Raw genomic sequence first — 70,469 nt, forward strand, 5'->3', positions numbered from 1 at the left:
GAAGTGAAAAGTGATGCTTGGTTTAAAATGCTTCTGGCTTTAGAAATAAATCTACTGGATTTAGAGGTTATACCATAGACCTATTAACTATTACCTATAGTTAATAGGTCTATGAGTTATGCAGTCAACTGAATAAACTATTGTATTGTACTGACCAGACCGAAGCTGGAGGACAGAGTTTAGTGTACTTTTATTAGAGTGCTTGGGAAGTCTGAAGGAACTTTAAATTGGTAAAAAAAGATAAGTGGTTGGATAAACATGGCGAAGACAGGTGACTGATGGAAACCAAACACGTTGGGAATAGGGCAGGTTGTAGCGACCACCCCTAATATTATTGCAGAGTTCATTGTTTGAGTTCATATATAAAAGTCTTAGTAAAATCATATACATTACCCTCTATATAAATGTCTCATATTCTGGTAAAAGTGATCAGCACTCATCTATATGCAAGAATGTACTAATTCTTATATAAAACAACTGAGAACTCTTCATAACAGTTACTGCTTCATGATTGGTTGAGGCAATATATTTTCTGTAATACGATTGGTTGCACATCATCATTCATGCAATCTTATTGGACAGTCATATTCAATTTATTATAAAAGTTATAGAGTATAGTTCATCACATGTACATGTTGGAGTATCTGTGCTGTTGTACACATTCATAATAATCTTACTCTCTATACATAAACCAGGCAAACACTTTATACACACAAAGTCAGAGTTGTAGACCTGCTGATGAACCATGTTCACATAGGTAAATATATATAGATTGTGGTTATGAGAGCTACTCCTGTTATGGTGATCTGTTGATAAGCTAGTCCCACTTCTTGAACTCCATACCATCTGGTGGTTTCACATCAACATCCTTTTTACCAATATCTCCCCAGTTGGTGCTGAGAACTGTACCTCCTGATTGTTGCTGTAATTACAGATACACATAGGCTCAGTTCCATACTCCGACAGAGAGGACAACTTCCTGGCATCACACTCACAACATCACTATGTATCCCAGAATGCACTTTAGTAAAAATAATCACTGTTTCCATGATGCGCAGTGCTTCGGAGTTGCGCTATCTCCGAATCATGGAAACGGCGTCTTCGCACTGAAATCACTGCGCACTGATCAGTGCGAAGCCAGTGCAAATTCGCAGCAAGGAAACAGCGACTGCGCAGTGGCTGCGCATAGCTCTCATGAAAGAGACGGACTCTCGTAGAGACGGACTCTTCGAGAGCCATAAACTAGTACAAAGGTTGTCCTGCTAATCTTGTTTTTTACTATTCTTCCGATCTTCTTTCACCTAAATTTAATTATGGTCTGCATTCACAAGGATGATGAGGTGATTACTTTCCTGGACTTTGTTATCGATGCCAACACTTTTCGAAAAATAGGTGGCAAGTCCTAAATTAACGTTTAAATAATATATTACTTAAAAATACTTATTAAAAATATATTACTATGTAAAAAGTGTGTTAAGGTTTGTAAAACCTTGTGAATGTGTATTGTAAATAAAAGTATAATGACAACAGAATCATAAAAAGACCGTTTATGACGTTCGGTATCCGTGATCGATTCTATTTATCCATCAGGCGATTCGATTTATACAATTTATCTTCTCTGGCTAATTTGCGGTATTTGCTGAAAACCGCTGCGCAGCATGGAAACGTACAATCCCCTCGACTTCGGAGGGGGCTGCTTCGCAGTACTGTGCACCATGGAAACAGTGTATTACTCCAGTGCACACACAGAGAGTATAATTAACATCCCATGTTGTCCTACATAAGACAGGAAGCACATTATCACATGATGGTATTACTATCTGCTATTGGATACTAGATATCAGGTACTTGAAGCCTCCACGGATAAGACAGGTTTACTATGTACTACAGTAATATGTCTTCCTAGTGTAAAAATCTTGGTAAGATGAGACTAGCATAGTTGAAAAGGTCAACTTCTGTATACAGTGTAACCTCTACATACGTAATTACCAAGTTACGAAATATCCTTTTGTAGAAATATTATTTCAACTTACGAAATATGTTCATAGATACAAAATGCCACATGGGGCATATTATTGCCCATTTTGTTTCATTTGTTTGAAAAAAACAATTTTTGTTCAAAAACAAAACAAAAATAAAAAGCAAAAAGGAAAGAAATTTCCATTTTTCTGTATATGTTCATTTTTAATTGATTGCATATGTTCTACATTTAGTGTCGGAGATGATTTTCTAACATAACATTTTCTCTCAACTGTTGACCGCTTCCTAACACCATTGTTGAATTTGGAATTATCCTACATTACATATGGAGTAGGACAACTTTAGTTTTTAGCAATTCAAGTTCTGTGTTTATTGTATAATGACATAGTTTTTCAATTTTACCTGATGTAATCTTTATACTTAAAACCTTTATTCTGAGCAAAATAAAAGAAAACCAACTGGAGGTCCAACTGGGGGTCCAACCAGTTGTCCTACCACACAAAGGTGTCGTCAGAATAGTCACTTTTAAAATCACTGTCGTCACTTTTAAAATCACTGTCGTCACTTTTAAAATCACTGTCACCTTTTTCAAGTTGGTAACCAAAACAACCTCTTTCTTCACATTCATTATTTTAATACAAATATCCATTCTGGTGGCACTGGGTTGCGTTAAAAACCTGAAACTTGCTCAGTTTGAACTTCTGCTAACCAAAAGCATGGCTCAACCAGCGACCTTCACAAACTTATTAGTAATGTTTGGGAGCGTTGCTGATTACTCCGCAGCTGTCTCAGGCTTTTAGGGCTACATTTCTTGTAATGAAAATAGACCGAGATTGTCTTTAATAATCACTGTCAGTCACAGACTTGTAAACAGATTTTCTGTCAATGTCGTGGCATTTCATTGCTGTTTACTTTAATTATTTGGCAGTCTATATATGCTGGACCAGATGCTTCAAACTAAAACTAGTGAAGTTTCCGTTGAACGTGTTGATTTATGGACATATAATAAGTTAGTAAAGGCACGGCTACACGTAACAAATTTTTCGTTGGTTCTAATCGAAATCACGAAATGATTGAAACACACAGAATTATTCTGCGCTGCTAGAATCGTGCTAGCAAGCACGATTCCAGCAGCTTTTTGCAATTAGTGCAGTACAAGAGACGTATAATGACACACAATAAAAGTATAAGTGCAATTCAACATAGTACACACGATGCAACTGCTTAGATTGCGTTATTGTATGTATTTATTGTTTGGACGCTATAGCTACAAATTGTTTATTTTTTAATTATATTTCATTTTTAGCAGCAAACGTTTTGTGGTAGAAAATGTTGCCATCTTTAGCGCAATCAAGTCGGTTGCATCGTATTTACTATGCTGAATTTCCGTAATATTTTTTTTGCGTGTCGCATTATGTTCTCGGACTACATAAATTTTAAAATTTGCTACAGTCGTGCTCGCTCACAAACAATAGCGCAACTTAAACAGTTACATTGTGTGTTCTATGTTGAATTGCTTTCGTACTGTTATTGTGTGTCACGATACATGTCTTGGACTATACAAATTGCTAAAGCTGCTAGAATCGTGCTCGCTAATAATTTGTTTAATCTGTTAAAAGCTTTTCGTCGATGAACTTGGTGGGCATGCACAGCTTAAATAATTCTGTGAATTTCGACCGATTAATTCCGCGTTTTTCGTGATTTCGGCCAGAACTCAGAACCAACGAAAAATTCATTACGTGTAGCCGTACCTTTAGTAATCCTACTTACACAATCATCGTCACCTCGTCATCTACATTGATAAATGGTCGTCTCGTCTGTCACTTTTTAAATATCCCTGTCGTCGGGTCGTCAGAATCGTCACAAAACATGGGAAGACCCCCCCAACTATACAAGACCTACCATCTCTGATTGCTACCTTCCTGCTCACAGAAGTCCTTGTTTGACCTCGTTTAGACCGCCAACACCAAAGGTAAACAACCATTCATAGTTTTCTATTCGTTATTTCTCTGTTCTATCTTCTTTATTTGTGTACTTTACTATACACTTACCCTACATTCATTATGGATATATAAACCATACCTCTTTTGTACCAAAAAATGTGCAATAAGAGAATTTATTAATTCCCATATCACTATAACCCGTGCATCACATATATGTTAATATAGACTTGCCTCCCTCGATCTGTATTTTTACTATGTTCAAAAGAAATAAAATGTCTATTTGTTCACATGCTATTCTACTATGTAGTCTGTCACTATATTAATAAATATAACTACAGAAGTGTAGAAACATTGTTGCTAATAGTAACAATACAACAGCGCAGGAGAGAGTAACTCACAAATGATTTGTTCATGGCCCTCCTCGTCTCCTCCGATCCACCGGAGTAAATGTCTCGAAAGAGTTTTTGCAGGGCAGCATCCCCCTCGAGGTTTTCCTTCTTCTCTTCTTCCGTGACCTCTACAGCCAGCTTGTCCCACTTGGCGCTGCCAATAGTTGATGTAGCTGCAAATAAATGACATGTCTGACAGCGATGACTTTGTGTCTACTAAAGCGGTCCCTGAATAGCTATGTGTTCATTTAGAAAAAGTTTGTAAATGTTACCATAAAGGTCAAGGCCAGAAAAAGCAGAATCATTTGATATAGCCTTAGGTAAATTTAAACAGTTTATGTTCAAAGCCAATCACTCTATGAATGGATATAACACTTAACCTGCCTGTTGCATTTATTGTTTATCATAATAATTCCATCCACAACACCATGGTGGGTGAAGAACACAAAAACTTTGATTTCCATGTTTTTAAAAGCTTGTTAGTAAATTATTCTAGCTGACATGTTCTCCTGACATGAAAGACAAACTTGATGAAGGTCCTTTCCATACGCAGTGATATAAAGGCAGCCATGTTTGGTAGAACTTTTATAACGATAGTTACAGTAAAACCTTTATTTGAACGCCACCTCTATTTGACCGACACCTCCATCTGACCACCACTTTGAAATCTTTAATCTTTATCAACCCATAATAATAATAATTCAAACAAAATCGTATTAATAATGAATCGTTTACATCAATAAAAATCAATTTTCTCGTTGTCCAGCTCCAAAGCTTTTTGATTTTTTTCGCTAAAACTTTGAAAGCAACACCATGGAAATAATTAATAACTGTCTCAGGCTAATAATAGCTCCCTGTTTAATGTGGTCTTGATACTTTAAAGTACATGTATATATACAAAACGGTTTACATTACTGACGGTAGATGAACGACTAGTTTTAGGCTAAAGGTTGCGTTTGGTGAAAAAAACTTGTGCGAAATGCCACGCGTAAAAGTTTTGCTCTGCTAAAAAACAATTCCGATGCTAATATCGACTAAATCGGCAGTGCAGAAGAAGAGTTAAGGTCAGCACACACCTTTACGCATCTAAATGCATTTGCATTTAGCACAAATTGCATTTGTTCTAAATGCAGTTCGTAAAGGTTTTGCTCTGTCAAAAAATTGTTTATGCACTATCGACTAGTTAAGCCATGCGGAAGAAGAGTTAGTTGAGAACACATGGTAGAAGGTATTGAACAGCCAAAAGATGTCCGTTCCATCGAAAGCAACAATCAGAACGCAACTAGCTGAGCTGACGATGCAAATTTTCTTCTTTTAAAAATGTTAATTTTGGTTTCTGCATGTATTATAAGTATGAATCGTTTATGTCCCTTGTTCTTGAATATATATTTGTACTACTTGATTGACTATCATTATATAATTTCTAAATTTGCAGATTTATAGCATATTATTTAATAGCATTCTTGCGGCTATCTTAACACGGCTTACAATGGATCGACGCTCATAACTTTCTTCTATTGCACATAAAAAGCTAGTTTTGGCTACAAATTGTAGCAAACATATCAATAAGTGCAATGCGGTTCTATGCAAGATTGGTAAATCTATATATATAAATTTATATATATATAAAATGTAAAGTTTTTTGTGGTCTGTTCAGATGTCTGTCTGTCCAGTTATAACTATTAAAATCTTGGAATGAATAGCTCGCTGCCTGCTGGATTTGAACTTACAGAGATTGCCAACACAAGTTTCACACCACGCATTTAACCACTGAGCTATAAAGTCTTCAACATGCTATTGACAATAATCAAAAGTGCACATACTAAATGTGAACTTTTGATTATTAACTAATATAACCTTTTGCATTTGGTATTTTTGAAATTGTTCAAAAACTAATTTTTTGCTACCATTACCTTTTTTGTAATTTTTAAATGGGCCATTTCCATTTCAAACAGACCGTTAAACTTATATTTCCAGTTTTTCGTAAGGTTCGATTGCTAAATCAGTAAAGGCTAATACTTTTCACGCGGACAATTGTATTATCTCGAGTAGAAATAGCCTCTACATTCTCTCTCCATTCGGTTAGACAAAGTACCAGACAAAGAAAGTCCGATATCTCATTTTACATATGTACCAGTATCGAGAAGTACCAGTATAGTCGTATTCAAAGTTTCGACGGATAGCTTTTGATGGAACGGTAACTTTTATGTACACACACACTTCTATGCACGAATCATTATTATTAATTCAACACATTCAGTATTTTATTTTGTTTTCTCAGTTTGTATTAATTGTATCATTACTGAATCAGCTTTTATCATAATCATAGCAAAACCGACCTAATTTACTTGCTAACTATTTCACATTTAAACACTTTTTAGTTGTTTTATTTTTTCTCTGAATTTATTTAAACTGCACAAAACACTTTTTCATCATATGAAGTTTGAAAGTTAAAATGGTAACTGTTGTTATTTTACTTGAAAATAATTTTTCTGTGTAACTTTTATTACTCGAGCATTCAGCTATTATAGATATAAATTAAAAATATGTCTTCAAGTAAATGAAATAAACAAATTGAAATAAATATTGAAAAAATACATAATAATATAACTGAAAATAAATATAACAAATTAATAATTGAAATAGACAACGAATTAAATGAAAATTGAAAACTCCAACAAATTGCAATGCAGTACACAGGCTATAATATAATCACAGGTTAATTGCAAGCAATATATATCAACTGGTAGAGATATTTCACGGTTTCTCAATGCATATTTATTAAGTGATATTTGACAAGTTGGAGTTATGTTACAGTTATTGCATTCAAAAGGTTCAATATTGCTCAACCAAAAAGAGAGGGCATAACACAGGTGACATTCCCGTAAAAGGGCTAAATTTATATACCAAAAATTCTGACGAAACATTTGAAAAATACAACGCCAGCCTCGATTTGAACGTCACCTCCAATTGACTGCCACTATAGAGGAAAGGTTGAAAAATAGAGCGCAATGGCATTCAATTGGAGGTTTTATGGTATAAGTTACTTTGACCTTGTGATCTAATGACTTGAGCATGGTATAAAATTTAGTTGTTACTCCTCATATCGTAAATAAATCAAGTTTACCGTAAAACCTCTATTTGAATGCCACCATTATTTGAACATCACCTCCAATAAAACACCACTATAGAGAAAGGGTTGAAAAATACAGCGTCACCCTTTATTTGAACACCGCCTCTAATAGATCACCACTTTGACCTTAATTATGTTTGATCTTCACGAACCCATGATAAAAGGTGATCAGTAGCAAAATCTCCACAAAATCGTATTATTGATGATTCTGTAACAGCAATAGCAAATAATTCTTTTGTTGTTGCTGCAATGGTTACCATTACTTTAGTGATGATAGGCCTGAAAAGATCGATCGTCACAATCACCAGAACTACATTTTGATTCGATGTCACTAAAGGTCTAAACCTGACCCATTGTCTTCAGATCCGTCCATAAAGTGGTTTACCTGATCTGAAAACCTTTAAATAAAATGTTTTGAAGAACAATAACAAAAGTATTCAAGAACAGCGTACAGCGTAGTAGCAGCCATTGTTGGGGCGTATCAAAAACTTCACAAAATGTTTGGTTTTTTAGCCAAACCTTTGAAAGGAACACCATCGGAATAAGTACCGATGGTATTCGTCTGATATGTTTTATTCAAAGTAGTTCATCTTGGTCTGATAATTGGATGTATATGAAAGACAGTTTAGCAGAATGTTGGCGCTGATGGCATCAATGTCGCTATGACCGTGGAAAGGCGCAAAATCCAGGCGATAGGAAAAAGTTAAATCTATCTTAGAAAATTCTGATCAGCTTGTCTAAAAATAAATGTCTATTTGAATGTCACCTCTAAAAGAACACCGCTAGAGAGGAAGAGTGGAAAAATACGATGTCATCATGTTCAAATAGAAGTTTTACGATACGCTAAATTCGAGCTCTGATGAATTTCTAAATATGACCAAACAAACAGACATAAGACCTTGGATGAAGGACAGGTAAAAGAATAAAATGAAACAGATGAAACGAACAGTAAATGTATATTAATTCAGTACTCAACATACAATGAAGCATATCTACAAACATAAGTCAGAATACTAACCTGGTTCAACACTGAAGGTTTTTAATTTATCCAGCTCTGAGCCAGTCTCGAGAGCATTCCAACGAATACCTTCTACTTTATACAGTTTTATCTCCACCTGTACAATAACAGCATCAGTGTACATAATCTACCTGACCATTTGATTTATGAGCTGTCATGAGAGTACTACTAGCTATAAGAATAGTTTTAAAATTAACCTTGACATACTAGCACTGTTTTACTATTATTAACCCTGAGGTACTAGTACTGATATACTATTATTAACCCTGAGGTACTAATACTGTTATACTATTATTAACCCTGAAGTACTAGTACTGTTATACTATTATTAACCTTGAGGTACTAGTACTGTTATACTATTATTAACCCTGAGATACTAGTACTGTTATACTATTATTAACCCTGAGGTACTAGTACTGTTATACTATTATTAACCCTGAGGTACTAGTCCTGTTATACTATTATTAACCCTGAGGTATTAGTCCTGCTATACTATTATTAATCCTGAGGTACTAGTACTGTTATACTATTATTAACCCTAGAGGTGCTAGTACTGTTATACTATTATTAACCCTAAGGTACTAGTACTGTTATACTATTATTAACCCTGAGATACTAGTACTGTTATACTATTATTAACCTTGAGATACTAGTACTGTTATACTATTATTAACCCTGAGGTACTAGTACTGTTATACTATTATTAACACTGAGATACTAGTACTGTTATACTATTATTAACCTTGAGATACTAGTACTGTTATACTATTATTAACTCTGAAGTACTAGTACTGTTATACTATTATTAACCTTGAGATACTAGTACTGTTATAGTATTATTCACCCTGAGGTACTAGTACTGTTATACTATTATTAACCCTGAGGTACTAGTACTGTTATACTATTATTAACCCTGAGATACTAGTACTGTTATAGTATTATTCACCCTGAGGTACTAGTACTGTTACACTATTATTAACCCTGAGGTACTAGTACTGTTATACTATTATCAACCCTGAGGTACTAGTACTGTTATACTATTATTAACCCTGAGGTACTAGTACAGTTATACTATTATTAACCCTGAGGTACTAGTACTGTTATACTATTATTAACCTTGAGATACTAGTACTTTTATATTATTATTAACCTTGAGATACTAGTCCTGTTATACTATTATTAACCCTAAGATACTAGTACTGTTATACTATTGTTAACCCGGAGCTATTAGTACTGTTATACTATTATTAACCCTAAGATACTAGTACTGTTATACTATTATTAACCCTGAGGTACTAGTACTGTTATGCTATTATTAACCCTGAGATACTAGTCCTGTTATACTATTATTAACCTTGAGATACTAGTCCTATTATACTATTATTAACACTGCGGTACTAGTACTGTTATACTATTATTAACCCTGAGGTACTAGTACTGTTATACTATTATTAACCTTGAGATACTAGTCCTATTATACTATTATTAACCTTGAGATACTAGTCCTGTTATACTATTATTAACCCTAAGATACTAGTACTGTTATACTATTATTAACCCTGAGGTACTAGTACTGTTATACTATTATTAACCCTGAGGTACTAGTACTGTTATACTATTATTAATCCTGAGGTACTAGTACTGTTATGCTATTATTAACCCTGAGGTACTAGTCCTGTTATACTATTATTAATCCTGAGGTACTAGTACTGTTATGCTATTATTAACCCTGAGATACTAGTCCTGTTATACTATTATTAACCTTGAGATACTAGTACTGTTATACTATTATTAACCCTAAGGTACTAGTATTGTTATACTATTATTAACCCTGAGATACTAGTCCTGTTATACTATTATTAACACTGCGGTACTAGTACTGTTATACTATTATTAACCCTGAGGTACTAGTACTGTTATACTATTATTAACCCTGAAGTACTAGTACTGTTATACTATTATTAACCCTAAGATACTAGTACTGTTATACTATTATTAACCCTGAGGTACTAGTACTGTTATACTATTGTTAACCCGGAGCTATTAGTACTGTTATACTATTATTAACCCTGAGGTACTAGTACTGTTATACTATTGTTAACCTTGAGATACTAGTCCTGTTATACTATTATTAACCCTAAGATACTAGTACTGTTATACTATTGTTAACCCGGAGCTATTAGTACTGTTATACTATTATTAACCCTGAGGTACTAGTACTGTTATACTATTATTAATCCTGAGGTACTAGTACTGTTATGCTATTATTAACCCTGAGATACTAGTCCTGTTATACTATTGTTAACCTTGAGATACTAGTCCTGTTATACTATTATTAACCCTAAGATACTAGTACTGTTATACTATTGTTAACCCGGAGCTATTAGTACTGTTATACTATTATTAACCCTGAGGTACTAGTACTGTTATACTATTATTAATCCTGAGGTACTAGTCCTATTATACTATTATTAACACTGCGGTACTAGTACTGTTATACTATTATTAACCCTGAAGTACTAGTACTGTTATACTATTATTAACCCTGAGGTACTAGTACTGTTATACTATTATTAATCCTGAGGTACTAGTACTGTTATACTATTATTAACATTCAGATACTAGTCCTATTATACTATTATTAACCTTGAGATACTAGTCCTGTTATACTATTATTAACCTTGAGATACTAGTCCTATTATACTATTATTAACCTTGAGATACTAGTACTGTTATACTATTATTAATCCTGAGGTACTAGTACTGTTATACTATTATTAACCTTCAGATACTAGTCCTATTATACTATTATTAACCCCCGAGGTACTAGTCCTGTTATACTATTATTAATCCTGAGGTACTAGTACTGTTATACTATTAATAACACTACGGTACTAGTACTGTTATACTATTATTAACCCTGAGGTACTAGTACTGTTATACTATTATTAACTCTGAGGTACTAGTACTGTTATACTATTATTAACCCTGAGGTACTAGTCCTGTTATACTATTATTAACTCTGAGGTACTAGTACTGTTATACTATTATTAACCCTGAGGTACTAGTACTGTTATACTATTATTAACTCTGAGGTACTAGTACTGTTATACTATTATTCACCCTGAGGTGTTAGTACTGTTATACTATTATTAATCCTGAGGTACTAGTCCTATTATACTATTATTAACACTGTGGTACTAGTACTGTTATACTATTATTAACCCTGAGGTACTAGTACTGTTATACTATTATTAATCCTGAGGTACTAGTACTGTTATACTATTATTAATCCTGAGGTACTAGTACTGTTATACTATTATTAACCCTGAGGTACTAGTACTGTTATATTATTATCAACCCTGAGGTACTAGTACTGTTATACTATTATTAATCCTGAGGTACTAGTACTGTTATACTATTATTAACCCTGAGATACTAGTCCTGTTATACTATTATTAACTCTGAGGTACTAGTACTGTTATACTATTATTAATCCTGAGATACTAGTACTGTTATGCTATTATTAATCCTGAGGTATTAGTACTGTTATACTATTATTAACCCTGAGGTACTAGTCCTATTATACTATTATTAACACTGCGGTACTAGTACTGTTATACTATTATTAACCCTGAGGTACTAGTACTACTATACTATTATTAACCTAGAGGTATTAGTACTGTTATACTAATATTAACCCTAAGGTACTAGTACTACTATACTATTATTTACCCTGAAGTACTAGTACTGTTATGCTATTATTAGCCCTGAGGTACTAGTCCTGTTATACTATTATTAACCCTAAGATACCAGTACTGTTATACTATTGTTAACCCGGAGCTATTAGTACTGTTATACTATTATTAACCATAAGATACTAATACTGTTATACTATTATTAACCCTGAGATACTAGTACTGTTATACTATTATTAACCCTGAGGTACTAGTACTGTTTTATTATTATAAACCCTGAGGTACTATTACTGTTATACTATTATTAACCTTGAGGTACTAGTACTGTTATACTATTATTAACCCTGAGGCACGAGACCGGTTCTACCTTTATTAACGATACATACAATTGATTAACTCTAGATACAACCTCCTCTACGTACAATCTCCTCTACATACAATCCCCTCTACATACAATATCCTCTACTTACAATCTCCTCTACATACAATCTCCTCTACTTACAATCTCCTCCATGTATACTCTCCTCTACGTACAATCTCCTCTACATACAATCTCCTCTACATACAATCCCTTTCACATACAATATCCTCTACTTACAATCTCCTCTACATACAATCTCCTTTACTTGCAATCTCCTCTACATACAATCTCCTCTACTTACAATCTCCTTTACTTAAAATCTCCTCTATGTATACTCTCCTCTACGTACAATCTCCTCTACGTACAATCTCCTCTACATACAATTTCCTCTACATACAATCTCCTCTACGTACAATCTCCTCTACATACAATCTCCTCCACATACAATCCCCTCTACATACAATCTCCTCTATGTACAATCTCCTCTACATACAATCTCCTCTATGTACAATCTCCTCTACGTACAATCCCCTCTACATACAATCTCCTCTATGTACAATCTCCTCTATGTACAATCTCATCTACAAACAATCTCCTCTACATACAATCTCCTCTAGATACAATCTCTTCTACGTACAATCTCCTCTACTTACAATCTCCTCTACATACAATCTCCTCGACATACAATCTCCTCTATGTACAATCTCCTCTACGTATTATCTCCTCTACAGTAAAATCCCCTCTACATACAATCTCTTTCAAATTTTCCAGCAATTGCAGTATGAAATTTATTGACCTAACTCAAAGGAACCTACCTTGGTAGAGAGAATTTTAACCTGTGTTTTAGCACTGTCAATCTCATGAGCAAGGTGGAGGTGTTGTTTCCATATCTCACCCTCACCAGGTATCTTCAGCTCCATGGCCAGCTAGAAAATAAAGGCTAATTATAAGCAGAAAACCTCATGCTACCACCTAGCCTGTCTTGACAAACTGTTGTTTTTGCGGCGTTGTTCCCCCGTCGAGCAACACAACAGCTTGTCACAAGACGTACTGCACCTGATGCATCAGCTGCACTGAAAGGGAGTTGTTCTCTTCCGTCTATGCGGCTTGGCTGCGATGTTATGGCGGTAGCTCCATTGGTAATCATAACGGATTTCGCGCAAAAATTTATGTAGAAAAAATAAGATCGCAACGTTTAACCAAAGACTGGTCTCTGTTGTAAACGTTATTAGAATTTAAGAATAAAATAAATTGAAAATAAAATCTATAAGAACAAATAAAACTGACTGATACAGAAATAGAAATAAAACTGACTGAGCGCACGAATAACGACATGTTTAGCCGCTGTTGTTGCCTAAGTTCTCAAGTTCTACTAAAGTTTACCGCAGAGACTGGTCGCTGGTTAAACGTTGTAATCTTATTTTTTCTAAATAAATTTTTGCGCGAAATCCGTTATGATTACCAATGGAGCGACCGCCATAACATCGCAGCCAAGCCGCATAGACGGAAGAGAACAACTTCCTTCCAGTGCAGCTGATGCATCAGGTGCAGTACGTCTTGTGACAAGCTGTTGTGTTGCTCGCCCGCTCGACAGGGGACAACTCCTCAAAAACAACAGTTTGTCAAGACAGGCTAGCTACCACCCCACACAGAAATGAGTTACTAAGGATATAAACCAACCGTATGATCTGTGACAGTGTGCTTGAAATAATCAGCTGGCAGTTTTTTTATGAGTATAGTGATGACAATGTTGGCGTCTGTCTGGTACCAGTCGTACCTAAAACAACATCAGCATCATGCACAGCTTGTCACACAGTTGGGCACCATGCACAGCTTGTCACACAGTTAAGCACCATGCACAGCTTGTCACATAGTTGGGCACCATGCACAGCTTGTCACACAGTTGGGCACCATGCACAGCTTGTCACACAGTTGGGCACCATGCACAGCTTGTCACACAGTTGGGCACCATGCACAGCTTGTCACACAGTTGGGCACCATGCACAGCTTGTCACACAGTTAAGCACCATGCACAGCTTGTCACACAGTCGGGCACCATACACAGCTTGTCACACAGTTGGGCTGCATGCACAGCTTGTCACACAGTTGGGCACCATGCACAGCTTGTCACACAGTTAAGCACCATGCACAGCTTGTCACACAGTTGGGCACCATGCACAGCTTGTCACACAGTTGGGCACCATGCACAGCTTGTCACACAGTTAAGCACCATGCACAGCTTGTCACACAGTCGGGCACCATACACAGCTTGTCACACAGTTGGGCTGCATGCACAGCTTGTCACACAGTTGGGCAGCATTTCACATCGACAATCAGCGAGAGAAAGAATTCGGATAATAGTAACAATTCTATAAACTGATTTGGATAGGCCAGCTCACTTTATGGTTGTCTTTCTCTGTGGAGGTGAGAAAGGCAGTTTGGCTTGCCTCTTCTCTATAGCCACGGAACACTTCTCATGCCAGTGAGAGAGTAACTCGTCTTCTTTGATATCTAAAATCAATTAGAATGAGAAAAGATAGTATAGTTGCCTCCATCCCTCGGAAAATCCAGAAAGTGGTTCGACAATCGCTATGGGACCTGAGACCCAATCAGATACATCACAAACAGGGATATTGAGCAGAAAGTACATCCATATGTACATCCATATGTACAGTCACATACAGAAGTATAAAACTGCCCTATAACTGTCGCAATTTTCATACACTCAAACTATTAATACAACCAGACTCCATAAGCCCATTATAGTCAACATAAATAAGAAAATTTGTCCATCAATTTAATTTTAGAAACAAACGCTTTTTTGTGATGTTATTGTATTGTTTGCAAATTGAAATAATTCTTCCTAAATTCATAATACTCTCAAATGACGAAATCTTCTCAGTACGAATGAACACTAGCAAAATGCAATAGGCCATAATTCTTTTTTTCAAGTCATTTGATTAAAATCTTTGAAGTTTTTTCAAGTGTTTGACATTTTTACTTGCCTAGCAGTATAAATTTAGGCATACAGTAATACTTCAACTTACAAGTGCTCCAACGTACGAGAAACTTGAGATACGAGCCAGCTTTTAAGCAAGTTTTAGCACTAACATACGAGCCATGTTTGAGATATGAGCACGTGAGTCAGTTGCCAAGTATGCCGGAGGTGTTTTATGAGAACAGCATCACTCTGTATTTTTCAACTGCTCAGGTTATACTTTTGTACCGTATTTCTTGTGCGCGCTTTTCAGTGCAGAATTATGTGAATTAAAAGTACTGTGCGTAGACCGAAAGTTTGCCAGTAAAATGAAAAATAATGCAAAAAAAGCAAATGATAACAATTGATATTAAACGGAAAATTATTGAAAAATATGCGAAATGTGTATGCGCGATTGAGCTAGCTCAGCAATATGACAGAAATATCCACAATTATCAAACAGAAGGATTGTATTCAGGGCATTTAGCTCGCAAAAGGACTAACCATAATTTCTAAACGGCGTAGCGATCTTCACGACCGCTGATGGAGAGACCGCTCAGGCAAGATAAACGATAAACAATTGGCCGGTGACAAGGTAACTGCAACGACGCTATTTGAAAAGGCCGGTGCTATCTATCAAACAACATATAAATATAGACATTCGGACAAGTTGGCTAGTGGTCATGCATTAAACCTTTGTGACGACACCTGTGTTCGTCCTAATCTCAACATGTTGAAAGGGCGACAAAGGCAAACGTCCTTAGATAGGTTCATCCTAAAACGGCCGGCTAGTCGTGAAAGCGAAACAAAGGAAAAATTAGCTAACCAGCGAGAAACTTCAAACTATGAACGCCGAAGAAATTTTATTTACGTTAAGTTAAAAATGAAAGTTTGCTTTTAGATTTGCTTCTAAGTTTGTTTTTTTAAAACTTTGATAAAATCCAAATTTATCAAAGTCAACTGTTGTAATGAAGGATAACTTATATCTCCCTCTCTGGCAAATGTTAGCGTTGGCTTCTATTGTATTTAATTTTACATTGTAATTTATCACATTTCCTTGCATAATTTTTTATTTGTTTCTTTTTGAAAGCATGTGGTAAGTTAGGACAATAACCAACATGTTCATTCTGTTACAATATCTTGCTTTGAGTGTTTTATTTGCATTTTTTAGAGTATGGAAACCAATCAATATATATTTAATTGTTCTATATATAAACTAATTGCACCAACATACGAGTAAATTGACATACGAGCTCAGTCTCGGAACGCATTAAGCTCGTAAGTCTAAGTATGACTGTATTTGACAGCCCACACCGCTAAACAACATGACAGCCAGAGTATTGTTTTAAAAGACTAGTAGATGAGACAAACATATAGAGGAGATTCTGAGTATTAAAATGACACCAAGTTTTTTCTTGTCTTCTTTGAGACAAGTTACCACTGGTTATATATACATACTAGGTGAATGTCCGGCGTTGCATGGGTTGTGCTTATTTCTGCGTAATTCATACTGTAACAGCTGCAGTGCCTACTACAGTTCTATATTGATTGATATAGTCTTGGCCATTAAGTTTAAGCATTTTTCTTCACACATTTTTTTCTGGTGTGGCTTTAGGCATAATGCTAGCTGCAGCCTCAAGCAGTGTGAAGCCATGAACGATTGGCGTGTGTAATAAGTATGTGCCATATTTATACCATAGTATAGCCAGTTGGACCGCGTAGTAGTGTAATGGATAAATTCCTGTCAGCAGAACTGGAGGTTCCGAATTTGAATTTAGTGAGCAGCAGATTCTTCAATCTTAAAACTTCAACACTATAACTGGACAGATGGACAAACATTGAGATTTATATATATACATGTATATATATATATATATAACTGTATATATATATAAATATATATATACATGTATATATCCATGTATGTATATATATATTATACATGTATATATATACATGTACATATTTCAGAAATAGTTGATTATTGTAGCTGATCCTACACTTTTGCACATGACTGTATGGTGGTATAACATAAGTCTTCAAATAATATTCCTTCTGATAGTCTCACCTTCAATTTTCTCTTTCGCAATGTTTAGGGTCTCCATAGCACTGTCCAACTTGTTGAGCTCAAACAAGGCTATACCTTTGTTAGTTAGAGCGGCTACATTGTGAGCATCTATGGAGAGAGCCTGGTTACTGTCTGTGAGACACTCTGTAAGCAAATACAATGATGAAGAATTACCAGTAATTAGAAACCAAGGCTATAATAAGTGTGCTAAAAATATACTTGGACGTGGTGATAAAAACAGAAAGCTGCACTATTCCTTATAAAAATTATGCGAAGACGTTTTCATCATGAATACCATATATAGCCATGCCTACGTCTCGTGCGCGAGTTGATAGGTGTTTTAAAGCATTTAAAAAAAATTTTTAATTTTGAAAAGTTGCATTATAACCAGTACGCTGGCAGTCCGATGCGCCATGAGAAATCATCATGTGTAATAACTATGTACACAATTATTCCTTGATGCTACAAGGTGGTTGACTGGTGCAGTTGGTAGCATGCCTGCCTGAAAAACGGAATATCTGCGTTTAATTCTCATACTAAGTAAATATGCCAGGTATATACCTGGCTTATACCAGGTATATACCAGGCATATACCTGGTATATACCAGGTATGTACCAGGTATATGCCTGGTAGATACCCGGCATATACTAGATATATACCAGGTATATACCTGGTATAAGCCAGGTATATACCTGGCATATACCTGGTATATGCCTGGTATATACCTGGTATATACCTGGTACATACCAGGTATATACTAGGCATATATACCTGGTATATGCCAGGTATATACCTGGTATATGCCGTATTTGTCAAATGGCAGCACTCTAAAATGCTAGTCAAAGGTTGACTTGCAACAAAATTCACATTACAGTTACTTGGTATCAAAATGTTGGCTACTACGTGGCTGGTAAACAAACAAATTAACAATTGAGTGCTTGGCAAGCAGCATCTATAGATACTTGTATAGATATCTATAGATGCCTGTAATATCAATAGATATCACTTGTATAGATAGCAATAAATATCTATACAAGTGGTTTGGTGTTTGGTTTCAGTGTTTGGTATGGCTTCATACCCCGATGTGTATATTGCATCTATAATAAAAGTTTTCTTTTCATATTCACATTCTATTTGACTCTCCATCAACGTGTACATGAAAATTACTCATGTACAAAACAGTTCCAGAAAATTTTAATTTAAAAATGGTCTTGCAATAACTATATACAGCGCACCCGCGGGTTACTATTCCCCATTTAAGTTACGATTTAAGTTATATTCAACATTTATGTTATACGTCTCCAAGGTAAGAACTCCCTACGGCACGTATTGCACATAGTGCATTGTAGCGTTACATTTTATTGCATATCATAACCAGTAAATACACTAAAGTTACTGTAGATAACTATAGTTACTGTAGATAACTAAAGTTACTGTAGATAACTATAGTTACTGTAGATAACTAAAGTTACTGTAGATAACTATAGTTACTGTAGATAACTATAGTTACTGTAGATAACTATAGTTACTGTAGATAACTATAGTTACTGTAGATAACTATAGTTACTGTAGATAACTATAGTTACTGTAGATAACTAAAGTTACTGTAGATAACTATAGTTACTGTAGATAACTATAGTTACTGTAGATAACTATAGTTACTGTAGATAACTATAGTTACTGTAGATAACTATAGTTACTGTAGATAACTATAGTTACTGTAGATAACTATAGTTACTGTAGATAACTAAAGTTACTGTAGATAACTATAGTTACTGTAGATAACTATAGTTACTGTAGATAACTATAGTTACTGTAGATAACTATAGTTACTGTAGATAACTATAGTTACTGTAGATAACTATAGTTACTGTAGATAACTATAGTTACTGTAGATAACTATAGTTACTGTAGATAACTATAGTTACTGTAGATAACTATAGTTACTGTAGATAACTATAGTTACTGTAGATAACTATAGTTACTGTAGATAACTATAGTTACTGTAGATAACTATAGTTACTGTAGATAACTATAGTTACTGTAGATAACTAAAGTTACTGTAGATAACTATAGTTACTGTAGATAACTAAAGTTACTGTAGATAACTATAGTTACTGTAGATAACTATAGTTACTGTAGATAACTATAGTTACTGTAGATAACTATAGTTACTGTAGATAACTATAGTTACTGTAGATAACTATAGTTACTGTAGATAACTAAAGTTACTGTAGATAACTATAGTTACTGTAGATAACTATAGTTACTGTAGATAACTATAGTTACTGTAGATAACTATAGTTACTGTAGATAACTATAGTTACTGTAGATAACTATAGTTACTGTAGATAACTATAGTTACTGTAGATAACTATAGTTACTGTAGATAACTATAGTTACTGTAGATAACTATAGTTACTGTAGATAACTATAGTTACTGTAGATAACTATAGTTACTGTAGATAACTATAGTTACTGTAAATAACTATAGTTACTGTAGATATCGATAGCGTATTACTTGGTTTCTAAATTTTTAATTTTTTAATTCATAATTTTTAATTATGTACATATATCAAATTTTTACTATGATAATTACTATGGGTTTCTATACCCCTCTATATGACACTTTCGACCGTTGGCGCCAGCTCTAAAATGAATTAAAACAGTATGGCGCGGGTCCACTGGAGATCATCATGTGTAATAGCTAGGTGCACATTTACTCTGCAATGCAGCAAAGTGATTAAGGAGCACAGTTAGTAGCTCATGACTTCAAACAGGCATAAACAGTTAGTAGCATGCTTGGCTTCCAAGTCGAATATATGTATTCGATTCAAGTGTGATACATTTTTCTAATTTGTAAGCGTGACTTCAAACAGGTGAACATAACACTTAAAACAGTAAAAATTACCTGAAAAGTTGGCGAGAGTAAGATGAGCGTTAGACCTTCTGATATAGTTCTCAATGTCTTGAGGCCTTTCTTTTATCGCATACGTGCATTTCTGCATAGGATATTATAGTATGAACAACGATATTCGAAACAGAAGCATTGCGATTGGTCTAGTAAGCAGACAAGATTTATACTGCAATGTCTCATTGTTTGCTAGCAATATAAAAGTAAGACTTGTTTACGTGATTTAATATTTGATTAAATAGTTTTATGTTTAATTTTTGATATAAAATATTAAAAATATTTAATATCATATTTAATATAAAGTGTTTAATATTAAGTAATTAATATTAAATATCTAATATTAAATATTTAATATTAAGTAATTAATATTAAATATTTAATATTAAATACTTAATATTAAATACTTAATATTAAATACTTAATATTAAATATGATATTAAATATTTTTAATATTTAATGTGAAAAATTAAATATAAAACTATTTAATCAAATATTAAATAAATACATTAATATATAATTATAACAATATAATTATTATAATTATTACATTATTATATAATTATAATAATATATAATATACATTATTAAATAATTTAATATTAAGTATTTAATAATGTATTTATAGGCATTTTAATATTTATACACACATTCACAAACAGGTTAAAAATTGCATGCAGCCAAATATACTTAACTAGTGAACATACAACCAATTAGTTTTATAGGCTAGTTAATTGTTGGGTACATAGTACATATCACAAGCTGGTAACTTTTTGAAGTTAATTTATCTTAAAATTCAAATTATGAAAAATTAAAATTGCTTATATTAAGCTTTCACGAATAGCAAAAGAAGCAATGGCAGCCATATTGAAAATGAAGTAGATGTCATAAGTAGTATTTGAATATTAGTATTCTTTCCGCCTATTAAACTAGAGCAGCAATTACCCGCCACTTAGTAGTTCCGCTTTTGTGCCTTAAGTACTTGACGAGGTGAAAGAACGTTCTTTATACTATTTATAAAAATAAAAAAATAAATAAAACCAAATAAATAAAATACATAAATCTCTCTCATACTCTGGCCCAATGAGATACTTCCCACGAGCATAATTGTGATAGCAGTAGTAACTGTTCACTATTTCCTTATTATGTAAAAGTGCAAAGTGACACCCTTCATCATGCCTCTTAATGTGCAAAACCTCTTAAACACCTAAAAACAGTCCAATCAACTTAAAAAGAGGAACATGGTTACGTTTAATACAGAAGTGACTGCTTTAGATATAGGTTTGTTAGTTTCCATTGCATGAACTTTCACTTACTGCGTGGAGGGTCCTGATTAACCGCGGGAAGTGAGGAATCACACTATTTTAAAACATCCACTCAAAAAAACTAAGAAACCAAACTTTCAAAATTAGAAAGTAGTAATAAATAGCAAGTGGATAATTGTGAAAATACCTTTAGTTCTGCCTCGGCCTCCGCAAATGCAGCCCGAGCGTCTCTAAAACATAATAAAATAACAACTCAAAAATGTTTAAAAGTCTTTCAACTCAAGCAAAGTATCAGCAGATTATTAGATGCAAAAACAACTAAAGCTAAGAAATTGTGAGCTAAGAGTTCAAAAGGTTATTACGAGATGCCTTATAAAAAAAGAGTAGCGAGCAAATAAGTCTGTACTATTTAGTTATTATTAGAGACCAAGGTTTGTTCCTGTGATTTAATTATTTGCCAGAGAGATTTGGAAAAGAGCGTAATAAATCTTATCCTTCGTTTTTTTGTGATGGCATTTAATCGTTGTCGGCCATCTATATAGACAATTTTATTGTTAAAAACACGAAGCTTTTGCAATAAAAGTTTGAAACGATGCTTTTGTTTGCAATTTTTTATTATGTATCAAAACAACACCAAAAAGTACTATTAAATAAAATAATAACAATCGTTTTCTACAAATATGGCGGCTTTACGTGAACGAGTGCATGTGCAAACGGCTTGATTACGTAAAAAAACCGATGGATATATACAGTGAAACATGGATAACTCACCCTCGGATATAGCGAACACATGGTTAACTCGACTGGATTTGCTTGGTCCGTTCCCACGCAATGATAAATGGCTCTATATAACTCGAACTCAACACTGTTAATTCGAACTGTTTTTTGCCCAACGGCTACCGAAATGGTTGCTACGCTTTAGAAAATCACTTTATTTCAAGCCATAGAGGTAAACCTCAACTTTTCGTAATTCATAAGCGTCGTTACTACCTCCATCGGCAAAATATTTTTGTCAACGACTTTTCTAAAGGTTTGGTGAAATTTGATTTATACGTACTACTATTATGCCCCTGTGACCCGGCTAGCCCGTGCTATTCATCGTATAATACGATGAATAGCACGGGCTAGCCGGGTCACAGGCGCAAGGATTTTCGCCACGCTCATACAAAACAAAAATCGCATGTTGTTTTTGTTTTGTATTTGCGTGGCGAAAATCCTTGAGTGCGTGACCCGGCTAGCCTGTGATGAATAGTTTCCGACGTGGATTCCGAGTTGAATCAACGTCGGAATGTTGAATGTTTAAAACGTCTTAAAAATTGTAATTAAACGTATACGTTGTCTTAGCTAAAAAAACTATTCATCGTTTGACCTAAACACAGAATACGTGTGTACATTCAATAAGTATCCATTCAAAAAACGTTAGTGATAGACAATGTACCGTTAAACCTCGTAAAACTTTTAATTGAACTGCCTCGGAGTGTTGCTCTTAACGAATGCCAGGTAAAGTAAGGTAATCTTTGGATAAACTTCAAGAAAAATCGGCAAAATTGATCGTGGGTAAAACGCTCAAAAAAAAAGATGTCTTTTCTTTTGAGCATTTCAGCAACGATCAAGTTTTGCCAATGTCAATCTAAAAAACGTCCTGGCAATAACATCACCTCAAACAACAAACCAATCTCAAGTGATAGAAAAATCTCTATACTTTTTGATAAAAAACGTTTTAAACTTTACATTAGAAGCATTTAATTTGAAACAAGCCATTTGTGCCTTTGATTTATATTATAGTTTGCATATGTACACGTATCTACTAATAAATAAGTAAATACATGGACTTGTGACAGTGCTCTGATAACTTGAACACTCTGATAATTCGAACACTTTCGCTCGGTCCCTTGAAGTTTGAGTTATCCGAGTTTCACTGTATATATATATAAATCTCAGTGTTTGTTTTGTTGTCTTTTTACCTTTTTGTACACCTTATGTCCATTTATAGCGCTCCTACTTATTGCAGCTACCAGCCAAAATGCGTGTCACTGTGCATCCATTCGTCTGAATGCACCCAGTTCGATAACTGAGATGTGCAGTATTTTTTACCAACATTTTAGCGTCACAATAGTAGTTTTTTAGTGATGCGAGTTTTTCTGTGATCTGCATCCAGTTTTCGAAAGGCTGTTTTTAAAACATACGCTTCTCTTAGCTGGCTTACGCGCTGAGCAGCTTGCGCGCCGCAATCGTTAATCTAAAAAAATCTTCGCGTAATTTCCTTATTTGCAGTTCTATGTTAGTTCTTTATACCAACTTTTCACTTTATTTTTTCAAAAAAAAAGATAAACGTCTTCATTTAAAATGATAAATGTGGAAAGTTAAATAAAATTTTTCTGTTCAAAAACTTTTTTCTTATTCATGCAATGCCGAGTATTCATCTAGTACAGGGGTCGGCAACCTTTCCTACTCAAAGAGCCATTTGGACCAGTTTTCCGCAGGAAAGGTCACAGTGGGAGCCACAAACACCCTTTGATATTTGAATCAAAAATAAATAAATAAAGCTAGAAATTTCCAGATTTATAGCCTATTATTTGATCGCATGATAACGGTAATCTGAATTCAGCTTACAATAATATCGCACTCATAACTCCTTTTCTAATGCCTATAAAAAGCCAGTTTTGGCTGCAAACTGTAGCAAACATCGATGAGTTCAATGAGCTATTATCTAACCTTATTAAATATAGTTATAAAATGAAAACATGCCTTTAAATTTAAAATGAAATAAAAAACTTTAAAGATGTGGTTGCGTCAAAAAGGTCGATTTAATGAAATTAAGACACATAAAAGGCTAAAACATCAGCTACAATTTGATGCCATTTTTGTCATTGTAGACCAACCCTGTCCAGAGATATATGCATTTGAATGAGGCCCACTTTTAAAAAGCTCACGTTCCAGCGAGTGCTTCTTTCGTGACGTCACTAGTGATACATCTGAAACGAAACCGCGAGCGATAAATATGAGGTCGCTTCAGTAGCCAATAGTCAGCGCGAAATTTTTATATAGGTCGTAATAAATGTTATCACTTGTAAGGCGCATTGTCTGTGATCTCAAATTTAGGGATTTTACGCTATTATTAAATCACATGGACATCGATATTTACTAAATTAATTAACACCGTTACTCTGATGAATTACTCGATCGACACGTTTTATTGGCGAACAACATAATTGTAAAAATTGCTGTGAAGTTACTGCTAAGGTGACTCCGAGTATTCTGGGCATCGGGAGATTAAAGTTCTACGGAGGAAGATCGGAGAATGGAGATAAATTTATCTTTTACTTTGAGTCTCCTATAGAGTTTCCTGTTGAGTTTACATTCAGATTATATTTCCCTGTTTGAGGCTAAAATGTAATTTCCTGTAGGTGCGAGATACGTATGTACAGTAAGTTCCTGACAGCTTCTCTTTAATCCATAGCATCTAGCAATACAATGGCTTAGATTGATGAATATACTAAAGGTAATATTTTAGTACTCATTAATACATGTACCAATTAATAAAATTATAACTTTTTATTATCACTAATCATCGTTTTATATTTTTTTATCGGTTCATCTAGCTACATTTGCTTCAAATTTTCTGTGGCAGTTTTATCTAGTAAATTAGATTTATGATTTGACCTTAGATGTTCACTTCTCACTTGTAGAAAGTGAAGAAAACCGATTGATCAATGCAAATCTTTAACTTCCAGAACCAAAGCTTCGAACTGTTGGCTTGGCATACTTGTGCCTTTGTTAAACATTTATTCGTTTTTAAAATTACACTCGCAATCTATCTAACTCCCAATTTGAAAGCTTTCAGTAGATACGCGTTAGAATGACATATCTATGAATGACATATATTTATTGCATTTGTTTTACTGATTACAGGATGTTTATATGGTGCCACCCGCCGAAGCAGCTTTGTCAGTGTGGAAACTGCCATAAATGGGAAAGAGAGACTTGAATGTGTGCTGCATAAACCATGATGTTTTGTTTGAGTTTGCAGTCGTAGATGAATTTGTCTTATTGTATCAGCTAAAACTATGTGAGTGGCAACGACTTGATATTTTTAATAAAAGCTTTAGGCCGAGATGAAAATCTTTTTGCTTGTAAAAATAGTATAATAAAATTATATTGTTGAAGATAATGCAAAACATGATTTGCAAAATATTGTAGTGAATTGAATACGGTATATGGGTGTCCGCAGAACTGGCGAATGTGAGTTCAAATCCAGTTTGCAGCAGATTTCTCATCCTTAAAACTCTATCCCTATGTATATTCTTTTCAAAGACGCAGCTTGCATATTTTACTTACGGTAGTAGCAAACTAGTTTTCGATGTGGGCAATGATATACAGTCCCATCCCCAGGATAGGCAACGGGCATAATGTGGGTGGGGCTTTTGGGAGGCTGTATATCGTTAGTGTGGGTAGCGACGGAACTGTGCCGATACAAAGACCTTATTCTACATAGTTTGCTTGACAGAATTACCGTAGACCGGTAGAATTGGTAGTCGGTACTCAAATGTTTACACAGCATTTGGAGAAAGCGAGTAAGACAAATTTTCAATTTTCATTATTTGAGGCCTTTGACACATTCATAATAATGTATGTGTAGCAGGATTTAAAATTTTATTCTAGCCAACATGAGCAAATACAAAATAAAATATATATGCCAATAGAGCCGCGTAGGACTAGACTTTTATCGCAAATAGCCGATGTGAATACAAGATATATTGACAGATATATCACGCGTGACATCACTTTGGGCAAGTCTGGGCATGTTTTTTGGCCTGAGCGTTTTTACCACGATCAGATTTTTCGATTTTAATCTTCAAATATCTTGGCAATGAAATCGCCTAACACAACAAACAACATATCAACCGATAGAGGAAAAAAATGCTTTCTTTTAAGATAAACTCAAATTTGACGCAACCACATCTTTATACTCCATCAAATTGCAACGCAGGTTACAAGATCATCATAGGTTAATTGCAGGCAATAGATATCAACTGGTATAGATATGTATCAGCTTCTTCAAACATATTTATTAAGAAATCTAAGAAATCTATGACAAGTTGGAGGTATGTTAGCAAAATTTTTGCACCTAAAAGGGATAATGTCGCGCACTGCCCCAAGGAGAATGCAAAACATAGGCGGCATTTGATTCGCCCATGAAAGGGTTAAATTTATCTTCTCAACATTCTGACAGTGTTTGAAAAATACAACACTACCCTTTATTTGAACATCACCTTCAATGAAGCTCCACTCTAAGGGAAGGGTTGAAAAATAGAACGTGTTTAAATAAAAGTTTTACGACATATATATAGTATATACAGTCAAACATGGATAACTCGAACTTCACGGGACCGAGCAAAAGTGTTTGAATTATCAGAGCGTTCAAGTTATCAGAGCACTGTCACAAGTCCATGTATTTACTTATTTATTAGTAGATACATGTACATATACAAACTATAATATAAATCAAAAGCACAAATGGCTTGTTTCGAATTAAATGCTTCTAATGTAAAGTTTAAAACATTTTTATCAAAAAGTATAGAGAATTTTCTATCACTTGAGATTGGTTCATTGTTTGAGGTGATGTTATTGCCAGGACGTTTTTTAGATTGACATTGACAAAACTTGATTGTTGTTGAAATGCTCAAAAGAAAAGACATTTTTTTTCTTTTGGGGGTTTACCCACGATCAATTTTGCTGTTTTTTCTTAAAGTTTATGCAAAGATTACCTTACTTTACCTGGGATTCGTTAAGAGCAACACTCCGAGGCAGTTCAATCAGAAGTTTTACGTACATTCTATATCACTCACGCTTTTTTAATAGATACTTATTGAATGTACACACGTATTCTGTGTTTAGGTCAAACGATGAATAGTGTTTTGTAGCTAAGACAACGTATACGTTTAATTACAACAATTTTTAAGACGTTTTAAACATTCAATATTCCAACGTTGATTCAACATGGAATCAATGTCGGAAAACTATTCATCACGGGCTAGCTGGGTTACGCCACGCACTCAAGGATTTTCGCCACGCCTATACAAAACAACATGCGATTTTCGTTTTGTACGTGCGTGGCGAAAATCCTTGCACGCGTGACCCGGCTAGCCCTTGCTATTCATCGTATAGCAGTATAAATCAAATTTCACCAAACCTTTAGAAAAGTCGTTGACAAAAATATTTTGCCGTTGGTGGTAATAACGACGATTATGAATTACGAAAATTGGCAAAACGAAGATTGGCAATATGAAAATTGCCAACGCGATGAAAATTGGCAATATGAAAATTGCCCATTTTAACTAAAATAACTATTGCATTTATGAAAATTGGCAATATGAAGTTTAGCTCTATGGCTTTAAATAAAGTGATTTTCTAAAGCGATAACAACCGTTTCGGTAGCCGTTGGGCAAAAAAACAGTTCAAATTAACAGTGTTGAGTTCGAGTTATATATAGCAATTTATCATTACGTGGGAACGGACCAAAGAAACCGTTAGAATTAACCATGTGTTCGAGCTATCCGTGGGCGAGTTATCCATGTTTGACTGTATATATATTACTTTATTGGCAATAATTCTATTTCAAATAGAAATGTTTTTTAATATTATACAATAGGCTACAACAATAACAAACCAACTAACTCACCCGCTAACTAAATACATACACTAATGTCTGTCACCATTATTAGGTGATGAAAGCTATGACTGCGAGCTTTTTAGGTGTTCGATGATCAGATATAAATGGAAAATAAGCATTGAGCGTTGTTCCTCTTTTGCTTGCCTCAATTGACAGGTAGGTAACTTTATTTTAATTCCAAAACTACTTGAAAGTAAGATATTAAATTGCTTTTTATAATATGTACTTTAGGACTTTAAATATGTTCAGATTTTGAAAAACTCAATAGGGTATGAGCAAGCTATTTGTTTTTCATGTTTGTACATTATGTCTCTGGTTTTTTAGAGATCATTTTTTGGCAAACGGTTTGTCTGTGAATATTTCATAGCATCACTTGAGTAAGCCATACTAATGCACCCCCTTAGACACTGTTAACAGGCAGACCATAGATTTTAATATCACTAGTTATTACTGAGACTAGTGCAAGACATCATATTTTCTTTAAGGATTATGAAATAGCACTAAGTAAACTCTTACTGATCTATTCTGCCATCTTACATTAGATTCCAACAATATTTCTATACTTCTTATTTTTGTGTGTTGATGTACTGCTGCACAAAGACTCTCTGCATAAACTAGTAGGTCATTAAATTTCATTGAAGTCTTCTTAAGACTAATATAATAATATTGTTAGCAGTTTCCTACATGATGGAGGAAACATGATTGTTAGCAGTTGGGTACGTGCAATGTGACCTGTAGCCAATTGTGAAGATGTTTTGAGATTTCTCTGGAGTCTCTTAAAAAAAGCAAATGGATAATTTTTAAACTTGAAAAAACGGCTTTTGTAGTGGTCTTGTAGCTTTGCAGTCCAAAAGGTGCAGTCAAATTGCATAATCTACACGTGGCTACATCTACAAGACTTAAAAGATTGGAAGCTTCACAACGTGTTATTGCAGTCCTAACCAATTTCTGTTATAGCTAAAAATCTATAAAATCTACAGTAAAAACAAACAGCTTGACCCAGTCGAGCGGAATAACGTAGTCACAATAAAAATTCAGTTGCAACCAATGCTAAGTCAATATAAATCCAACTGCACGTAAACAAAAAAAATCTGCCAAGCTTTATCTAAGCTTTAAAAATACACATTCAAAACCAGATCGAACTCAACTGCACCTAACCAAAGCTGACATGCAGTCAGAACATAGAGAAAGAAATTGCAAAAATCACAGCAAACACAAAAACACAGCCCTTCTGCCAACAAACTGCACAACGGAATTTCGACAATCGCGAATAACTAATTTAGTATATCAACTAAAACGACGTAATGAAAAAAGCTATAGCAAGACAACATAAGATGGCTCAAGAAATTTGAGTAAGTGGCAGAATAAGTGAAACTATTGCTGTTAATTTATCAATTTAAACTATTTAATATTAAAATCAATACAAAAAATTACATTGTATTTTCAATTAATGCAAAAACAATAACTGATGTAAACTTATCAAGTCGCTCACTCCCCAAAAAGATTCATTTTTCCGCCATTGAACCGCTCGTGATAGCCTAAATTACAAAAAAGAACTGCAGTTCGACATCCGTTATACCTCAATTGCTTGCTATTTAAAAAAATACCAGTGATTGTTATAACTTCGATAATATATATAATAATCACAAAATCGTCGCACCAACAAACTTACTCTTTTGAGCTAGGAAAGGACGCCATGTCAAGAGCGCAATCGAAATTCCCAAACTAATGAAGCAAGTTTCAATAGCCTTAGTGTGGTAGCTCGATGCAATTGTGATACGGATAAATTTCTACATTTATCAGTATTGGGTAGCACGATTTGCGATATTGTAGAAACCTATACTAAAATCGCATGTTGCCAAACAATACCGTTGTGACGCAACCTGTACAATATTGGTATGACAAATCCAATAAACAGTATAAATCTGGAACATTAAAGCCATCTAGCAACCATTATTGCAAATTACTCTGTTGGGTCATTAATGCAAATTATTATGTTGGGTTATCTGGAGAACTATAGTCACACCCACCAATGAACAATTATGTATAGATTGTACACCACTGATGTGATGTTCATTTGATTTAGAGCCAGTAAACATCTGCTTCACAAGAAATGGCTATGTGCTCTATGGCAAATTGCAAAGTTATCTAGAACAGATAGCCATGTGCTCCAAATCAGGTGCCATCCGCTATCATTGCCTATTGTAATCTTAGCCAATTTGACAAACAGACAACATGGGGAAATAAACTCTACTATGCAAGGGTAGGCAACTCCCAACTCAAAGGCGGGCTCACGCAGACTCGAAGGCAAGCCAATAGACAGACTCGAGAGTGAGCCAATAAACAGACTCGATAGTGAGCCGACAGCAAGACTCAAGGGCGAGTCGATAAACAGACTCGATGGTGAGCCGATAAACAGAATCGAGGGTGAGCCGATAAACAGACTCGAGGGTGAGCCGATAAACAGATTCGAGGGTGAGCCGATAAATAGGCTCGATGGTAAGCCGATAAACAGACTCGAGGGTGAGCTGATAAACAGACTCGATGGTGAGTCAATAAACAGACTCGAGAGCTAGGCGTTAAACAGACTTGATGGTGAGCTGATAAACAGACTCAGGGGTAAGCCGATAAACAGACTCGATGTTGAGCCGATAAACAGACTCATTGATGAGCTGATAAACAGACTTCAGGGTGAGCCGATAAACAGACTCGATGGTGAGCTGATAAACAGACTCGATGGTGAGCTGATAAACAGACTCGATGGTGAGTCAATAAACAGACTCATTGATGAGCTGATAAACAAACTCGAGGGTGAGCTGATGAACAGACTCGATGGCGAGCCAATAAACAGACTTGTGGGTGCCTTCTCTCAACTTTTACACTCTAGTAAGCCAATCGCAATAATTCTTGATGTCTGGTCAATAACACTTATAGTGAATGCAGCTCCCAGGGGTTCACTCTCAACTTTCATCCCCAAGGGCTCAACGAGAAAATCACGTTATAGGGATGTTTTTTGGTGGCCTGACACTCTAGAGTGTTATTATAAAAAGAGCGTTTTAGCTTGGTACATGAATACCCTTTTCTAACCAGTTGAAAGGGGTATTCATGAACAAAAAGGGGCAGTTAGTCTGCAGTGATGAAGTGATAAGGGGTAATTCTTTTTAATGTGTAAGTCAGTGGATAGGGTTCATTTTATAACGTTATAGACTAGCCCTTAGGGATGAATAGAAGAGAGTGAACCCCTTGGGATGCAGCTATGATTCGCTGACTGCTATCACAATGCCCAAGCCAAAAACCGTGACAAGAATTATCCCTGTATACTCCATTAATATTAAAGCACACAATCAGAACTCCTGTTGATTGGCTAATAGCACCTATAGTGAATGCAGCTATGATTCGCTGGCTGATATCACAATGCCCAAGCCAAAAACCGTGACAAGAATTATCCCTGTATACTCCATTAATATTAAAGCACACAATCAGAACTCCTGTTGATTGGCTAATAGCACCTATAGTGAATGCAGCTATGATTCGCTGGCTGATATCACAATGCTAAGTCAAAAAGAATGACAAGAAATTTATACACCACTTTTCCTTAGAAAATCAAACAAGAGCTATAGCTAGAAAACGCAATATCTTTATTAGTACTATAACTCGCAGCGCAAAGCAGTAACACACCCAGCAATGGCAAACTGAAAGGTTACACAACAACCTAAGAGAAAAATCCCAATTGTTTGGCTGCACAATAATTAGGTCAACTGTTGCCACAATAAAATATTTTGAACACAAAAACAGCAATATTTGTCACTAACTAATTACATAATACGAGTGTTAACAATTTTCTGAGAATCTATATAGTAACATGCAAGTCTATAAACAGTATGTTAATAAATCGTTAAAATAAAAGTCCAGACTCTGTTACGCTTGCTGGCAGCGTATAAATACGAGTATTAACTGATAATCACTTTATTCACCCTCCTCTCCCATCTCGGCTCTTCTCGGGGCCACCATTCCAGCCTCTCAACCATCTAATGCGGGTGAACTAGCAAACCACCCACTTAGCGGACGAAATATGATATTAGAAAGTTCAAAGACTATTTAAGCTTTCTCAGCTTCACACATAGCTATCACAGTTTTGTGCTGTGACAAGTAGAACCATTGTAATAAAAATGTTTGGCGGTAATTATGAAACGAAGTTCCCACCATTGTCATCGCGGAACAGAGCTTTGAGGCTAGTGGTTAAAGTTATCAGACAGTGGTTGGGAAATGTTAAAAAAGAACAAAAGTTAGATATTTCTATTCTCTAGTTTCTGCATACATGTGATTGAGTGACAGAAAATGTTTGGCCTAAACGACTAGAATCTTTGATATTTTAAATGGCATGTTAAGGTTTTTTAAAACTTGGCTGCTTGTAATTTTAGTCTTGATAGTTGGCGACTAAAGATGACTAAAGACTAAGTTATCTAACCTCCTGATCAATATACAAGAATGTTTGATAAAGACAAATGAATCATATCAAGAAAGGGGTTCATGAAGAACATCTAAACCTCTAGATAACCCTAGATCAGCATTAACTCTAGATTCTGCATTCCATATTTGTTTTCCAGATTATGTTGCCTCGTGCTCTGTTTCCTACTGACCTCACCATTGACTATACTTACTTCTATGATTATACTTACTTCTATGACTATACTTACTTCTATGACTATACTTAATTCTATGAATATACTTACTTCTATGACTATACTTACTTCTATGATTATACTTACTTTGTTGAATATACTTACTTCTATGACTATACTTACTTCTATGACTATACTTATTTCTATGACTATACTTACTTCTATGACTATACTTACTTCTATGACTATACTTACTTCTATGACTATACTTACTTCTATGACTATACTTACTTCTAATACTATATTTACTTCTCTGATTATACTTACTTCTATGACTATACTTACTTCTATGACTATACTTAATTCTATGAATATACTTACTTCTATGACTATACTTACTTCTATGATTATACTTACTTTGTTGAATATACTTACTTCTATGACTATACTTACTTCTATGACTATACTTATTTATATGACTATACTTACTTCTATGACTATACTTACTTTTATGACTATACTTACTTCTATGACTATACTTACTTCTATGACTATACTTACTTCTAATACTATATTTAATTCTCTGATTATACTTACTTCTATGACTATACTTACTTCTATGACTATACTTACTTCTATGACTATACTTACTTCTATGACTATCCTTACTTCTATGACTATACTTACTTCTATGACTATACTTACTTCTATGACTATACTTACTTTTATGACTACACTTACTTCTATGACTATACTTACTTCTATGACTATACTTACTTCTATGACTATACTTACTTCTATGACTATACTTACTTCTATGACTATACTTACTTCTATGACTATACTTACTTCTATGACTATACTTACTTCTATGACTATACTTAATTCTATGACTATACTTACTTCTATGACTATACTTACTTCTATGACTATACTTACTTCTATGACTATACTTACTTCTATGACTATACTTACTTCTATGACTATACTTACTTCTATGACTATACTTACTTCTATGACTATACTTACTTCTATGGCTATACTTACTTCTATGACTATACTTAATTCTATGATTGTACTTACTTCTATGACTATACTTACGTATAGGACTATACTTACTTTTATGAATAGACTTAGGACAATAGACTTCGACATAAGACAATAGACTTCTATGAATATACTTCTATGACTAGCTTAAAAATTATATTATATTAATTTATATTTTAGCCTGATGTAAACAAATACACAAAACATGGAAGATTACTATTTCTAGCACAAGTGTTTATGCCTTCAACTCACCAACAGTAATCGTGTGGCTAACACAAACAGAGTACTTTATAATAGGCAATCATAATTGAAATAGCAAAGTAGTATTTCTTGACAAGTCTCAATAACATTTGATTTTAAAGGTGCTCTGATTTTTTAGTGAAACATAGAATCACACTGCGAACAATAGAGAGTATGCTTGCCACTAGTTGGTAAAAATTATTGGTGCTTTTTATATATAAAAAATATAGATATAATTTATGCCTTCAACTTACCAACAATGATTTGTGGTCATGCCTGTCTCTCGTGTAAAAAGCACTAGCCTATATCATCCTGAATGTGTTCTGAAACATACTTTATAAAGCCCTTCATGTAAACATTTTCATGTCGTGCAACCTTTGAATACATGTTGTATATTGTTATAAGTTGTTAGAGCCTAAATAACTTATTGTCACAAAATATTGCTACATATTCACAAATTGAATTTACTATTCCATCTAATTTTTACTAAAGAACATGCAACCATACAAAATTGATTTGCTTTCCATAAGGTGGGCAGGCATAAATAAGAGCGAATCTGCAAATAAAAATGTGACCTTGAACTTTAAAAGAATATAATTTAATTTTAAATTGTTCAAGTATCAGCATAACAGAATTAAATAGAACGAGTTAATTTCTTTTAATAATTTGTATTCACTAAATGTAGCAGCAGTTTTATCGACTGCAAACGACATGTAACATTTTTCTGATCATTTTATCATCAAATAATCTATGAAAGGTAAAGGATAAATACATTCAAAGTAATGTGTACTTTAATACTTGCAAATAATGTTATATCATTGCTATTAGAAAGTTCCAAGTACTTAAAAGCATCAAAAGTGGGGTTTGCACTTTTACAAGCGTTGAATGAAAAATTGTTGAAATTCATATTTGGAAACAATGCATTTTTGGTATTAAAAATGGGTGCATTAAAAATGGAACGATACTACTGAATATAGAGATTTGGAAAAAGCTGAAACAACAGGTAAGAACACACTCATCAAAAGCCAAGTTTTTGCGCCGTTAACATCACACCGCGAGCTAAAACCTTCTGTTTATTGCGTGAGACTTCAAATACATGTACTTTGTGTTAACTCCACGCTTACAATTTTTTAAGTTTTTGATTTAACTAGTTCAGGATTATCATAAAAACTATGCGAAGTATTTTGTAGTGATGATATAAAACATTTCACTAAGTAGTTAATAGTTTTACAATGATACCTTTATGAGTTAAAGAGGTTTTCGTTCACATGCATTCAAAACGGGTGTGATTGGCTACTCATAATGTGCCTAGCCAATAATATACAATAATACACTTTCATCATACACATCTCAATAATAAAAAAATTATGCTTGTGCTTGTTTTACGCAGTAGTAAAGCAGTAATTAAGGTTGGGTAAGTGCAGGCTCCACAATTCAAAATGGAAAACTATGGCTTGTGGCTATGGTGAATATGTAAATTATGTAGAATATGCTGGCTCATCAACTACTGTATAGCAGACGTGTTTGATGAATATTACAAAATGTTGTTGTGGAAGTTTTTCTCAGGTCTTTTTCTAATATATCGAGTAATTATTGCGTACATCACTTAGGGTATAATTGAAAACAGCGTGTAGAAGATAACTCCAAATTTGACCTCAATGATTGTACATATATGTTGTGTACTTCCAGCTAATACTTTGAAGCCGTGGTTGGCTTGCTGTGTTTGCAAAGTTTATTGCAATGATTGTTGTGATAAACTAATAGCGCATAATACAAGCAGCTATACATGGCGAGCAGAAATTTGTGTGCCTATGGCTTGCTAGCTGGGGATATTTGTTACTTGCTAGTTAGGGGTATTTCATTAATGTGTTTATGTGTTTAGTTGGTGAGCCAAAAATGAAACGCGATGACTGGTCTGCAGGGGTATCTCATTATACTTACAGTAACAGCTGGTAAGTGTAAATAATGCACTGACGTCCATGAGTTACTATCTTTTCAAGAAATTTAACGGAAAATCTATATACTCATAATTGAGTAAAAGCTTTCTTTAAACCATTTAGCACTGTTCGAATTGCAGCTTTACAACTACTACTATATACTACTACTTTGCGACTACTACAATGCAATTACTACTATACAACTACAATATACATGTATATATACCTACTGCCAACAATGAAAATAACAATCCCTTCCTGTGTAAGTCAGATACTGGATTCTAAATTTGCTACAAATTTGTTACCATTGCTATATAACAGGTAATATGTTGAGAAATCGGAGTACTCAGTAAAACAGTGACAGTGAAATAACAAACATTTTAACAACTTTTAAGACCCTATTAACTAGAAACAAACCTAAAGCATCACAAGACTTGAGCAGTATTTTCACTTGATATACAGTCAAACCTCCAAATTTGATATACAGTTAAACCACTAAATATGATATACAGTCAAACCACTAATTTTGATATACAGTCAAACCACTAAATATGAGATACAGTCAAACCTCCAAATTTGATATACAGTCAAACCACTAAATTTGATATACAGTCAAACCATTAAATTTGATATACAGTCAAACCACTAAACTTGAGGTACAGTCAAACCTCCAAATTTGATATACAGTCAAACCTCTAAATTTGAAATACAGCCAAACTTCTAAGTTTGAGGAACAGTCAAACCTATTAATTTAAAGCATAGTCAAACCTTTCGACTGTGAGGTAGAGTGAAAGCTCTAAATTTGAAGTACAGGCAAAGTCAAAGTAGAATCAATAGCTTTGAATGTGAATATCTGGATTCAATTCCTGTGAGGTACAATATTTTTTACTATTGCTCTAATGTCTTCGAACAGACAAACAAACATGGTTTTATTACAGAAAAGTGAAGTGAATGCCCGAAGTTGCACGAGTAATAAAACATTTAACATTCTAACCTTTAAATGAAGGTGTTTATTTATTTGTGCATCTGATTGGCTAATGTATAATTTAAATAATATTTGAAATCTCGAAGCGTAGCTAAAACAGATTGTTGTTATTATTATAACCAGTATGTTGGCAGTCCTGTGAGTCTACAATCATGTAATAGCTACTTTATATTTAATTATTCTATTATGTTCTAAAGTGTTAAAGTGTGCAGATAGCAGCGCACTTGACTATGAGTCATACTATCTGAGCTTGATTCCAGTGCGGTGCAATCCTTTTTCCTAAGGTTTTCAGCATGCCTTTGGGCAAATGGATATATGAGCATAGCTTTTATTATATTACTAGGTGAATTCCCAGTGTTGTCTGGGTAATAAAAAGTCTTTGTACAGAAAAATTATTTTAATTTATCATATAACAACAGTTATCATTCCAACTTTTAAACTTCATATCATGAAAAAGGTGTTTTGTTCAGTTCCAATAAATTAAGAGGAAAAATAAAGCAACTGTAAAGGTGTTTAAATGTAAATGTGAAGTAATTATCATGTAATGGCTAAATAAAGTCTGTTTTGCTATGATTCCAATGAATAATCATTTGGTATTATCAAAATTATCAAATCAATTATATGATTTTAATTTGTTTCAGTGTTGATGACATAAGGCGGTAAAGTCGTATAGAGTGATATAGAAACCCATAGTAATTATCTAATGCAGTCATCACCTGGTAAAAATGTAGGTAGCTATAGTTATTAAAGTTCACACAATATTTTGTTACTATTTTTAATATGTACAGTATGTATAGAGAATTTTGATGGTTTTCATCAGGGAGTGTTTGAATTAGATAATTACTATGGGTTTTTATCACCCTATGCAATATTTTCGCCTTATGGTACCAACACTAAAACAAATTAAAATAATATAATTGAGTTTCAAATAATATTTTGTTGTCATCATAGCAAAGCAGACTTCATTTAGCCATTATTTGCTAATTGTTTCACATTTACATTTTAACACCTTTACGGTTGTTTTATTTTAATTTTTATATTTTTTTTAATTTCATACAACAATTCTATCATGATATGAAATTTAAAAGTTACAGTTCGTTGAAAAAGTTTGAAAACCTTTACAGTTGTTTATTTTTTCTCTTAACTTACTTGAATTGCACAATAAGAACACTTTTCCCATGATATTAAGTTTAAAAGTTAGACTGTTAAATAAAAATAAAATTTTTGGGCAAAGACTTTTTATTACCCAGACTACGCAGGGCATTTAGCTAGTTAGTACATATAAATGTTAATGGTTTTATCATGGCTAAAGTTGGTCTGTTGTACCAAAGAGTATTTCTTCACATTAAATGTCATAAGAGCCGTTATTATTATCAATATTATTGTTATTATCGATATTATTATTATTCTTGTAATCGTATTTTAGGTTTGACTAAAAATATGTCAGAGATTGAGCTAAAAATCAATGATCAAAAGGTCAATCAGTACTTAGAGATAGATCAGACGATCAATATTACATGTGAGGTGACAAGTTCCAGCCAAGATGCACCTAACAATCTCACGCTCACATACAGGCGAGGAAAATACAACGAGTCTACCAGTTGTACTCCTACGGTACCCAACCTTTCAGTGGGAATATACACATACTCTCCATTGAGAACTATTTGCAAAAATCGGTCTATCCAAGCGATTGGAGAAGTTACTACAACGCTGAATGGAGCAAAATTTGTTTGCACTGCTTCATTTGCATCTGGTGATAGAATTACATCTAGTCCTATCGTCTTGGCAACTTATCAAAGTAGGTTGGCAATTAATCATAATATTCCAAAAACGTTTGAATAAATGCAGAACTTATTTTTGGCTTCATAAAAAAAAACTTTTATCAAAAATAATACAAAAAGAACGCAAAAGAAATTTTTCTTTTTATGTGTGCCACAACTCAGTTGCGTATCGCATGAGGTGGTGAAATCCTTATAGCATATTCTTTACAATTTTAAGAAAACTTTGCTAGTTTTGGACTAATTTGGGTTAATTTGGTTCAAAATACATATTATTTTGTTTTAATTTATTTTTGACATATACAATGTTTTTCTCTGCAGCAATAGACCTTTCTGTGCAGAAAAACTGATTTACATTAATATTGAATTTACACTATTAGTGGTTTCCTCTTAATGTAAAATTGTTATAATCATGAACCCTAAACCAAGTGAAAGAGATAAAAAGTGGCAAGTTGTCATTACAAAATAATGCACCAGGTATTTGTACAGCCAATAAGTTAAAAAGTTAAGTTTAGTATTTTCCTTTTTGAATGACTGAGAGGTGGGTTTAGGGTAAAGGGGTGATTTTAAAAATATCTTGCAACACATTAGGCAATTATATGTATTTCCCCGTTTGTATAATATAAAATCCCTATAGTGTAAACATTCTCGGAACGGATTATTAGCGCTGTAGGATTGTCTACAGTATCTAATAAGAACAACCTCAATGGCTGTTTTAATTCAGAGCCTGAGACTTTTACAAGTACTTTATTTTTAGCCAACGATGACTGAATGTTTATCTGATTACAGAAGCCTTATGTATGTGCTAAAAGGTTTTCTTTAGATTAATTTGCATACCGCCTATAGAGAAATTAGCAAAGAAAATTGTAAAAGACACCGACTGTCCGCAATCTTGGCTGGATACTTTAGAACGTTTTATCATACTATTTAAAAAATGGCTGGTTCTAATGGAAAAGCAAAAGGTCACTGCGGATCCTTGACCATATTGGCAGCAGTGGAATTTATACTATCTCAACTAAACAATTACCAGTGGACCCCTGAAGGAAATTTCTGCAATTGCCTTGAAATTTGCAGTAGGAAATAAACCCCAGGAGGTCAAGGGACACAAAGCAAGACCCACTGCAAAGTAGTAAAAGTTGAGCAGCCTTGAAAGTTGCAGCCGGCTTTAAACCTTCAAGGATAAGCTTACAAGTGGAAATACACTAGCGTGGTCACCTGGTGCTCATGAAACATAGAGGAAAATACGGACTGTCGGGCCAATGTAATGGAAAAGCTGATGATAGTGCAAAGGACCCCAGTTTTGACCAATCAGTTAAAAGCACTTCAATATTCAAATACCAGAAGCATGGAATACTTCATAAGTTTCCTGAAGATAGCCGAAGCCAACTGGTAGATGGAAGACATCACAATGTTGCACCTGAGAAGGCATTAAAAAAGGATGCCTAGAATTAAAGCTAAGCCAACCAAGTTTAAGCCATCATTGACGGCTTCTATTGTCGGGGAATGCCTATCTCCTAAGCAAACTTGGGTAGAACTAAGTACTTATGAGAGCTGCAAGGCTTTATAAATATGGTAGGGTGTTACTGTCGGTAAATTTTGAGCTTCACTACCACAACCTGGCCCCTGCCCAAGTTGACTGTCAAAAGAGAAGCATGGAAGCAGAAAGGCGAGGAGCAGAGAGCCTTTGAAAGTCTAAGGGGCAGCATATTTTATACACCCATCTTGGAATATCTTGATCCGGTCAGCAATACATAATAGATAAAGATCCTAGCTGATAAGAGGTGCGGCGGTGTTGTCTTCGATGGAGGGCAAAACTGAAAGGGTGATCATTTACGTCAGCAAAACCTTGGTTTTTTGCAGAAATGAACTACTGCGTCATTCGAAAAGAGCTGTTGGCTGTAGTCAATGTCGTCAAACACTTCTGGCTCCAGTTGTATGGGTAAAAGTTCTTGCTCAAAATCAACCATGCTTTACTCTGTTGACTGTGCAAGAGAAAGGAGCTGTCCTGCAACTATGGTTTCTGCTACTAATATGGTGTTAGGAGTAGTGAGACATTTTGCTCTGCCAATTGATGAGGGCGTACTAGAATACGCCACACTCAGCTGTTGCAGAGATGGCATGAAAGGGTGAAAGCTATGAATTCTAGATTAACTGGAATGTCAGACTCTTCCACAGAGTTCCGTCCTGCGCATGAATATGTGGTGTAAAGCAAAGAAAGTTGGCGGAGGCAGAAAACATTCTACCAGAATTAAATCGAGATTATACAAGAGGACAAAAAAGAGCCATCCCTCTACACTTGGCGACTGGATCTAGATGGTGAACAGGAAGAAACAACGAGGAGACAATCGTAAACTGCAAGTCCAATTTGTTAAACCACACCAGGTGGTGAAGGCTTGACCTCACCACACATATCTAAAAGAATGACAGGATCAGTTGTCCATTCAGGGTGAGCACCAGCTCAAGCCCTACTCTGCATATTCAGAGAAGTTGAGCTGAGCCTTGCCTACAGTGAAGCTAAGAAAAAACCCAAACATGAAAAGAGCTAGACTAGTACGAAGTGACATTAAATTTTATTCAAAGGGGAAATAGAGTTTTCATTTTTGAAGCTGGACATCTGGGACCCAGTAAGGCAACTCTCTAGGCCATAGGAGCAGAAAGAAAACTGGCAATGCTGGTACAGAAAGCGCCGAGAGAAAAAGACCACAGAGTTCCTAAACATCTCATCTGGCCAACGAGTCAAAAGAGCCGGGACCAGTAATGGTACAGCACCATCTCTGGCCAGCCAGGATTACTCGGAAATCAAATTTCTACGATCATTGAATGTGCCTAAAAGTTTCACAGACCAATCTCGCGCAAACCAGGCAGAGTAGTACATTAATGTCAGAAAGATGTCAAGACAAACAATCATTTGGTGGAAATTTATTTCTATTATTGACTACACCATATAAACCAATTTACAATGTATACTCTCTTAAAAACAGCTACCTAATAACTTTTACAATATCAATTTACAAGGGTAAACTTAACAGGTCTCTCAAAGATATGTTGAGCCAGCTAAGACTGCTAATAACAGGAAAAAACGAACGGTTGGTAGGCCTTCTATACTTGAACAAAGAGTCTAGTGCTGTTTTTGAGAGTGGCCCATTTTTGACAGTGATTCCACACAAAAATGGAGACTATAAAAATATGGTAGGGTGTTTCTCTAGTTCCGCATAATAGAACTAGAGAAACAGGCTAAACCTGCCATGCCTGCAAATCCCCTAGTTCAGATCTTGACATGCCGACCTGCCTGCTAAATACTATAAGACAGGCAACAGTAAAAGGCCAGTTAGCTGCTGACAAACAGCAATCTCTGTGCGAACGAGATTCATCGCCGTAACCTTCCTGCGCAAGGTTACGGCGTTGAAGTGTCTGACCCAGAATTGAGTCAATTGAAGGAAACCCTACAACAGAAGATGCAAACGGCTAGAGTATGGAGCTCAGCAACATTGTCACAGATCAAAATGTATGCAAAAAATTCACAATAACTGTTCAGTTTGGGTTTTTTAAGTTTTGAAAAGTAGTTTTCAAGTTATTCTAAGTGTAAGTTTATTCTTTGTCATAAAGTTGCTGCAAAGTTTGATTGAACAAAATATAATTGAGACTCTGTAAACAAAGCTTCTGAAAAAAAGTTTATAAAACTTACTTTTTTATATTATTTTCTTTTATCTCTTATATTAAATATTCACACACTATTGATTTTTGCAGAGCATTGTCAGCACCATTGCATTAACACTATTATCTCTAAAATAGTGAGGCAAATCGAATATATGAGCTAGTCAAATTTAGAGCTTTCTGTCTCCAATTTTATATTTATTTGTAGATTTATAGATTTTTATATATACAGTATGTATATACAGTATACTGTATGTCCTTCAACAAATAACAAACATGAATTACTACATACAAGCAAAGAACTCAAATATACATTGACACCATTTGACAAATTATTTTACCTATAAATAAGCTTACACTTAGCTACAAGCCAGTAAGACCTCAGCTCATACAAAACCAAACGTCCTTGTCTTAAATAAGGAAACTCTCTAACAGCCACCAGATTAAATTGTCAGCCCTCACTTGCTACTTCATGTGTTCTGTGTCAGAAGATCCAGTTTTCCAAACCACAACTTCAAGATCATATGAGAAAGCATGTAATTACCGTAAAACCTCTAATTGAATGCCATGGCACTTCATTTTTCAACTCTTCCTCTATACTGGCGATCAACTAGAGGCGGGTTTCAAATATAAGTAGCTTTCAAAGAGAGTTGAAGTTCAATTAAAGGTTTTGCCGTATCGCAGATCTGTCTACGGCTCTTTTGTACTTATGTACCATGTGGGCTCAACAACTCCAGCGCCAATCAGTCAGGCTCTAGAATATTTTGGTACAACACTGTCAAGATTTATAAACTAGTGCTTGATTTGAAAAAAACTACTTTCTTAGCATACAGACCATGGTATCTACTTGTAAAGTGTTGGAGCTTGTGTAGCTAAAAATACAGGAGCTTGACTTCTCAGTGAACTTACAACAGAGAGCAAGAATTTAAGGAACATCTAAAAAATAAAGAACTCTAGCGTGGATAAGATTAAATTGTCAATAATCATCCAAGCCTACTTCTGCGACTTTCTAAAAAGTCTCTTAGGAGTGAGCATCCACTGCATTATTTCCTGATTTTATCACCTAAATCTTTACACTTAACTAATACAAACTGATTAATTCAGATATTATACTGAGTTCTGAGCATTTTACCAAAACCACTTTCCTTGAACCGTCGACAGTCTTCAATAGTTGAATCGGATGAAACACAAACGCTCTTCAAACATCCTTGACACTACAACCCAAACCTTTTATTACTACCTTAATTCAGCAACATTGATTGGATTGTTTTTGTCTTTCTTGAGAGTGCAAACATCCTTGACAAACCCACCACCAAGTTTGAGTAACATTTCAAGAGCGAAGCCGCTGGTGCCATATTATTCAACATTGTAATTGACAGCCATATGCCATCAACCAGATCCTTACCATCAAGTATTGCTTTAATCACCTATAAGATAGTTTGAGCAGCAGTGGTTTAGTGGTTAGGGCGCCAGCTTATGATCAGTAGGTCAGCAGTTCGAGTCACATAAGGACCAGTGGTGTCGTGTCAGAAGGGCATAAGGGTCGTGTTAAAAAAAGCATCCAACTAAAAGTGCCCTTGTACCAAATCTGGTCTGGCCTTTGGCAACTACACATGCTTCCTTGTTTACACATTGTCGTGAATAAGAACAGTGACTCAAAACTCTGTGGGACTAAAAAACAAAACCCGATAAAGGCAGAAGATCTCCTCTGTAAGCCATTAGCTCAGCTAACCAGGAATGTGCCTCAATAAAAAACACCCAAACAGAAGGCAGTGACAAACTACTGTTGAATCTTGCTACAAGAAGTCATGGTTATAGGAAGGGGAGAGAACCATGATTGCTTACATCCTCACAAGACCTTTTACGTAAAGAAGGGACATAGATGGAACACCAGCAGAAGTATAATAATCCTCCTAATCACGATTTTTTGTTTGTCTTTTCTTGGAGCTACATGCCAATCCCAACCAAAGACTAATAGGATTGTGAACTATAAATATACCAGAGATGAACAACTTCTATCTTGTCACTACAGCGCTTGCATCACAGATCTTATTATTTAGCTTTTGCTTAATAAAACTACAAAAAAAACTTTTGGTTGATACATTTGTTTAACTATCTGTATTGTTATCTGTGCCGCAATCAAACTTATCATTCTGTGAAAGTATTTTTTGCTAAAATCTTCAGCACATTCTTTGATGCAAATCTGTAAACCAAAGCCCATTCATGTCATGATATACAACTTTCCTCTGTATCTCATGGCTTGAAACATCTGAAGCGCACTATCAACATGTAACATGGAGGCCGTTTTCAAATCAAGAAGATAACAGGTAGACCCTAGTTGCCTCCAACTGCCCAGCGTTTCCTGACACACTTTTACATTCCGTCTTGGAATGCAATCAATGTATTTAGTCAACTCTCTACCATAGTACATGACCGGTCTGACCTTTTTTTATTAAGTTGGACAACACTCAACATATGTATGTATGACGCCTTTTGCTTCACCATGAGCTGCAAAATTATTTTCCACCAATCGACTACTATTAATGCAAGCCTTGACTTCCTGATCATCCATGTATAGCTTCTTCAGCTTTTTACCTGTTTCATACATTCTCAACTAATTCTTGGGAACTCTTCATCCTTCCGTATTCTATGACACAGTCCAACGATTGTCAACAAAAAACACTGAAGTTCACATCATCACCTACTAGAGAAGAGCTGTCACAAATATTTACTGCTGCCACTATAGGTGTCTTGCTACATTGACCAACATTTTTAAAACTAGGTACACTGAATTAACATTCAAACCATCTAAAGTCTAAACCAAAGATAGCATCTATGTAGATTATTGAAAAAGCATATAAATTCTATGAGTATAACAAACCAAAACGTTTCGCAGAAGTATCACCAGGTCTACTTCCATTGGACACCAAGTGGTACTTCCATCAAACATTTCAATCATTTTTAGCTACCATTCATTTTTAGACCCTACAATATAGAATGCCATGCTGACATATAGTATCTGCCAGTGATTTGTATCCAACACCATTGGTACCTATGTTCATAGTTGGCAAAGATGTCTATACTGTTTTGACACGGGGTGAATATCTGATACAGATACTTTTCGTTGGTTTTTACCAAAAGATTATGACATTTAGAAGCCAAATGATCCACAAAATTGCAAATATAGCATCTATGACCTCACAGACAACTATATGTACTTTTAAACTTCTTAGCATTAGTTGGACACTCACAAGCATTATGATCATGATTAAAGCAAACATAACATACTCTTACTTTTTTTGTTTCAATCCAATCAAAGTAGAACTACAAAATTTTGACCAAAGTAAAACACCTTCTCTTAAACGTTAATTTAGCTCCAACTTAGCTTACTAACTTACCAATTTTTGCCTCTCCATATTCAAAGTTAGTTTTTATTTCGTAACCACATCAGTTGATAGATTGGAAACTAAAGCCCATCTGATGAACGGCTTGCCATAGTAAGCCAGATTCTGTAACTGAAACAAGCACCTAATGTTAGCAAGGTATACAACAATGGACTCATTTTCTATCAATTCACTATCTTTCAACTGCTTTTAGAATGATACCAGATTGATACTAAATGCCTTACAAAACTCACCTTTTAACCTGTCATAATCACTCGGACGCCAGAGCTAAACTGCTGATACACTGAAAATGGGTAGATTGTGAGACCATTGGGAAAGAAAAACAAAAATTTGTGCAAGTCAAAAATTCTCTGTATATCAGCAATCGACTCAAGCTCTTCTATCCAAACAACAAATTCATCATTGCCTGGCGCTCTGGTGCTAATAGGTGTTCATAATGTTCAAAAATTTAATCATCTTAGCAAGGATTTTGCTTAAGTAGCCCTTAAAAATAAGCAATTGAATTTTTGGTACACTTTATTCCAACCTCCGTTTACCTCATTACAGCTTACAAGCCAACTGAACTCCTTAAAAAACTATCTAGTGTATTCATAGAGTTATCTCCCCCTAGAGTGATAACTGCCCGAGTGTTTCCGGTGCCAACAAGGCGCGTTTAGGCCACGCCCCTTTTTTGTGCTAGTCAATCGTAGTGATTGACTAGATTAATAACATCAGCCATGAGATTGGTTAAACAAGGATCATGAATTTCCAGTTGAGATAGTAATTAATGCTCATATTAACGAAATGATGATTATAGTTTATTACTCTATAACGAATATGCTATGCTCATATTAACGAAAGAAAGAAGAAGAAAGAAAAAGAAAAAAGAAAGAAGTTTATTAGGTGGCCTAAATGCTCCTTGTTGGCACCGGAAACGCTCGTGTTGTTGAAGGCACTGTATTCACTCTAGAAGGAGATAACTTTATGAGTGCATCTACCTGACAACTCAACTATAAAATCTGCTTTATAACTTCAGTAGCACAAGTTAGTAGCACATGGTGTCAACTAGTATCATGCACAATAGTGTGCATGACATGTATCATCACTATTCTCACCCCTGATCTCAGCTGCTTTGATCATTCCATCACCGAAAGCACCAGATGCAGACGAACTACAACCCTAAACTATTTTAGAGAAAAAAAGTGAGTTAATTGTTGACGACAAAACATTTGCTCTTATTCAGATACCGAAAAAATCCTCCATCAACTGTTTAAAATGAAAACAATACAAGGCAACTTAAATAGAAAATGAAACTTTATTTTCAAGAGAAACGGCAAGACTTGACTCAGTGAACCAGCCTCTGCTACTATGCTACAAGTGGACAAGTCATAACAAAACAGAATGTTTAGTCTTCAACAGAAGCCCCAAAGGAAAATTGCATTTTAATTCACTCCTCAACAACTGCACTCTTAAAAGCCTGGATGGGCGTTTAAAAAAAGGTCTGAAGAAAGTTCTATTCCAGCTCTGACTAAATCCAAACATGAAAAAAGTAGACAGAAATGCAAAGGGACGGAGTGAAATAAACATAGATAGAGAGAAAGACTGAGAAGGAGGTGGAGAGATCGAAAGAAATGGATAGAAACAGAGAAATACGAGGAGATACGGAAAGAAAAGCAGAAAAACAAAAACTGGTGACGAGGCTATCCAGTGTGATAGTCTTATTTAAATTAACATACAGATGCTTTGTATACAAAAAACACCAGTTTAAAAGCTAGGGTTTTTAAAAACCGGGTTTTTAAAACTAGCTTTGCATCTTAACTTTAATTGTAACACAAAAGTGGTTGCATTTCTTTTCATCTGATCAAATACTATTGAGAAAATGCCCAGGAGCTTGTTGGTAACTTTAGCACTTTTTTTCCATGAAAGCAGTATTTATAACTTATGCAATTTTCTGTTTTGGTGTTTCCAGAAGCAACATACACAGAAATACTTTAGAAGGGTGCTGAGATGAGTTTAGATACTTCGTTTTAATTTTTTTTGAAAGGTTTTTTGTATCCATTCAGCAATAAATTTTGGTCAATGCTACTGAAATACTTGCATGTAAATACTCTTGATTTACTTATGATCAATATATTCAATAATTTAGCAAAATAATACAGGCAGCAGGATACCACTACTAATAATCTTCCAGTTTGCGTTTAAAAGAAAAAAGATTTTACAAGTTGTAGCTTCAATTAGTGTTTGATGGGTACCTCAAAGATTGGAAAAGTTTACATATTTTTATAGCAATTGTTAGTTACATAATAGTCTTATGTGACAAACTCATAGCAATCAACTTACGAAAAGTATTGTAAAAGAACATTAGCTTTGATTTGATGTTCAGTAGTTTGATAAAACTTTTGATATCACTGCTTCCTAGATGTGAATTTTGTCTTTGCAAGCAAAATCGTCGATTGTTTTGTTGAAGAGATTTTTGATAATTTCAGTAAATGCATTTTAACAAATTTAAGGAGTGGAGTATATATACATAAATATATGCGAAGGAAACTGCCGGTTTCTTTTACTGCTACACAGGAATAAACACATTGAGTGTACGCGACAATTTTTCTATAAATAGATCTCAAAGTCTGTTCAGTTTGTCTAGCTATAGCTATTAAAATGTTAGAATGAAAGATCTGTTTCCCAGAAGATTTGATCTGAGAACCTTCCGTTTGTCAGGCCGGGGGATTTTAAGAGGTTTTAAGAGGGCTAAATTGGCCTTACCATGTTAGCTATGAAAGATTCATGAAATCCTGGGGCGATATATGTTGGTATAGGGGTAAAAATATGCTGTTGCTCTCTGTTGCGGCGCAGCGTCATTGTATGTATTAGTACGAGCCGTAGATAGCTAGTTTACTTAAATTAGTCATTGACAATGTACCAGGATAATGACAAGTAGCAGGCAGCTGTATTATAAGCTGGTTTTTAACCCCAGTGCAATGCTGGCATTCCACTAGTATGAATATAGGTTTGGGCAATATATGTAAGTACATATGATCAACGTGTGCGCATTAAAATGAACTACATGCAGAGAGAATGCCGCTATCTCTGCCTCCCTTCCATCATCTGGACTATAGGCTAGCTCGAGCATTGGGCTCTGGCCCTTCCATTATTTTAGCTCACCAGTCTTTTGTTTAGCCAGCTTAGTCGGCCGAGCTGGCTCACCTACCACCAACCCTGTTGCTATGACGAGAATTGGCTCAGCCATTGTAGGATCATCTGGGCAGCTGGCTCTAATCTCGGCGCTCCGTGGTTACGTATTTTTATATGACTTTTATTGATTTATATGATTTTATATGATTTTTATATTACTTTATTGGCATTAATTTCGTTTCACTCAGAATTTTTTTTTAAATATGCCTTACAAAAATTCCAAAAACAAAACAATACAAACTGAAAGATGGCAACACTTTACCACTGAAATCAAATAAATGGTTTGACAAATAATGTTTAAAATACCTTCTCAGTTGAAAAAATGAACATCACATAAAAGATTGTTAATGCAGCCAGCAATAACATTTTGAAAATAATTGTTAGATGTTGTATGCAACTTGTTCATATCATGTAAATTGAAATGAGTTGAAAACCTGTAACTGCCATAGAAAAAGCGAAGATACAAACCATGAAAGGTTTTCAAACCTTTAATTGATATAAAATAATCATTTAGCGGTAAAGTGAGAAGATTCAAAGATTTGAACAGATCATTCGATGGAATAAAACTGAACAGAGAAAAAAATAGTGAACAAGTTGGAAATATAATGTTACCTTTAATATAATTAATTACATTTTAAATTAAAAATTTTAATTGTTTTAATTGAATTTAAATTTAACTAAAAATTTAGCAGTTAAAAACCAACAACGAGGATTTGATTGTTTTTTTTAAAGAGTGAAAGCTTGCAACTCCTTGTATACTAAGTTGTTCTGTCACTTGCTGAATCTAAGATAACACCTGTAGGAACCCACGATCTTAGTCAACAAATCAATAATCCAATTAATCAATAAATCTGTTTGATCCTTGTTTATAGTGAAAGGATAACACAAATCACCAATTGAATTTTAGAATTGAAATGTTCTAAAACATGGCTGAACTCTTTTACAGAGCTCGAAACAAAAATTATGCTGACGAACTGCGATGCCCTCACATCTCAATCCAGTACTCAGCCAGTGACTATTCAGTGTTCAGTATCTCCTCATCCATCACCTCTCTTGGTAATAGCTATAGCAGTCGAAGTTAACAACGATATCTTGCAAGTTGGGTGTCAATACGATTACACAGATGTGGTAACTTTAAACAAGCTAGTAGTTTACTTTGGATGGTCGGTAATTGATAAAAAATACTGTCGTGAGATAGTCAGACGCATGCCGACCACATTAGCAATATCTGGACCGGTAACTCGTCGAATTGATGGGACAGCCATGGTATGTTCTGTACAGGTGGAAGGAGGCGAGGAATTTGTTGAATCATATGAAGTTTTAAAGAGAAGAGAAGGTAATTCCTGTTGCCCAATGAGTAATAAAGGTTTCCTAGATTTGTTATTGTAGCGTAGCGAGATTTCCAATAAAGAAAGCTTTCGATCAAGAACAGTTTAAGAAATATAAAAAATGCATCTTTCACTTCCTCTTACATTGTAAAGGTTTTATAACAAGTATTTAGTAACATTACTACTTTAATGAGGGTCCTTATTATCTTGTTTTCTTATCTCACCTCTAAAGCTGCATTTAAGTGCATTTTAGCCTACTTGTCGTTACAGTAATTGAAGTACATTCAATAAATTCTAATTTTGTTGATTTCGTTTTGTTAAATGCATTCAATAGCTTAGCAAACTAATACATGCAACAATATACAGTATAATATTATATAATATACAGTATAATATTATATAATATACAGTATAATATTGTATAATATACAGTATAATATTGTATAATATACTGTATAATATTATATAATATACAGTATAATATTGTATAATATACAGTATAATATTGTATAATATACTGTATAATAATATATAATATACAGTATAATATTATATAATATGCAGTATAATATTATATTATATACAGTATAATATTATATAATATGCAGTATAATATTGTATAATATGCAGTATAATATTATATTATATACAGTATAATATTATATAATATGCAGTATAATATTGTATAATATGCAGTATAATATTATATTATATACAGTATAATATTATATAATATGCAGTATAATATTGTATAATATGCAGTATAATATTATATTATATACAGTATAATATTATATTATATACAGTATAATATTATATAATATGCAGTATAATATTATATAATATGCAGTATAATATTATATTATATACAGTATAATATTAAACAATATAAAATAATACATATGCTAATAACCCCACAGTTAATGTTTAATGGAAAAAGATTTTACAAGTTGAAGCTGCAACGGTTTTATGATCCAAGACCAACCTTTTTTCAACTGATACCCCAGAGATTGCAAAAGTTAAAATATTTGTATAGAGATTTTTGCTTACTTAGTAATATGCCTTGTGGGAAAAATAAACAGCTGCCAACAGAGAAATATTGGCAGCAACGGATGAGGCATATCGTTTTTTTGAAGGTTTCAGAACATCCTATTATGATGGATTGTATCTGAGAGAAAACATAAAATCAGACTTACTAATGAAAACTCCAACTGCATTCTAGGAGTCCTTTTAATAGATAAACATTATGTATACATTTTTATATTTCTATATCAACTTTATATTGATATATATAATGTATGTTTTGCATATCTTTATTGTGTAAATCAATTGATTATTCAGATAAATTAATGAATTAGTGTTCTAATTAAATAATTTGTTAAATAAATAATTAATTAAATAACTACTATACTAAATGGTTAATAACATCATATAAAAATGTGGCAGAATTTTTTTGGACAATGCATAAACAAACTAACTGTTAAATTAAGAACTACTAACTATTACTATTTTATAGCTATTTAGAATGTGTTCCTAGAGTTATGAGGTGATCATTATTGAGTTATGAGGTGACTATTGAAACTTTTGTAGAGCCTCTGCTAGTGTATGCTATGGTTGCCCTCGGCTGCTCATCCATACTACTTGTCATTCTTTCATCACTTTACCTGTTTTACAAGCGTCTCCGACAAGGTAAGAAAACTCTAGATGAAAAATCCACTTCCCAGATTATTTGATTATCTATTACACCTAATGTTTGACTGAGTGTGAAAATTTATAAAATTGACAATATTCATTCCATTGGTTAAAATATGCATGAAGTTGCGTCACTCGGAATGATCACCAGCAGGCTTCACGGCTGAATACCTGGCCTTGCACCGACGATAAGAACAGCTTATAAACAGTTGCAGGTAATGTAGTGTAAAGGTAATGTAGGGAATGTAATGTTTATGATATGTTTTATATAATAAAAGCCATGTATGTCTGTTTTTTCAAAGCCGTGGTTAATAATTGGTACAAAAAGTAAAATTTGAGCTTATGACATTCAGCTTGGTAGACCCAAATGATCGTACCTATGGTTCTTACAACTGATGATCCCTTATGTCATACTAAACTACCATGGTACTAATATAGGCTATAAATAATAAATGGCACCGAGGATCACAGCCTTAGCGACAAGTATAAATATCTCAAACCGATATTGTGTTTTTGCTTTCAAAAAAATAACTTTGTAATTTGCAGAGAGAGTACCCTATATGGATGGCCGAATGCTGAGTGAACTTCCGGAAAGAGGCATGTATATTTAAAACAGCTAATGATAGGTGGTGGTAGAAACCTAAATTCAACTCAAGTTGTAATATCAATGTAATAAACTAATCTAATTTATTTAATCAACTTCATTGATTTGATTAATTTAATTTAAGCTTTAGTGCAACATAAAACTAGTGTATGTAGTTTTCACTGCAGAAATTATTAATTTATTATTAAAATTATTAATTTTAAAAATAATTAAAATTATTAATTTTAATGACAATTAAAATTAATAATTTTTTTATTACAAATTTGTAATTTAAATTTGTAATGTAATGTAATTTGTAATTAATTTTAAATTATTAATTTTAAATTAATAATATAAAATTGTTAATTATAAATTAATTACAAATTACATTACAAATATAAATTGCAAACTTTTGACCATGGAGCTGACTTTTGACCTAGTTTTGTTGTATTTCTTTAAATATTCTTTCTAAGAGTTGTTTTCTTTCTTAAAGATGACAATTTAGGTGTCTGTTTGCAGGGGACTATGAATATCTGGGGTACGCTGAAATGGCTGCTAACACAATTATAACTCATTCTAACACAGGTTCACTTATTAAATTACCAGGTATGAGGCCATCACAGTTTATGACAATCTATCCTTATTTTCACTGCAGTTGTAAACCAAATCATCTCAATAAACTTCTCTTTGATTTCATGTGTTAAATATTTAAGTCTTACAGTAAACTTCAAATGGATGTTTGGGCTCAAAGTTTTGTAAATAACATAAATTATTTTGATAAAAAACACTATTTTATGCTCTCAACCTTTTAATCTAACTTAGTGTTGTCTAACAATCTAAATGATCTGCAAATAATTTTCTTTTTACTAACTTGATACAATATTAAGAATTTTTTTAAAACCTGGTTTTTATTTGGTTAAAATTTAGGTTAAATAATTTTGAATCAATTTTGTATAATATGTATACTATATATAATATTACTTATAATAAAAAAATAGAAAACCTTAATAAAGATTTTGAAATATAAAAAGGATCAAAATATTTTACATGTGTATTTACACCTTTCTCTATCAGGGAAGACAGAGAGATACAATATGTTTGTTATACTTTAGCCAATGATAACATATATCCCATTTGTTCTATGTACTCTGTATGCGAATAAAACTATCAGCTCTCTTATCAAATGCATGAAAGAAATCACATGACATTAAAAATATATTACAGAATACAAGGAAACTGTTTTCTGTTTGTATAGAAGGTTTGGATATATTTGTGGAAGATAGGGAGCTAAGTGTATTCCGATTTAAGCCTTATTATAACATCTTGGAAAGATATGCAAGACTGCTATAAAATGAGTAAACTTCTAACAAAACTCATCCTCTATAGTTTCAAATTTTTCTACCTTTTATCTTAAAGCTAATGCTGTTTTGTAGATGATGGTTGCTATGATATGCCTTTTCAGGATGTTCCAAAGCAAGAAACGGCTCCAAAAGTTTCTACTGTTAAAGGTATGTTAACTACACATCACCTGAGATAAACAACGTCTCTGTAAGGGCACATCCCCTAGTTCAACTAACCATCAACTCGATGTAATTAGATACACCTACTATTTTTTGAGCTATACTGATATTTGTCCAAAGCTGTCTAAATTTCCTTCAGCTAGTTGCTGTATATTCGTTTTAATGAGTAGTTCTCATTAGCCAAATTACAACATTCATTGTAATTCTATTTAGCAAATTGAATAAATTGAATAATAGCTTCTTCTGTTATTCAGCTTGTTTATTATTAAAATTAAAGTAGAAAAGATTATTATAAAAGTATTATCCTTATTACCACTAGTCAATTTAAAGTATAGCTACTGCTGTCTCAGTTCATAACCCTTCATAATTCATGGATGATAAATAATTCATGGGTATTAGATTCATTGTAATGACTGGTTCTCATTGGATAGACTACAATTTCTACTGTAATTCCTTCTATCTGAATACAGCTTCATTTGAGTATCATTTAAGAGGACTCACAGATTCGTAGTTAATAAAAGGTGACTTTTGAATCAATATTCAATTATCAGAAATAATAAAGTGCAGTATGGATGTCAAAGCATTTTACTTTTGTGTTAAAATTGAATTTATCCCCTTCATTAATCTCGATTAAATTACAATATTATATCTTATATGTTATCTTATCTTCATCTTATACATTAGGCTATATTGATAAATCCTACTTTTCATTGTGTCTGTTTATTAGTCTTTCCACACATATTCCCATAATATTCTGAATTTTGGCAGATCTTATCCAAACTTCACAGACATGCTCCATGCCTTACACTATGTTACCAAGAAATATTTTGTTATAAAACAATTTGTTTTATAACAAATATATTTGTTAAAGAATACACATTTACACGTATTAAGTACAACTCTATGGATATGTTTATGAATTGTTATCATGAAAGTAGTGTAGTGATTAGTATTAAATATCTACACGTATGGTTCCTGTCTGGTTCCTGCAAACCAGCCTCTTAAACTCCCACTTGAAGAGTCTCTCTTTTTAAAAATGAAAGAAACCTGGAACATCGGCTGGTTTACTGCCAGTAAAACATGACAATAATAATACAATAACAATAATAATAATAATACAATAACAATTAAAACAGTGAAAATAATGTTTTCCTTTGCCAGGAAATCAGCCTAACAAATAACCAATATTCCTGTTACAAAAATACTGGACTTTATAGCTTGTTTTGTTTGTTTAACTTCGTTTTATTTATAACTTGTCCTGATCATCAAAAAGGTATGTTTGATGATCGGAAGTTGATCAAAAATCAACTTACTCTTTAAGTTTTTAGCACTGTGTCAGCTTGCTTTTCCATTTTTCTAAACTGCCGTAGTATTGTACCGAAAGTTTTGCAAATATAAAAAGACGGAATGTGCATGAAATATTTTAAATATGTTTCCTAAAGTTATGTTATAATTTATATATATAATTTTCAAATATTGTCATTTACTGTGTCCAGCTATAGCTGTTAAAATCTAGGAATGAAAGAACTGCTTTTTGCTGGATTTGATCTCAGAACCTCCCATTCATCAGGTGAAAGCCTAATCAATTTGTCTATGCAAGATGCAATGAATCGATTAGGCGATATGAGTCATTATGTCAGTTAAAATACGTATAGCACTCTGCATTACGTAGGGTCACTTAAGCTTGCTCTCACAGCTCTTATTAGTTAGTTTAACAATACTGGTGGTAGCTTACTGAAATGAGTCATTGGCAATGTGCCAGGCTATTGGCACGTAACAGGCAACTACATTACCTGCCACTGTTTATAAGCTTTTTTAATATCCGTGCAACGCCGTGCATTTGGCTAGTCCTTCATATAAACATAATTTGATTTCCATTTCTTGCATCTCCTTTGGACAGAATGTGTGTAACAAAGGCATAACAATATTTCGACCAAAGACTTTCAAGAAATTGAATTTGAAGCGTTTTAATTTTCAGCTACTAGTTCTATCAAGTATGCTGAGGTTGTTAAACGAAAACGGAAAGGGAAAACTGCGCCAGTAAAAGGTATCTGTTTACAGCTATCTGTATCTATCTGTCCAACAAATGTAGTTTTAGATGTAAAATAAAAAAAAATTATTGTCCTTATCTTTGTGATCAAACATGAAAAGATGCCATGTTAACTCTATAGTTGAAATTATGCATAGTCTAAATTTTGTAAAAGGTGTTACGTTTTATTATTCAAACTGCATATCAATTAAGTATTAATCAATCAGTATCAATCAATCAATCGATCAATTAAGTATTTGTGATTGCATGATTGTCTTGCTTCAGAAATGCTTCAATTATAATCTTTGATATATTTAATAATGTTCTAATAAAATATATATAATGTATTATATAATATATATGATTCATTATATAATATATATGAGGTATTATGAAAATATTATTATATAATGTATTATATAATAATATTCTCATTAGCTTTTTCAAAGTTTATTAACTCTTGTTCTAGTTTTGATGAAAAAGAATGCATTTTTATGATCATTTGACATTAAAAAAATACTTTACAGCCATAATTATCAACATCACAGTAAGAATTTGTAAAACCTGAAAATGAGAGTTTTTGCTTGCAACTGATGAAGTCTCTTCCTACAGTATATACCACAAAAATAGGTTTGTGGTTTTTGTTCAAAAAATTAATAAACTTGTGTTCTTTCTGATTTAACTCAAAAACATCTTTGCTTTTTATTTAATTTGATTTAGTTAAATGTTTTGCACACTATTTAAGTTATCAACGATGATAATGCATAGATATGTTTATTACGCTGTACAAACCACTTCTGATGTTTGTATCGAGATATAAATGTACATATATAAATGGAGCTATACAGTATATGACAGTTGCTTGTGATTATAAAATACGCTAACATGATAGTTTTAGAGAGGAGTGAGACTGAGCTCCCATATTATTCCTCTATAAAAAAAAGAGTAACAAAGCCATCTTCAAATGAGACAACTGCTTATCAAGGTAAAAAAATAATGTGTAATCTTGAAAAGATTAAAGAAGTTATGCTTTCTCCAACCTACAGGTGTAAGACAGAGGTTCAAATAATATTTATTCACTTACCAATCATCTCTTATTCAAAGTGGGTAATAAAATTATTGTGTTTGTAGAAAAATTAAAAATTTTCTTACCTGAGTGATTCATTGCTGTGCTAATTAAAATTTAACTTGAAGGTTACTTTAAACTACATGGAGAAAGTGAGTCAGAAACTTGGCAGCATCGTATTCTGCTGTTGCAAGAGCATCTTTTATTATGTCAATCGTGGAGTTTTTGTTTTGTTTTATTTCACCAAAATATATGAAAACAGAAAAACAACAAAAGAAATAATGATGAGGCCCAAACTGCGCAGTAAAATTGCTAGTCAAGGCGCTGGGCCACAATTTAACAGCGGGCAGCCAGAAACTATTTAGTCACTGCTCAACAGGTACAGCATGAGGGCACATCTAAAAGGTGGCAGGTTGTAATCAGGTTTTGCATTGTATCTGTCACAGAAGTGTTTACCAAAGTAGACTGCCTGGTCAACTTCTTAGGTAACAAACAGCTGATGATAGTTCACTAAAATACACTCGTTTTCCGTTTACCGGTAGTTAGCTGATGTTTACCGGTAGTTAGCCGACGTTTACCGGTAGTTAGCTGACTTTTACTAGTAGTTCGCTGACGAAAATTACTACCTGAGATTTCTAGTAGTAAATCAAAACACTGATAGTGTTTATTATGGTCTGAAGAACTAGAGAAACACAAAAGACAGTAGGAATACCATATAAAAACTCACCCAATGGAGTCAACATAGTCATCTCTAAAGATATGCAATAATAATCTTGATAATAGTAAATATCATTATGTTGATAAATGGTAAAATAATAGCTTAACAACTTGAGCAAATTTTATGATTAGCAACTAACTTACTAGTCCAATTAATTTTTCTATAGTTTGATTTAAAAATAGAACAATTAATGTTGTTACTTAAACATAAAACTTTTGTCATTTTATCAGACAAAAATAACTTGCTGTAAGCTTACATGTACATGTTTTGCGTGTACTTATTAAGGTATTAAACTATTCAAAACTATTATATACACTAATGATGCACTAGACAGTACGTTAGTTGACTTGATTGTCAGTCAAGTCAGTTGACTGAATAAAAGGTTGAGACACGACCAGGTAATCACTTGTTTAGTCAGTCTACCACATAACCAATGTCAAGATATATATATATATATATATATATATATAGTTTGTCGCCATATATAGATCTATATATATATCCTACATACTAATATTTACTATAATGAGAGCCGTATCCATCTGTCTGTCCATCTGTCTGTCCATCCGTCTGTCCATCCCTCTGTCCATTCGTCTTTCCATCCGTCTGTCCATTCGTATGTTCATCCGTCTGTCAATCCATCTGTCTATCCGTCTGTCCACCCGTCTGTCCATCCGTCTGTTCATCTATCTGTCCAAAGCCATGCTTAGAGCATTAGAAAAACAAATTTCATCACATAGGAATCCAATATAGATACTCTGATTAAAAAACAAGCGCTGTACCACTGAGCCAGTCACCTACCTCTACATCTAAGAATAACTGTGCACATACTTATTACCCATGATGATCTCCCACGGCGGTCAGGACTGCCAGTATTCTAATTAGAATACTAGTAATATTAGATAGCTAGTAACTGTAGCACTTCCTACTTGACATTGCGTTTATATGAATTTTCAGATTACCCCGCATGGGCCCCCAATAGACTCCCAAGCATACTGCAAGGTTAGTATCAAAACCATCTAGTTGGTTTAGAGTTTTTGGAAACTTGACTCATCTGGCTACGAACTATGATGCAAGTTTCGTTGTGTTGAACCCAACTTTTGCCTAAACCAAGTTGTCATCTAACTATTTTTTTCTTACAAATGATTTCATAGAACTTTACATTTTCATTCATTCATTTGATTTCATACACTTTCTAAGTATCAACTGTTAACAGTAGATCATAATCGATTTATTTGCTAAGTGGCAAGTTTTCTTTATAAGTTTTTATATGTTCCCAGACAGCATTTTAAAATTACATCTATTGATAGAAATATAATCATGGTATTTTATTGTTCAGCAATGATTTTGATGCTAGAAAAACAAAAAGGTAGTTTTGGGAACAAAAACATTTGCAAGACAACTTGAATATATGATATATTATGTCAAGGCTAACAATTAGTCAATTTGTAAATGCCGGATGCCATTCTAAAACATTTTCTCATCTAAGTGCCCCACTACATGCTTTGGCTACCAAATACGACAGATTTGATAGATTTTACAACTACTGGAAAAGCCTGTCCAAATTAACTTGTGAGTGTTGATTTTAGAATTTTATCATTCAGATTGTGTCTTCATCTTGTGGAAAGCGCTAGCAAATAATTCTTGTGTTAAAGAGAATTAAAGAGAGAAAATAAATTAAACAAAGAAATTTAAAAATTTTCTAAAAGATTTGACTATTCCCAGAAGTCATCTGTTAAAAACCTATCAGCAATTGCTCTGCTTTCATGAATAAGGATTTTGAACAAACATTTTTTAAATAATCTAGTTGAAAAAGGAACAATTTTAACATAATGGTAATCTACTTTCTATCTATATATATATAATTATATATAAATCATAAAGTTTGTCATCGTCTATCATCATTGGGTGTCTGTCTATAGCAATCATTACCTAGCAATGAAAAGTTCATTTCGGAGAAGATTAATTTTGATCTCGGAAGACCCCGTTCACAGGGCGAAAAACTAACCCATCAAGCTACATGAACTACAATAGATTCTTGGATCATTATCTGAGTTGAAATACACATAGCGACTTTGCGTAATGCGCAACGTCACTAAAGCTTACTATCACGGCTCTTATAAGCAATTTTATCAATGCGTATAGTAGATTACTCAAAATAGCCTATGGCAACTACTTGTACTATATTACTTGCCACTGTTTATAAGCTGTTTTGTAACACTCGTGCAACACCGAGAATTTGGCTAGTTGTATAAAATCGGAACTGATTTCAGTAAATATGCTGAAAAGATCGCGAAATGTTTTTCTTCTTTTACAACAAGAATATGTCGATGAAAACCTTGTACTTAGTCAAAATTACTAACAAGTGTTATTTAAACACCTATCTGTAATGGTATCTGCTGCAGCTAAAATATTTTATTTTAATAATATTTTCTGCTGTCAGCTAACCTTTAAACTGCAAAGCCCTTGAGAACAACAATATAGAGAAACTGAATAAAATATTTTTGTTATTATTTATACAGAAGATATTTTTCTTTAAAAAAATGTTATAACGGTAGTTGACTAGTTTTAAATCACGCCCATTGTTTTTTAAGCAACAAAGACATTTTAAACAAGTTTGGTTGGTAGATGCAATTGAGATATCAAACAAATGTTATATATTTCACTCAAAAGTAATAGATTGTGCAGACTTGAGCTAAGTGCAAGAACAGCCTTCATTGTAGAATGGTCTTCTCAATTATCTTCGAGGCACACAAGCAGAGGAGAAATATTGAAAAAAGGAGATATAAAACGTCGAAGAGCAACCAAAGGTATGACTACTGCTATAACTACATGTTTTTTGTTTACTGTAACGGCTTCCTAGTTCTCACTACATCTAAAGGAGTTTAATAAATGTTATACTTATACTTAGTGTTTCCATGTTTTGAATGGGCTCGGGGTTGCTTCCACTCCGAAGCACAAAAATTATATAGTTTCAACACGTTTGAGAGCATTTCGGTTTGCGAAATTTGTGTGAAGGCATTCACTGTAAGAGAACTTTGCTATCATCGAAGCATCAATATTACTCGACTCTCTTTATGTATCCAAATCAATAATACTCGATTAAACTCTTTTCATTGAAGGTAAAAGATTTTCAGCTCATTTCATAAATTTTGTCACACAACCACGCAGGTTTGTATTACAATAATGTTTTACTTCTACTCACTGCTGTTTCCACCTTACTTGTTGCCTTTACATTAACATTTACGAGGATATGCCAAGGATGAGTTGCTAGTGCAAGGATGAGTTGCTAGTGCAAGGATGAGTTGCTAGTGCAAGGATGAGTTGCTAGTACAAGGATGAGTTGCTAGTGCAAGGCTAATGAAATAAATTTTTAGTGCAACTAGTTGACTACCAATTAAAAAGTGACCTTGACCTGAAAGAAAGTCTATGGTAATAAGTTTTGTTTTGAGAGACTCGACGCAAATTTTGGAAAGATCTATGATTCTATAGAGTGCAATTCTGAATTTTTGAAACAGAAAGATGCGAATTCGTTGGCATCAGGTAACTCTGAATCAATTCCAAGCATGGAAACTATGATCTCGAATGGTACTCTCACAGCAAATGCTTTTGCACCAATTTTGCAAAACCAACTGGCATTGAATACGTTCAGATTTTACAGTTTCTATGATTTGAAGTAGAAGCAACTCCAAACCCATTCAATGCATGGAAAAGCACCGATCATGTTCTAATAACATAGTGGTTACTAGGGAAATAGTGGTTACTAGGGAAATCATATGAATGTTGCCCGTGCTCTTTTAGCAGCATGTACTACGCAGAGAAGTTGTGAAAAAACATTTAACAACTTAAAATATGGTGAATATATTAAATTTTCTCTGTTACTATATTTTAGTTACTCAGTTGCCAATAAATAAGTCCAGTTTAAGACGATGTTGAGTAATTTGATGTCTAAATGTTGTATAAATACATGAAACAGTCTGAATACTCTCTTGAGTTTCAACAATAATAAAGATTAAGTGAAACAACTTGTGCTTCACTTTGTTCCTTTTGATATCACATCACAAGTATAATAAAGTTGTTCCTTAATCAAGTTAAACCTAAAAAATATAGCAGCTCATTTTATATCTCTTGGCACACACTTTGGTAACAGCTGAGTTATTCTACAGACGGTCGGCCAGCACCTCCTCCAAAACTTGAGGACTTGTCAGAGAAATTCCTGTGTGAGTATTAACAGTAAAACAACTTGATGCTCTTTGAATAACTTATCTGCATAGAACTTAGCAACCTAATAATTTGATAATGCAGTAAAAACAAATCTAGGAAACTTTGTTTGAGTAATCTATTTATATCTGACCTCTTGCTGACCCAATGCATCTCTTTTCTTAATTTTATAGCTTTCATTTTTTCAATTACTTTCTCTCTTTATATAATGGCAATATAATATAATGGCAATATAATATAATGGCATTATAATATAATACAATGACAATATAATAGCAATATAATATAATAGCAATATAATATAATGGCAATATAATATAATGCCATTATAATATAATACAGTGACAATATAATAGCAAAATAATATAATAGCAATATAATATAATACAATGACAATATAATAGCAATATAATATAAAAGCAATATAATATAATGGCAATATAATATAATGGCATTATAATATAATGGCAATATAATATAATAGCAATATAATATAATGGCAATATAATATAATGGCATTATAATATAATGGCAATATAATATAATGGCAATATAATATAGTGGCAATATAATATAATGGCAATATAATATAATGGCACTATAATATAATGGCACTATAATATAGTGACAATTTCATATAATCAAAAAATAATATAACAGCAATATAATGTAATGGAAATATAATATAATGGCAATATAATCCCACGACCAAACGAGCGGATGCGAAGTTTGAGAGTTTTTATGATAAATGCATGTGCACACAACTTACAAAAATTATTCATAAACAATGAGATGAACCCTTGTCTCGAAATCTTATCAACAAATTTAACCATCGTTTTGTAAAGTCGTTTAAGTATAATAATGATACAAAACACATATAAGCCTATTTAAATATATTACCAAGTCTTTGTAAATTGTCTAAATCCTCTTAAAACTTACACATCTGAACGGATTATACACAAATAGACAAATTAATTTGGCTGAAATTCTTCACAAAACGCTTGACAAGCTTGGTTTAATAAAAGTTAAGACCGGAAATTGAAACGCCGAGCGACAGAGAATAGAACGATTAAGTTGTGCGCATTTCACGGAAAATAAACGTGCACATTTCACCAGTCTATAGCATTGTCGAATTACCGAAGGTTTATGTAATTAACGTAGGAGTACTGAAATCGTTAATTTTTGCTGATTTTAAAGTAACTGACATTTTAGACACTCTTGAGTGCTTTGGTATTCTAACTGATGTCCAATGCAGTGTAAGTAAAGGAAATGACGATTATTTTTTCTAATGATCCTTATGAGGTTATTACAATACTTAATTATAAGTTTGGATGACTACAGACCAATGACTACGTAGTACAGATTTTCGAAAAATCTATATAAATATCACAACTTCTTGTTATTGCTAGCTATGACGTTTTGAAATGTCAAAAAAATTGTGCATTGGTTTTATATTATTACTATATTAATGATATTGGTTATTCTAATAATATCAGTGCATTTTACTTCTAATATTGGCCAATATTGCATTTCTCCTATTGCAGAGGGAGAGATATAAACATATAATCTTTTCTTTTCATTATTGCTATTTGTTGTATATAATAACACCCACACCCAGTACATTACAGCTACCATTGCAGTTATCCTATTGCATTGCAGTGCCATTTGACTGCTAATATTGCATTTTTCAACCATCAGTACCCTTTCTCTTTTTCCAATATCTCTTTGGTCGTGGGCTGTATGACAGTGGAATTTCTAGAATATTTAATATAATCACAAAATAATATAACAGCAATATAATATAACAGCAATATAATGTAATGGAAATATAATATTATTGCTAATATAATATAATAGCAATATATTATAATGACAGCATAATAATGTATAATGGCAATATAGTATAATGGCACTATAATTTAATCGCAATATAATACGTATAGCTAGGATATTGCACAACTGCGAAGTCATGCAGCAACTACTACGAAGATTAAAAAACAAAATTTTCTGAGTGAACTCAGACTTTTAATTAAGACAGAGTACTAATAGTTCTTATATTTATATGCAGACCTTCCACAATTTACGGAAGAAAAAATCCCGTCAGCATTCTCTTCGGTAGGAAATAACCAGCCTGAAAAGGTAAGCGCACACTATAGTTTGGGAATCAATGTCATATGTGTCTTTGTGCGGGCTCTGATTATGCACATATAAATATTGAGACTATGAAATGAATGGAAATGTGTTCTATCTAACGCAGATCTAAAAGAATGCTGGAAGTTGTTGAATGATAAGTATTTCACAAACACTAAAATATGCTGAAAAGCTCTGAGCTAAACTTTGCAAATGAGTGCATTGAGATATAACTTACTTCATTCGTTTGGAGAGCAAATATATATTTGTTTGTTTTCTGCTGAATACGTCAGATGTATGCATTTACCCATTTTATATCAAAAAATGTCCTTATATCTTATTAAAAATACAATGCCACCCTTTATTTGAAGGTCACCTCTAATAAAGCGCCACTCTAAGAGAAGGGCTGAATGATAGAGCACAATGGTGTTCTAATAAAGCTTTGAAGGTATTTTTTAAACTAATTATAGATTTACCTTCTTTGTGTTGAGCATTCTTTATTAGCTTTACTTAAAGATAAAATTACACAAAATATTTGAGGACTGTATCAAAAATTATTGGTAGTTTTTTATCATTTGCGATCGTTTTTTATGTTTGAAGTGATCTGATTGCTGAGATGAAATTGAAAGATTGAACTCGATAAAGATTGTTCTGCACGATTAAAATACTCAGAAGAAAAATACTCGCGAAATGATGTATTTAGTTGTTATCGTTGCGATATTTAATATTGGCGTTAAAGTTGCAGTGTTATGCACCTCTACTCTGTCGGTCTTTTTGCAACTACAGACATCATAAGTGCACATTCCCTTGAGCTGAGTAATTAGTTTTTTGTGTTTAATTTAGTATTTTTAATCTTGAAACATCTTAGCAATTAGATCACCTCAAACACCAAAGACTATATAAATAATAAAAAACTACCAATAATTTTTGATACAGTCCTCAAAGACTTTAGGGGAAGACTTTCGGTAGACTTTAAAGATAAACTTCAGCCTACCAAAGAGATGGCTGAAGTTTATCTTTAAGTAAAGCTAATAAAGAATGCTCAACACAAAGGAGGTAAATCTATGATTAGTTTAAAGAATACCTTCAAACCTTTATTAGAACACCATTGTGCTCTATTTTACAGCCCTTCTCTTAGAGTTGCGCTTTATTTGAGGTGAACTTCATATAAAGGGTGGTGTTGTATTTTTCAAACGCCTCATCATAATATTGAAAAGATAAAGTTAACCCTTTTACAGACGTAACAAACATTACCAATATTTTGCACCCACCTTCGAGCGCTGCGACATTAACCCTTTTGGACGCAAAATGTTTGTTGGCTCACCTTCAACTTGTCGTAGATCTCTAAATAAATATGCACGAGGAAGCTGATACAGTACATGTCTCTACCAGTTGATATCTACTGCTTGCAATTAAACCTACAGATCTTACAGCCTGCATTGCAAGTTGTTGAAGCTTTGAAGTTTTTATTTCATTCTAAATTTTAAGACTTATTTTTATTTTTTAATTATATTTAACAAGGTTAGATAAAAGCTCAATGCATCTGATATGTTGGCTACAGTTTACAGCTAAAACTGACTTTGTATATACACTAGATCAGGAATTACAAGCGCTGTAAACTGAGTTCAGATTACTGCAATCATGCTATCAAATAATATGCTATAAATTTATAAGTTTTATAATAATAATAATTCATCAAATGCTACAAATATATATTCAAAAGCAAGTGACATAAACAAACCATAATTGTGATACATTCAGCAACAAAAATTACAATTTTAAAACAAATGTTAGCATGTTTAAAACGGAAATATCAGCATTGTTTGCTCGGCCAGTTGCGTTCTGATTGTTGCTGTTTGTAAGGAACCACTCCATCATCTTCTGGCTGTTCAATACCTTCCATTATGTCTGCTGACCTCAACTCTTCTTCTGCACAGCTGAACTAGTCAATATTTGTGTTCAAACAATGTTTTAGCAGAACAAAATTTTACACGCTGCTATCTGTAAAACTTTTCGAGAAAACATGATAACCTTTATCCAGTTACGTGCTCAACACAAGTCGTCTAAAGCATGTTAAAAGCTACAATGTTTTTTATATATGTAGAAGTATCAAGACCCCGTTAAACAACAAACTACTATTAGTCTGATAGAGCTGCTCATTGTTTTTTCATGTTGCTATTAAAGCTTTCAACATAAAACCTAAAGACTTGGAATTGGAAAACAGACTTTGACAAGAACGTAAACAATGAGTGAGTTAATTGTTATTGATTTCATAGAGTCATTATTGGTACATCAAGTATCCACTTTTTACTGATGAGTCACTGTTATGGGTTAGCAGTTTCAAGTAGGGGCAACAAGTAGAAGTGACATTCAAATGGAAATGACGTTCAATTTAAGGGTGACATTCTATTTATCAACCCTTCTCCCCTAGCGGCGCTCAAATAGAGGTGGAGTTCAAATAAAGGTAATGTTTTAATACAGGTTTCACGTAATCTGTACAGTAGACGCTCCTACAATGTAAATAATCTGTTTTGGGAACTTTATAAGGATTTTAAGTTATGCGAACAGTAAAATACATGAAAATTGATTGATTCATTCTAAGAGTTTCCCAAACTCACCCCTTTAACCCTTCAACAAGGAAAATGAGACTTCATTTTCTAATTTAATGAATCTACAATAACTGTAGTATTATTGGCTTGTATCAACAACTTTTCTCCTTTTTTCACTTTCACTCAGTTCACAGTCCACGATTACGATTACGTTGATTTTATGATTAGTTAAAGAAAGCGCACACCCTCAATGTCGTATTGCATTGATTTTATATAGACAACCAAGGTTTTCTCCCAAGGAAAAAATCATAAAAAATATTTTATATGTCTAAAATAGAGTAAAACAAAAATGTATTTTTACTATATAAATGAGAGTTGTGTCTGTCTGACGGTTTAATTAGCTATTCGTCCCCAGGGTTCAAGATAAAAAGTATCGTTCAAAGAGAATAAAACTCGTAACATTCAGGTTAGTAGACCAACTCGTGACCTCCAGCATCTTAACCAGTCAGTCACCGTTAAGTATTTTTGAGTAATTGTGCAGCTTTGGTGGATGAAGTTACAGACCACGGCAGGACCCAGAGCCGGCTGTGCAGCCAGCAGCTGCTCTAACGAAGCGTTTGGTTCTTTGTGGTTACGGTCAGCGGCAGATCCTTTACACATCTACGTTTTCTTATTTTCTTACATTCTTATTGTTCTTGTTGATTATTCTTACATTACATTACATTCTTATTATCCTTATTGATCGTTATTGTTAAGGCTAACCATGAGATTATTATTACATCAATCTAATTTGAATACTTCACCAACTTGATACAATGTTGTATGGATTTTTTACATAGCACGAAGCAAAAACTTTACACAAACTCTTTACGTTAAGTAAGATTTACCTTATGTGAGTGTCTCCTGTACTCACCTTTTAGCTACTGTCAGTATTTCAGCCATGCTATCCATCTAGGATGCTGAGTCTAGGAGAGTCAGCCTGATGATACAGCATTCTCAAAACTAACAGCAGCTGAAATCTGAGTACAAACTATTCTTCAAATCATTATATATATACTTATACCTGTGTGTGTATGTAGTAAACAATTGTACAAATAAACATGTTTGATATACTATATGTATAATATATTATGCATATAATATACTTGCACATATATATGGATGTGTATAATATATATTATACCTTAATATATTATATGTATATTATATTATAGATATAACATCTATTTTCAAGTAATTTGTTATAGGGAGGCACAGGTGCTGGTGGAACTGAAAGAGCAGAAATGCAGTAAAGGTATGAAGAAAAAGGCTGGTAAAACCTTGAGAGAGTCCAGCTCTGAGTGAAACAGAGGTATACAGTCCGACTACTAGATGCTTGATTCTTTCATCTTTGAAAGATATTTTCATATCTTGAAATACAGATTCGTCATTTATCCATCATTGACATACAGACATGTTTCTTTATGGTTGTTCAGGATGAACAGCAATCTTTTTGCAGACACAAACTTAAATTTAAACATTTCTATATACGTGGTAGAACAGCTAGTAACTCTGCACAAAAGAACTTCTTGCGCCGAGCTAATATATGACTGTAATTGGAAAAAAGCTTATTTGCATTTTTTGTGAGCTAAATTCTACACTTTGTTTTTGCTAATCACGTATAATAAAAGATTTTGTTCATATAATACTTAAATGTAAGTCATTGACCTCTCTTTGTAATTAATAAAACTCTCTTATAAACTGACTGAGTGATTCAACCAGCAGCCCATAGATGTACTTGTAGTCTACGACCTGATTGGATCTCACTGTCTAACAACAACTCTTACGGTCTGGAACATTCTGGTGCAAGACTTTGTTACAAAAAAACTTTTAGGACTGCTATTTTTACACCAAATAAGTTATTTATGCTTATATATGTACATAAATAATGATAATAACAAAAAACTGAAAAAAACATAATTTTATTCATGAAACTCCACACTTAGAAAATGCATAAGAGAAAATAAATTGAAATTTTATTTCGGTTTGGCGTATCTCACTCGTTTAGTTTAGTATTTCCTGTTTTATTACATAATGTGCGCAGCTTCAATTGGTGCAGCTGATCATTTGTGGCCGTGCAGGTCTATTTCGTTAATCACTTTTTAACTTTTAATCACTATTCTGTTAGAGGCTTAAGTTTACAAATTTGATTGAGGAACTTTATAAACTATACTTTGTCTGTCAAATACTTAAACTAGTCGTAATAACTCATAACGCTTTACTTAAAAATTTATTTAAAAAATTTAAAGTCGTAAACTCACAACGATATGGAAGGATGGATAAAATCTGAGCTCGTAACCTAATGTTCGAATGTCTGAGCCAAAACGTCCTGCACCCGAAATGATCATGCGAAAGAGTTCCACTTGGCCACTTGTACAAATATAACACTTGCGTGAACAGAAATTTCAACAAAATATCTAAGCTGCAAATTTTTTATAGATAGAAACGAAGATTAGACAACGCAATAGCGAATTATTTACTAAAATTATTTCACATTCCTTCTTTTCCTCATTTGGCTGATTTAAAAATACCGTAAATTCCTTAGATCTGTGTCTATCATTTCTGGACTATGGGATAGTAAAAGACAACAATACAGTGGTGAATCTTCAGTTGATATTCGCTCCACTAGAAGCAGATAAATTTTGTAGAAACAAGTTCTATCGTCTCTAATAGCCGACGATGAACAAAAACCTTGTTGTCTCAGCAGATGTTGTTAACAAAAAAATTGCCATTATATTAATTTTTATTGAAACTCAGAGCTGCTTTCAAATGACTTTTTTATGACTCAAATCAAATCAAATCATATCCCGCGAACTACAAATCAAATCAAATCCCCGGCCCTTGTCAGCAGATTCAAAAGAAATCAAATCAAGTCAAATCAGCCCAATAACGAATTCAAATCTCGAATCATTTGAGAATGATTTGAAATACTCTTTCAAATTGTTCGCTCAATTGTTGCATAATATGATCAATCTACAGTATAGCTGTAGCGGCGTAGTCTGTACTCCTATTCATAGGACCTGACCCAGAGAGAAAGGGTAAGGGGTTTGCCCCCCTGCCCATTTTTGGTTCTATGGATAGGAATAGTATAGCTGTATCTCTGTACCACTATATGTATTGTGTATGCTAAATTCATCACTAGATATGGTTTTTGTTCTTTGTTATACGAGGTATGATAAAACATCATTGCAGAGCACATCATACCATTGGCTTGATACATGAATACAATGATACTCGATACAATGAATGAGTGGAGGGTTATGTAACGGTTTATGGTCATGGCTGTGACTTTGCTTTTATTGAAGCTTTTAAGCAAGAATGTACAAATGTAAAAAAAAT

At 33.6% G+C, this 70,469-nt stretch overlaps 1 protein-coding gene across 1 annotated transcript; it reads right to left on the minus strand.

Annotated features, from left to right (window-relative positions):
- Nucleotides 1-236: 236 nt before the first annotated feature.
- LOC137401695 (protein SGT1 homolog) lies at nucleotides 237-30,161 on the minus strand. The gene is made up of 10 exons (XM_068088154.1): nucleotides 30,090-30,161; nucleotides 21,932-21,974; nucleotides 20,480-20,570; nucleotides 17,568-17,711; nucleotides 14,922-15,033; nucleotides 14,203-14,299; nucleotides 13,338-13,448; nucleotides 8,464-8,560; nucleotides 4,322-4,485; nucleotides 237-922 (listed from the first exon to the last, which is right to left on the minus strand). Exons 1-10 carry the CDS (start codon nucleotides 30,113-30,115, stop codon nucleotides 818-820), a joined length of 990 nt encoding a protein of 329 aa, XP_067944255.1. The 5' UTR covers nucleotides 30,116-30,161; the 3' UTR covers nucleotides 237-817.
- Between the last annotated feature and the right edge of the window lie 40,308 nt (nucleotides 30,162-70,469).

This window comes from Watersipora subatra, chromosome 8 (assembly GCF_963576615.1).
Source record: "Watersipora subatra chromosome 8, tzWatSuba1.1, whole genome shotgun sequence".
Taxonomy (NCBI): Eukaryota; Metazoa; Bryozoa; class Gymnolaemata; order Cheilostomatida; family Watersiporidae; genus Watersipora; species Watersipora subatra.

Excerpts from the sequence above, each read along its gene's own strand:
- LOC137401695 (XM_068088154.1), bottom strand. The coding sequence starts at position 30,115 with ATGGCGTCCTTTCCTAGCTCAAAAGA. Across the intron at positions 21,975-30,089 it reads TCCTTTCCTAGCTCAAAAGA|AGACGCTCGGGCTGCATTTG; the intron begins GTAAGTTTGTTG and ends ATTATGTTTTAG. Across the intron at positions 17,712-20,479 it reads TACTCTCGCCAACTTTTCAG|AGTGTCTCACAGACAGTAAC; the intron begins GTAATTTTTACT and ends ATTTGCTTACAG.